The sequence below is a fragment of the Phyllobates terribilis genome, unplaced genomic scaffold (assembly GCF_046119375.1).
Source record: "Phyllobates terribilis strain yellow unplaced genomic scaffold, ASM4611937v1 Scaffold_13__5_contigs__length_258822181, whole genome shotgun sequence".
Lineage (NCBI taxonomy): Eukaryota > Metazoa > Chordata > Amphibia > Anura > Dendrobatidae > Phyllobates > Phyllobates terribilis.
The window spans coordinates 123,117,574-123,189,662 of NW_027362773.1; the positions used below are offsets into that span (position 1 = coordinate 123,117,574).

At 45.9% G+C, this 72,089-nt stretch overlaps 2 protein-coding genes across 2 annotated transcripts; both read right to left on the reverse strand.

Moving 5' to 3' along the window:
- Positions 1-4,176: 4,176 nt before the first annotated feature.
- On the reverse strand, positions 4,177-16,412 carry VPS51 (VPS51 subunit of GARP complex). Its single transcript, XM_073658582.1, has 10 exons — positions 16,171-16,412; positions 14,322-14,451; positions 14,062-14,208; positions 12,662-12,881; positions 9,919-10,627; positions 9,614-9,829; positions 9,278-9,496; positions 7,016-7,137; positions 6,820-6,907; positions 4,177-4,714 (listed from the first exon to the last, which is right to left on the reverse strand). The coding sequence occupies exons 1-10, from the start codon at positions 16,336-16,338 to the stop codon at positions 4,454-4,456; spliced, it is 2,280 nt and encodes a 759-aa protein (XP_073514683.1). The 5' UTR covers positions 16,339-16,412; the 3' UTR covers positions 4,177-4,453.
- Positions 16,413-22,933: 6,521 nt separating this feature from the next.
- On the reverse strand, positions 22,934-58,521 carry EHD1 (EH domain containing 1). The gene is made up of 5 exons (XM_073658584.1): positions 58,011-58,521; positions 50,105-50,202; positions 28,593-29,005; positions 27,960-28,124; positions 22,934-24,624 (listed from the first exon to the last, which is right to left on the reverse strand). The coding sequence occupies exons 1-5, from the start codon at positions 58,412-58,414 to the stop codon at positions 24,100-24,102; spliced, it is 1,605 nt and encodes a 534-aa protein (XP_073514685.1). The 5' UTR covers positions 58,415-58,521; the 3' UTR covers positions 22,934-24,099.
- Positions 58,522-72,089: the final 13,568 nt, after the last annotated feature.

Below are 72,089 nucleotides of genomic sequence, written 5' to 3' on the forward strand. Positions count from 1 at the left end.
GAATCAGGGTCTCTACTCTTACACCAGATGACAGATTTTCTTTAAATGACAGCAGCTCGGTTAGTTATTAGGGGTAAAAGTTTTTTTTTCTTTTGGCGGTTTTCATAATGAGCCAGATTATATTACTTTACCCGAGCATACACTCAGTCTAAAAGTGTAACTCCAACAAAAAAAATTGTCTGTCGATATATTTCATACTATGTTTATATAATGGTTGGCATTTTGTTATTTTCTAATAGAAAGCTCCAGGTCTCCTGCATCTTATTCCACAGCCATTCAAGGAGTTCTCTAGGATATCCTTTGCTTTTTTTTTAAGGCAGACAATTCTTTAAAATAATAATTTAAAAAAATTACTCACCAGCCACCACTAGATGGTGCTTATGAGTTTATTTAATATGAGCTGTTTACATTTGTATCAGTGTGCTCCATCTAGTGGCAGATACAGGCATAACACTTGTACTATGCTTGTGTGAAGGCAAGCACACTGTGCAGTAACAGAAAACAGATACATACATTGCTTATTAATGTATAGGAAACAAATTAACCCCTTCATGACCTTGCGATTTTCAGTTTTTTGACGCTTTCGCTTTTTCCTCCCCTTATTTCAAAAGCCATAACTTTTTTATTTTTCCATCCCCCATGGGCATATGAGGTCTAGTTTGGTCTAGTAGGACACGTACTTTTGATTGACACCATTCATTCTACCATATAGTGTACTTGAAAGAGGGAAAAAAAAAATTCAAGTGAGTTGAAATTGCAAAAAAAAGTGCAATTCCACAATTTTTGGGGGGGATTTTTTACTTACCATGTTCACTATACGGTAAAACTGACCTGGCAATATGGTTCCCCAGGTCAGTAAGAGCGTGCAGATACCAAACATGTATAGTGCATTTTTTATTTAAGTGGTGAAAAAAAAAAAGATACAGAAATTCATATGAATTTTTTTTATTGCTCGTCGCCATTTACCAAGACCAGTACCATTTTAATATTTCGAGAGTGAGGACTTATTTTTTGTGTCCTGAGCTGACATTTTTATTGATACCATTTTGGGGTAGATCCAATGTTTTGATCGCCTCTTATTGAGTTTTATTGCAATGTTGAGGCGACCAAAAAACCCCCGTAATTCTGCAGTTTTTATTTTTTTTCTCGTTATGCCGATCAGATTAATTTATTTTATATTTTGATAGATCGGACTTTTATGAACCCAGTGATACCAAACGTGTACTTTTAGTTTGTTTTCAAATGGGGCAAAAGAGGGGTGATTTGACCTTGTGTTTATTTTTTTTTTTCATATTTTTAAAAACTTTTTTATTTTTTTACTTTTCACTGAATTTAACAGTCCCCTTAGGGGACTTGAAGCTGCTATTGTCTGATCGCTTGTACTATACATAGCAGTGTATCAGCGCTGCTGTGTATAGCAGAAATCAGAATCTCCTATGAATGCCGGACACGGCGTGCGATCCCACTTCAAAGGCATAGATGTAAATATAAGTCAAAGGTCGTGAAGGGGTTAATTGAAAGAAAACACTATTTTGCCTGGCCTTTTTAGCAGGATGTATAATGGAGGGTGGAATAGAGCCTTATGTAAATTATGTTGCAAACTGCTAGTAAATGAACATTGTGGATATTACACAAAGCTTTAGATGACTGTGTGTTTGTCAATCATGTACTATGGTGATGTGTGGCAATATATTGCTGAAATGATGAAAATTCTGTTACAAATCAAAATGTTAAAATCCATCTAGGGGACAAACAAAAACAGCTGGAAATGTCCATCAAGAGCTTGTAATGGATAGTCATATACACACTGCATGATAATGCTAAAACCTACAGCCGGGACCAAGTCAAATGACTGTACCAAAAGAATATGTTAGAGAGGCAGAGTCTCACAGAAGCAAAGATGGTCAGAGGTCACCGATCTGTGTTCAACCGCAGCTAAAAATTGTGGAACAATTTCAGAAAAATATTCAATATAAAATTGCAAAGACTTTGAATATCCTGGAGAATTCAATATCCACAAGGGACCTGGCCGATGATCACTATCAGATGCTCGTGACTTATATGTCCTCAGGTGGTACTGCATGGAATACAGGCATGATTCGGTCATGCAAATCACTGCATGGACACAGGAATACTTCCAGAAATCATTGTCTGTGAACACACAGTCATGGCCAAAAGTGTTGGCGCCCTTGAAATTGTTCCTGATAATGAAGTATTTCTCCCAGTCCCAGAAAATGATTGCAATCACACATGCTGTTGTACACGTTTATTTCCTTTGTGTGTGTTGGAACAACAGAAAAAAAACAGAGAAAAAAAGGCAAATTGGACATAATTTCACACAAAACCCCAAAAATGGGCCGTACAAAATAGTTGTATATAAACTATCACTGCATAACCTGATGTACCACCGTACGGCCAGCAAACGTCCATATAACCTCATGCACCACGGTACGGTCAGCACACGTCCATATAACCTCACGTACCACAGTACGGCCGGCTCACATCCATATAACCTCACGTACCACCGTACGGCCGGCACACGTCCATATAACCTCATGCACCACGGTACGGTCAGCACACGTCCATATAACCTCACACACCACGGTACGGTCAGCACACGTCCATATAACCTCATGCACCACGGTACGGTCAGCACACGTCCATATAACCTCACGTACCACAGTACGGCCGGCTCACATCCATATAACCTCACGTACCACAGTACGGCCGGCACACGTCCATATAACCTCACACACCACCGTACCTCCGGAACACGTCCATATAACCTCATGCACCACGGTACGGTCTGCACACGTCCATATAACCTCATGCACCACGGTACGGTCTGCACACGTCCATATAACCTCATGCACCACGGTACGGTCTGCACACGTCCATATAACCTCACGCACCACGGTACGGTCAGCACACGTCCATATAACCTCACGCACCACGGTACGGTCAGCACACATCCATATAACCTCACGCACCACGGTACGGTCAGCACACGTCCATATAACCTCATGCACCACAGTACGGTCAGCACACGTCCATATAACCTCACGCACCACGGTACGGTCAGCACACGTCCATATAACCTCACGCACCACGGTACGGTCAGCACACGTCCATATAACCTCACGTACCAGAGTACGGCCGGCTCACATCCATATAACCTCACGTACCACAGTACGGTCAGCACACGTCCATATAACCTCACGTACCACAGTACGGCCGGCACACGTCCATATAACCTCACACACCACCGTACCTCCGGAACACGTCCATATAACCTCATGCACCACGGTACGGTCTGCACACGTCCATATAACCTCACGCACCACGGTACGGTCAGCACACGTCCATATAACCTCATGCACCACGGTACGACCAGTAATACTAAGCACCTACCTCCTCATGGATGATAGATGTGTGAATGATTGTTCATCAGTATATTGGGATCTGTCTGTATCCTGCAGTGAACTGCTTTTAGTCTATATTTACTGATACAAGGATAAATTTCATTTTTGTATTATTTAACAACACTTTATGCTGTTTGTAAAAATAATAGTAAGTGCACAATGAATAAATTACCTGATGCCCAACTTGTTAAAGGGAATCTGCCACCATGTTTTTGCTACCCGGTCATGAGGAAGGACTGAGATTCCGTTCATAACAATGGAGGAAACGCGCTGACATTTATTCTTTTTTTCTATAGTACTGGGAATGTTCTGTTGTATTCAATTCTACAAATAAAACATTTTCCGCAAATTTTTTTTTATCCAAAAAAAACAAAAACGTCTGGCTATACCTACCTTGCTCCATGCACAATAGACAGCTGTCAGCCACGTGAGGTTTCCTCCAGACACAGGCGCGCGCTCTGCCGGGTACTCCTGTGCTGTCTACGACTCCTCTCATAGACTGCTGATCCTTTTGTTTTCTGATATCAGACACGCCGGACCCCTATATCCTTCAACATCATCTGTTGGGCGAGGGTCAGGAGACAGTCTCATGTGTACGGGGGGTACACATGAGACGGTCAGCCAACCCGACGTCATCGGCTAACGGGTATGACGGCCGACCAGAGCACATTGCACAGAGGAGACTGACAAGCCGGCAGCAGCTTTACATAATAAAGAGGTGATTAGGTATAGGAGAGATGGAGGGAACCATGTATTATAATTCGGCATTATGCATTTATTGTGACATTTATTTAGTATTCGGCCTTTAATATTGTAGCAAATTTTTATGCAATATTCTGCCTTCTTCTAGCATTCACTTTATTTGCAATGTACACGTAGATCCCACAGATGCGCGTTTCAGATATATACAAGCGGTGCTCCTCAGCGGGTGCTCTACCTGCTTTTGCACTATTCCACAGGTTGAGTTATTATTCATTTTACAAGTTTATTATTGCATTCTTGTTATATACAGATCTGGATGTGTCCGGTGTTCAGCCCCTCTCACAAATCACCTCTATCACGCTCTGCTCCATGGGCGCCGGATCCAAGCATCGGTGAGCGGCGCTGCCTACAACCTCATCCAAAAGGCAATGGACGAGATTCTCGTCACTGACAAAGCGCCACAGGTAGAGCTGCAGGTAGTGACAATCCACCTGGATCTGCTGGAGACCGAAGCGGCCAAATGTCCTCAGGCGGACGCACTCCAGGAACGTCTTAAGGCTGATCTTTATAATTCCTGTAAGAATAGACACCTGAAATGCGAGAAACAGATCTAAGTGTTAAGGAGAAAACAACGACAACGAAAAAAAGGGAAATAGAAAAATCTAATAAAATTAAATATGAACATCTTAAGAATAAATCTGGTATAGAGGGAGCAGATGGAAGAAGTGTGCACGGTAGTCAGGATCACAATATTTCGTTAATTCACAAAACAGATAAAGACATACATGATAAAAACATTCAAAAAGCCTTGTATAGAACCATGGGTGTATCCATGTAAGGAAAACAAAAACTCTCTTCCTCCAATGTGGACATTTAGTAACCCAAAAAATGATGATATAATAATGTGAAAAGCCTGGAAAGATGACAATGGACTAATCCAATAAAGGAAATAACATGTGATGTTCCCAAGTGTAAATTAATAACAAAAGAAATTATCAAAACATGACTTTGATGAAACCTTAACAGTAGTATACATGTAGATCCAATAAATGCAAATGTACTAGAAGAATCTAGGGTAAAAAGTCAAAAAATGACTAACACAATACTACAAGCTGGGACATATATATAGCAGCCTTGGATACAGATTATAATATTATTATTAATGTATATTATTGCATAAAGCAAGAGCTGGATAAGTAAATAATCTATGGAGCAATCAGCAGTAACTTCTAATAGAGGGGATGAATAAATATTTGGGGTGGGGGGGGTCTAACTAAGGACTATACAGAGGTCATTTGGCTTGCAACGTTTGCAGAGTCCCACAATTATTATCAAACATCAGGAGTGCATCGCTCCTTTGCCTTTTGATTGATGTTGGTGGAGGCTTCTCTTGAATGATTGACAGTTTGATCCAGTGGCTTCGCTGACCAGAGCCGTGCGCTTTCCGATGCTGCTATATGAGGCGGCTTCCTTCTGCAGCATCGGAAGAGCGCAGGGGCATTGAAGCTGGTCAGATTCAGCGATTTAAGCCAACTTCAGAGCAGCACTTACAAGCTCCATAGTAAAGAGCTTATAAGCGCTGAACTCCATGCCTCGGAGGCCGGCCACCACTGAGTAGTTGCAGTGTTGGCTTGCAATATAGGCAATGAGCAGTAAACAATAAAATTAAAAATCTTTGCGCTCTTGAGAACTGAAAGGGTTTTTAATAATATTTATTTTACTCACTTATATAGCACCATCCTATTCCGCAGCGCTTTACAGACATCATCATCACTGTCCCCACTGGGGATCACAATGTAGATTTCCTATCAGTATGTCTTTGGAGTGCGGGAGGAAACCGGAGAACCCAGAGGAAACCCACACAAACACGGGGAGAACATACAAACTCGTTGTAGATGTCGTCCTTGGTGGGAGGTGCAAGGCTGACGTGCTAACCACTAAGCTACCGTGCTGCCCATCAAGTAAATTGTAAAGTCCCTTGTTTTTACAATTTTAACCATTTAAAGGGGTTGTCCACTACTATTTAAAATATGCCAAAGTGTTTTTATGATGAAAAGCAACTTCTTTATAATTACCCCCCTCTGCTTTTTCTGCCTGTGAGCGGCGCTATCACTGGCAGCACGTGACCCCCCCCCCCCCCGCTGATGTCCCGTCCATTGAGGCGTGACTCAGCGCTGGGGTCCCCGCGGTGGCTGCTGGGTTGTGGGCGGGGTTACCTCACCGCGTCACACCCGGCATCCACCGCGCTTTCCCGATGAATGGGGAGAGGCAGAGCGCGCAGTGGGTATGACGTAGGGGAATAACCCCGCTCACAACCTGGCATCCACCGTGGAACGCAGAAGAGGGACCCTCGACGTCACGACAAGTCCGGGCTGCAGCCAGCGGATGTCAGAGCCTGCTGCAGCTGGGGGTCACGTGATGCCTGTGGGCGGCCAGTGATAGCGCCACTCACAGGCCGAAAAGGCAGAGGGAGGTAATTACAAAGAAGCTGCTTTTCATCATAAAACCGCTTTGGCATATTTTAAATAGTGGTGGAGAACCCCTTTAATATGAGAATAGCCCTTTAAGAATAAGTTCTGCTGGAGTAGCATCCCCACCAATCATATTCTGAAGGTCTATCCTAAAAGGTCTTGGTAAACCCCTTTAATATTTCGGTATTGGTAAACCAGATTCAAAAGCAATAGAATAATTTTACCTTGTTAAACTGGACGGTACTGAAGATATCGATTCTCTCGGAGAACAACTTCTGGATGTTGCTGAGAAGGTTCGTATCGAGAGGAGCGCTTGTAGTAGAAAAGAAAGAGCATTAATCGTCTACTTGTAGAAGTGCGGACCCAAATGTAAGCCATGTGTCATAATCTGTAATGGATTTGTATCTGCGACATATTTACCTTGGAGTGTAGCTCTGAGCGTATCGCCCCTGCAGACGAGAGCTGCTATACACAGAGAAGGTGCGCTTACTGGAATCGCTGCTGTGAGCTTTCCGGACCCCTTCCTCATATAAGAGCCCCACCTGAGAAAAATAAACAGATAAATGGCTGGTACATTCTGGAGTACTATAAGACTGCATTCACACGTAGCAGTCATGCTGTGGCTGAAAAAGGTGTTCCTATAAAAAGAAGGATTGCCATCACGTGGTGTCAATGGAGAGGGCGCAGCGACACTCCTGTCCTCCCACTGTGCAGGAACCTACACCACAGACCTAGGCACAGGTGGCGTGGCGTTGCGACCTGTGTTGGGAATGAGCTGAAGGAACCTTCCTCCGTCTGATCCGGTGAGCAAATTACAGTGGGTACAGAAAGTATTCAGACCCCTTCAAATTTTTCACTCTCTTTCATTGCAGCCATTTGGTTAATTCTAAAAAGTTCATTTTTTTCTCAATAAAGTACACTCTGCACCCTATCTTGACTGAAAAATAACAGAAATGTAGAAATTTTTGCAAATGTATTAAAAAAGAAAAACTGAAATATCACATGGTCATAAGTATTCAGACCCTTTGCTCAGACACTCGTATTTAAGTCACGTGCTGTCCATTTCCTTGTGATCCTCCTTGAGATGGTTCTACTCCTTCATTGGAGTCCAGCTATGTTTAATTAAACTGATAGGACTTGATTTGGAAAGGCACACACCGGTCTATATAAGACCTCACAGCTCACAGTGCATGTCAGAACAAATGAGAATCATGAGCTCAAAGGAACTGCCCAAGGAGCTCAGAGACAGAATTGTGGCAAGGCACAGATCTGGCCAAGGTTACAAAATAATTTCTGCATTACTCAAGGTTCCTAAAAGCACAGTGGCCTCCATAATCCTTAAATGGAAGAAGTTTGGGACCACCAGATGTCTTCCTAGACCTGGCCATCCAGGCAAATGGAGCAGTCGTGGGAGAAGAGCCTTGGTCAAAGAGGTAAAGAAGAACCCCAAGATCACTGTGGCTGAGCTCCAGAGATGCAGTAGGCAGATGGGAGAAAGTTCCACAAAGTCAACTATCACTGCAGCCCTCCACCAGTCAGGCCTTTGTGGCAGAGTGGCCTGACGGAAGCCTCTCCTCAGTGCAAGACATATGAAAGCCCGCATAGAGTTTGCTCAAAAACACATGAAGGACTCCCAGACTATGAGAAATAAGATTCTCTGGTCTGATGAGACAAAGATGGAACTTTTTGGTGATAATTTTAAGCGGTATGTGTGGAGAAAACCAGGCACTGCTCATCACCTGCCCAATACAATCCCAACAGTGAAACATGGTGGCAGCATCATGCTATGGGGGTGTTTTTCAGCTGCAGGAACAGGACGACTGGTTGCAATTGAAGGAAACATGAATGCGGCCAAGTACAGAGATCTCCTGGATGAAAACCTCTTCCAGAGTGCTCTGGACATCAGACTTGGCCGAAGGTTCACCTTCCAACAAGACAATGACCCTAAGCACAGAGCTAAAATAATAAAAGAGTAGCTTCAGAACAACTCTGTGACCATTCTTGACTGGCCCAGCCAGAGCCCTGACCTAAACCCAATTGAGCATCTCTGGAGAGACCTGAAAATGGCTGTCCACCAACGTTCACCATCCAACCTGACGGAACTGAAGAGGATCTGCAAGGAAGAATGGCAGAGGATCCCCAAACCCAGGTGTGAAAAACTTGTTGCATCATTCCCAAGAAGACTCATGGCTGTACTAGCTCAAAAGGAGGCTTCTACTCAGTACTGAGCAAAGGGTCTGAATACTTATGACCATGTGATATTTCAGTTTTTCTTTTTTAATAAATTTGCAAAAATTTCTACATTTCAGTGTTTTTTTTCAGTCAAGATGGGGTGCAGAGTGTACTTTAATGAGAAAAAAATGAACTTTTTAGAATTTACCAAATGGCTGCAATGAAACAAAGAGTGAAACATTTAAAGGGGTCTGAATACTTTCTGTACCCACTGTATATCATATGGACTGCTACAATAACCAGGCGTGCCCAGCGCCCATCATCCTGAACCATAACTTGCCATATATTTTGCTTTTTGCAAAGTGAGTGGATTACATAAGAAGAGCCCTGGCAGCAGAGATTTGGGAGAATATGGCATTCGGGTAAGGAGAAAGATAAGATTGGTTCAGACACAGGCAAAAAAAATCTGCAAGAAAGTCAACTAGCAAAGTAACAAACTGCTAAACTCACCTGCACATCGACGCCGGTGATATCCTCCACCACTCGCTTCATGACGGCTCGGACATTTCGGGGTTCAATGGTGGTCACCCAGTCCCTGGTCTCGACACTCTTGCGTAACATCTGAGAAATGACCAGCCCTTGAGACTTTACATACTGATTGAGGAGGGTCTGGGCAGTAGATCGAGCCAAGGAGCAGAGAGTGCTGACGGGGGTTACCGGAGAGCGGTCCTAAACACACGAGAAAAGGAACAAAAGTTGACGTCTACTTAAAAAGGAAAACGGAAAAATTGAGGCTTTTTCACAAGAGCTGAGAAAATTCAGAGTCTATTCGTATTTTTTTTTTACCTGTCCCAGAAACTGCTCATCTGTCAGAGTCAGTATGTAGCTGATGGTTGATGTCTCATAGTCCAGGCAGAGGCGGGAGAGAAGCAGCAGCAGCAGTGGAGGGGTATTGGCTCCTTTCTCTCCCGGGGAATCACAGAACTGTCGAGCTGTCTGGCACACGGACTTGATAAAAGCTACGATCAATCCTTCTCGGACGCCCTGACTGCAGAACTCACCCTGGGAGGAAAATAGAAATGGTAGGTCTATTAGAATAAGAGGTGAGAAATAGGACAACCCTCAACCCCTATGATACATCTTCTGCTCACCTTGAAGTATTGCTTGTCAGAGAAAGCCACATCTTTAGCTGTGAAGAGATGTACAGAAGCCAAAACAGATTTAATTTGGTTTAGAACGGATCCGGAAAGCACGGACAATAAATCACCCAGTGCTGGCGCCTCTTTCCCGGGAATCCTTGGAGCGGCAAGGGCTTGTCTAACATCAGTGATGCAAACCTGGAAGAAGTCTTTCAAGGCCTGCAGGTATTGAGATAAGCGCTCCTGGGCTGCCCTTACTACAATCTCAGTGCCCCTTCTATTAAAGCTGCACCCTGGGACTAACTTAGACGGCGCCTGCAGGCGTCTGTGGAACCGGTCCAAAGCTCTTACTAGTAGAGAGTTGTCCCCAGGATTCTTCTCTTCTCGCAGACGTTTCTCCACCAATTCAAAGTAACCCTCACTCAGTTCATCTAAGAAGCGGGTCAGCTTTTCCTCAGCCATTTGAGCGGTGCCTCCTGGCTCTTTGCAGAAAAGGCTTTGGTAAGAGGCTGCCAAGAGACAGGCGTCACTTATAAATCCACCACAGCCCCGGTCAACGAACTCCAGGATATCACTAGCCTCCTGTAACTCCGAGAGGTGGGAGGTGAGCCGTCCACGGCCGTGGGCAAGAAATTCATCACACAGGAGATGAGCTGGTTCCTCCAAGCTCAAGAGGAGCTCCACACATTCAGAAAGGTCCTGGGGGGAAGATGAGGGATCCCTACAGAATAGAAAACAAAAAGCTGGGTGACCAATCACATACTATACCATTAAACCAAGTATTGTAGCATCTACAGGTATTAAGATGATCCAACCACATAAGTGGTTCTACACTTCACAGGTGGATCTGTCACAAGATTTCACAATCAAAGCTCCACACATTATTAAACAGATCTCTTAAACCTAATGACACTGGTGTATTTACTCTGCAAACCAATGTTAGATAGGCTGTATAATTCATATATCAAGGAGAATACAGCTGAAAAAGTGAGAACTCAAGAGTCCAAGTGTATTCAGCCTGACTGACAGCTGCAGCTTGTAGTGAGCAATGTGAGCTCTCAGCAGGGAGGAGAGACACTGAGGAGCTGTCAATCAGGTCAATTTTCATACAGGATTACACAGCCATTCTGATAATCATTTTCTAAGTAAATATAGCAACCCTAGCAGGTTTAGGAGACCATTTAGTGAGGTATGCAGCTTGTATTGTGAAATCTGGTGACAGTTCTGTTTTAACAGACTAAAACCTCCTCCAGACGCCTGTGAAACAGTGCGATTGACAAGCTGCTCATATGTTTGCATAGCCGGCTGTCAATCAAAGTGCTGGGGAGTAATGACAGCCGCGCTCACTATGTAGTGATCGGTGACTGTAGCCGCTCCCAGCGTCGCCCCAATGACTGGAAGAGAGCACCGCAGGGAGGATGGAAGTTCATCTTCTACAGTAAGGCGGTCTAACAAGATTCTAATGCTATTCACCTTCAGATTAATCCCATATCTAAAGGGTAAATAGGTTCCCTTTAACTCCATATATTTCTTTGATTTCACATGAGGAGAGAAAATGCAACTAAGGCCGGGTGTAGACTGCGTTTTGTGGCCACTGTCAGGCGCATACGCCCAGGACCTATATGCTTCATAGTGGCCACTGTATGGATATTTAGGCATCTGTCCACTATAGAAAGTCACTGAAAAAATAAGATTATACTGTAAGAAAAACATTTTTTTTTTTTGTGATGGCACGCCATGTAGGAAAGTGCAGTCTGTTGTGATCTCCTATACAGTTAAGTAAATATGCAGAAGAAGACTGGTCAGGTGAAGGCCAAAAGAACTAAACGTTTGGCCTCTGTCGAGCAGATTGCAGCCTATGGAAGCGGTAAAATATATTCTTGGAAAAGCCCGATATATACTTTCCAGTAAGTGCACATACAGGGCAGGGTGAACTCAGCCTTTAGTCAGGGATCATTGATTCAATGGTTTCTTCCCATATTCCATATGTCAGGTGTTCATTTAGTAGGATCTGGGGAGAAAACAGGCGCAATAGGGTCTTGCCCGATAAAAAATTTTTTTTTGCTAAAGGATTTTCTAACCTGGTGCAGTTGTGCGATTCTCATATTCCTCAAAATTTTTGTGTTAGTCAACTGCTGCAGATCCACCGGTCGCCAGACCAGAATTGGAATGATGAAGGAAATAAGTGGATTTTTCCACGCTGCTGATGGGACTGATGAAAAAGATCCAGGATACACATGTGGTTATATCCTGAAGGAGAAGTGTATCAACTTCCAAACGCAACAATAATAAAATTGCAATAATACAGTTCCTGTGGATCCTTTTCATCAGTAAATCAGCAGCACGGAAAAATCCACTTATTTCCTTCGTCATTCGAGTTGTTCATTAGCAAGAAACCCTTCACTTCTTTATTAATTACATGGTCCATTTGCAACTTATTTTTACCCTTCTGCTTTGATGAGACTGCCGTTATTCTTAGTGCAGAACGATAAAATATGAATAGAAGTATTGATCTGCAAGGAGTTTGTATGGTCTCCCCGTGTTTACGTGGGTTTCCTCCCACACTCCAAAGACATACTGATAGGGAATTTACATTATGAGCCCCAATGGGGACAGTGATGATCATGTCTGTAAAGCGCTGTGGAATTAATGGCACTATATAAGCGAGTAAAATAAATAATAATGAAATTAAATTAAAAAAATATATATATAAAAACAGCATCTAGCTTAGGAAACCTCAACTTTATGCACATACCTGAACCTTTGGCGAAGCGTTTCTGCCAAGCCTGCCATGATGGCCTGGCAGTCCGTCTGGATCCCATGGAAGGAGGGCATATGCTGGTATTGATGGAGTACACTGCGGGCTTTAGCATGATAGGACACCGCCTGGACATAAGCCCCGAGCTCGATGCATTTTTTCAGACGAGCTGGAAGTTCGAACAAGAACTGCAACTTTCGAAGCAAAGTGTGGACACCTGGAAGGTACACAAAGTGGCAGCAGAGGAGATTTTTTATATTTAATCTTCCACTCATAGTTACCCCATCTTTTATTATAACCACATCAGCACTGCTACATGCATCCTCCATAAAACAGGTCAGAACTGTTCTATAAAAATCTCCTGTCCATTTTCTGTTTCCTGTTCACTTGAATGTGGCTGATCTGCAAAACCAGACACAGACCATGGACGAGAGATGAGGACCACTGCTGATAACCAAGGCCAAGAGATGAGGACCACTGCTGATAACCAAGGCCAAGAAATGAGGACCACTGCTGATAACCAAGGCCAAGAAATGAGGACCACTGCTGATAACCAAGGCCAAGAAATGAGGACCACTGCTGATAACCAAGGCCAAAAAATGAGGACCACTGCTGATGACCAAGGCCAAGAGATGAGGACCACTGCTGATGACCAAGGCGAAGAGATGAGGACCACTGCTGATGACCAAGGCGAAGAGATGAGGACCACTGCTGATAACCAAGGCCAAGAGATGAGGACCACTGCTGATAACCAAGGCCAAGAAATGAGGACCACTGCTGATAACCAAGGCCAAAAAATGAGGACCACTGCTGATGACCAAGGCCAAGAGATGAGGACCACTGCTGATGACCAAGGCGAAGAGATGAGGACCACTGCTGATAACCAAGGCCAAGAGATGAGGACCACTGCTGATAACCAAGGCCGACACAGGCTATTCAAGAAGACACTTGCCAAATGTATAAAATGCATCTTCAGTAGAAATGAATTAGCATGACCTTGATCAGAAGTCTGTGGCCACCAGAAGGGAGTCCTGCAAACCACCCACCGCCTGCTGGAATCCTCGGTACTTCTTCTAATTTCTAGGCTTGGTGAGACGTCAACATTTCGGCAATGACACACGCATGATTTAGACCTTGGCCTATTGATCAGAAGAGGCTCCGAGGATGGCAGCAGGTAGAAGGAGGCTTACAGGGGTCTCTTATGGCAGCTACAGACTACTGAGGAGGTCCTGTGAATCGATTTCCTATTGTAACACAACAGAACAAGCCCCTTGAAGACCTGTTTGTCCTTTATAGGATATTCTGGAGGTACAAAATCTGAATCTAAAATCCAGATTTAAGTAGTGTGTTAATGCTGGATCATAGGAAACACGTCTGATAAGAGTGCCGCCACTCACCGCTGAGCTTTGTGATGTGCTGATGCCTCTCCTGCAGCGTGCTACTGATAGAGGCACTAAACTCTGTGATCACCGCCATGTTGGTGGCCAATCCATCCATTTCATCTTCCATCTTTTTGAAGTCATTTTTCATTTTCCGGATGGTGTCTGAGGATTTAGAAACTGCAGGTTAGCGCTTTATCTTCTGGGTGCAGTTCCAACATGTCTATACATCTAGCCTGCAGCAGAACAGGGGCCACATATCTGCTACGGGGACCCACCTGTAGCAGAGATGAACTTGTTATAGTTCTCATACACCAGAGTCTGCATGTCACTGTCCAACGCTCGTATCTGACGCACCATGTCAGCCTCGATGTCCATCAGCTCCGCCAGGGATTTTTCTTTCCTCAGCTGCATAAAAATGATAAAAATACCATAAAAAAAATTGTACATATGTAGTGTAAGGGCACGAGAACCAGAATCAGGCACCCTTAATGTTGCCAAATGTATCTACAACAATACAGCCTAAGAGATAGGAGACTTAATAAAGGGAATCTGTCACCAGGTTTTTACCACCTACTAGGGGCAGAGACCCTGATTCCAGTGATGTGTCACTTACTGTGCTGCTTGCTGTAGTTTTGATAAAATAAGTTTTCTCTGCTACAGATCTAGCAGAGCTCGGAATGTTGAGCTGTGTATAACCCCGCCCACACCACTGATTGGCTGTTCTCTGTATACACTGTGCATAGGCAGAAAGCTGCAAATCAGTGGTGGGAGTTATACAGAGCTCATGAATATGGAGGACTACATGACAGCAGGTTTACTGGTCCTCTAGTGAATCTCCAGCTGATAAAACAGTATAAAAACTACAGCAAGCAGCCCAGTAAGTGACACATCACAGGAATCAGGGTCTCAGCCCCTACATTATGCTGCTCTCAGATGGGGTAAGCAAAAACCTGGTGATAGATTCCCTTTAAGGATGGTTCTAAAATAATAAAAGGAGCTGTACTCACCGCTCTAGTGCGGCCCACCCTGGTGGTCTCCGGCAGGCAAAAAGCAACAACATACTGTACAGACTAAAAGTTTGGACACACCTTCTCATTTAAAGATTTTTCTGTATTTTCATGACTATGTGCAAAGCAGTCATCAAAGCAAAAGGTGGCTACTTTGAAGAACCTAGAATATAAGACATATTTTCAGTTGTTTCACACTTTTTTGTTAAGTATATAATTCCACATGTGTTAATTCATAGTTTTGACGCCTTCAGTGTGAATGTACAATTTTCATAGTCATGAAAATACAGAAAAATCTTAAATGAGAAGGTGTGTCCAAACTTTTGGTCTGTACAGTACCTTTCTTAGTTCACCTGGAACGGGACATCATCTGAAGCACATCATTATATTGCAGTCATCTGACCGCTGCAGCCAATCACCAGCCTCAGCAGTCAGGTGACTGAAAAATAGGAAGTCATCACTCCCTCTTCTACCAGAGTAGCTTGGGCTGGAAGGTCAAGCATTATTTTACCACCATCTTGGCCTTCTGTCATTTTGTTTTTAAAGTCGGACGACACCTCTATGATCTCTGCACATTACGGATGTGTAGAATGGTGTAATCGCTACTCTGCACTTGTACAGGCCTTGTACCATGTTAACAAAAAGGAAAAATATTCCTTTTTGCTCACTGGTTACGTCGATATAACATTCCCCAGGTGGCATCACTGCATTTTTTTTACTTAAAATACTTTTTGCAATTGGATTTCATTGAAATGTTGCACCGTTTGCTTTTATAGGCTATTTGTTTACCTGCGGACGTGGTCTGTGGTGATAGAGAAGCTAAAAAACAAAAAAACAAGAGTAAGAAACTCTCCAAATGGACCATCAGAATGAACTCACTGATGAATTCTCAGTTAACTCATTCTGAAGCCGACATTAGACACAGGCTATAGAAGGCAAACAGTCCAGAATTTTTAATAAAACCCAATTACAAATGAATATTTTTTAGCCCAAAATAAACATATTTAATGAAAAAAAAGTGTCCCCAAAAGTGGACAATCCCTTTAAGTGGCGCCATGCACGAGCGGCCAGCTGTATAAGATGACGTCACACATCCGCTGAGCTCAGGTGACGTCACCTTGGTGAGGTACAGCTCGGGGCCGAAGTGCACGCCATCGATATCAGTCGGGTCCAGGGACTTCTCGCTGCTTTTCCCTTCGTCGTTTATTCCATAGTAGAGCTTCAGCATCCCGTGAGCCTTCCGTCTCTTCCCCTCCTCTTCCTCCATCACAGAGCTAGTGGCCATATTCGCCGAATCTCAAACGTAAAGCAAAACTAGAATTACGCAAGCGCGGAAACAGCTGATGTCTGCGCTTGCGCAGTGCAAGCGGAGCGCCCTGCCAGTCTGTGAGCTGCGCTTGCGCGGCCCAGTTTCCCAGAAAGCAGCACAACGCTCTGCAGTGTACAATGTCTGCTGCCTTGAGAAGGAATGCACCGATACAAATGCTGTCTACAGCCAGACAAATGGGACAAATACAGACACCTCTAGACACAAATAATCTCACGTTAACACTTTTTATGCCAGTTACTTTGTGAGATCGTGTTGATATTAGAAAAAAAAAGTTTTCCTAAAACAGCGCCACTCTTGTCTGTGGGCAGTATCTGGTATTACAGCTAATCAGTGGTGTAACTAGTCTGATGGGCCCCTGTTCAGAATTTGGACCTGACACCCCATGCATGTTGCTCAGATATATGGGCCCTTGTAGTGTTCTAAACCCTATAAAGACGTGTTTGCCTTGCCTCCCCACCCCCCCATCCTTAATTATGTTGTAATGTCCCCGATCCTGGGCCTCTTCCTGGTAAATATGTCCTCCGGCCTGGGCCTCATCCTGGTATATATGTCCCCCAGCCTGAGCCTCTTCCTGGTATATATGTCCCCCAGCCTGGGCCTCTTCCTGGTATAGATGTCCCATCCTGGGCCTCTTCCTGGTATAGATGTCCCATCCTGGGCTCCTTTCTGGTATATATGTCCCCCAGCCTGGGCCTCTTCCTGGTATATATGTCCCCCAGCCTGGGCCTCTTCCTGGTATATATGTCCCCCAGCCTGGGCCTCTTCCTGGTATAGATGTCCCATCCTGGGCTCCTTTCTGGTATATATGTCCCTCAGCCTGAGCCTCTTCCTGGTATATATGTCCCCCAGCCTGAGCCTCTTCCTGGTATAGATGTCCCATCCTGGGCTCCTTTCTGGTATATATGTCCCCCAGCCTGGGCCTCATCCTAGTATATATGTCCCCCAGCCTGAGCCTCTTCCTGGTATAGATGTCCCCCAGCCTGGGCCCCTTCCTGGTATAGATGTCCTCCAGCCTGAGGCCCTTCCTGGTATAGATGTCCTCCAGCCTGAGCCCCTTCCTGGTATATATGTCTCTCAGCCTGAGCCTCTTCCTGGTATATATGTCCCCCAGCCTGGGCCTCTTGCTGGTATATATGTCCCCCAGCCTGGGCCTCTTGCTGGTATATATGTCCCCCAGCCTGGGCCTCTTGCTGGTATATATGTCCCCCAGCCTGGGCCTCTTCCTTGTATATATGTCTCCCATCCTGGGCCTCTTCCTGGTATATATGTGTCCCATCCTGGGCCTCTTCCTGGTATATATGTGTCCCATCCTGGGCCTCTTCCTGGTATATATGTCCTCCAGCCTGGGCGCCTTCCTGGTATATATGTCCCCCATCCTGGGCCTCTTCCTGGTATATACAGTGGGTACGGAAAGTATTCAGACCACTTTAAATTTTTCCCTCTTTGTTTCATTGCAGCCATTTGCTAAATTCTAAAAAGTTCATTTTTTTTCTCATTAAAGTACCAAGAAGACTCATGGCTGTACTAGCTCAAACTAGTGCTTCTACTCAATACTGAGCAAAGGGTCTGAATACTTATGACCATGTGATACTTCAGTTTTTCTTTAATAAATTTGCAAAAATTTCTACATTTTTCTTTTTTTCAGTCAAGATGGGGTGCAGAGTGTACTTTAATGAGAAAAAATTAACTTTTTTGAATTTACCAAATGGCTGCAATGAAACAAAGAGTGAAAAATTTAAAGGGGTCTGAATACTTTCCGTACCCACTGTATGTCCCCCATCATGAGCCCCTTTCTTTTATAGAACCACAATCATTATGCCCTTGCAGTTGTACCTCATCCACTTGAGTATGGAGGAGCAGCTATACCAGAATCAATCTCTGAACTAGAGTGACGCTGTTTCTGCAGTAAAAAAACTCAAAACCTTTAAATGTTGACATGCAGCCGAATTAACACATTGCAGATTTGTTGTGGATTTTTCTTTTGCAGCGTTCCTACAGCTCATCTGCAGTAAAGCAGTACATGCAGATTTTACTCTTTCCATTGCAAAACTGGGTTAACATGTTGCATATTAAATGCAAATTTAAACTTGAATCAGCGCAAAAAAACATCTTTTGTTGCGGTTTTCTTTTTTTAACCCCTACCAAATGTCAATTTTTGTTGCGGAAATGCATCTTTTTAATGCTGATTTTCCCATTCATTTCCATACCCTAACCCACAGGATAAATGCTGCCTACAACCAAAAAAAAATCACACAGAAACATTTGTAAATAAGCGCAGAAAACATGCACAGATTTTACATACAGAAAGTTTCAGTTTTGAAATGAATATTAAGTTGGCAGTTATGAACTCAGCCCAAATAGGGAAACCCACAGAGAATGGACATGCTGCGGATATAAAAATCAGCATCACAGGTCAATGTCTGCGCAGAAAGTATCCGCCATGTGCAGGTGAGATTTGTTGAAATGTCATCAATTTAGCTGGTCCTGGATTAGGATGCGGATTTTCTGCACCGAATATGCAACATGTGAACGTTACCTAAAAATTAGTTCCATCTGAATGAGGTTGGTTACAGATGAATTGGACAGTTACAGTTACCAGATCTGCAGTGCGGGATCTTACAACAGGAGCTGATCAGATTGATAGACATTTTTGTGGGAAAAGTTTCTGTAAAACTTTTATTTTATTCATTGAAATCCCTGGTGTTTTTATACACAAGAGTCCAGTGGGCGGTCCTATTCAGTGATTTGACAGTCTTCCCTGTATCACTGCATGTGGAGATAACTGTCAATCACTAGTAGGACCGCCCACTGGACTCATATTTGGCCTTACTGTTGCACCGGTAGAAAATAACAAATACAATGATACTTTGCTGGTCCAGATTCGTACCTCCACCAATGCGCCCGTCTGGGACTTCAAAACTACGGCACATATGAGCTCTGCAGCGATGCCGAGGTAGAAGGCACAATCTGCTTATCTCAATGATTGGCTGCAGCGGTCATGTGCGCAGAAGTCATTATCTCACCACTAGAGCCTGTCAACAAAGATCGGGGCACCTGCAGAGGGCTAGTATTGCGGTGTGATAATATTGCTCTAAAAACAAATAATAATAATGTTATAAATGGAAACGGTTAAAGGCCACCAGGCTCCTCTGATGCCAATTTTCTTGGAATCCTGGTAAGAAACAGTATCACGGACTGTATAAATCATGCCAAACCTGACAAGTGACATGCAATTTCAAAGCAGCCAGCAGTTTAAGGGTTATTCCAAAAATAACAATTTATCCCTTGATGATCACCCTTGGTCCTGAGGGATCGGAGGTATGCATCCTCGGGCTCCGCTCCATTCATTGTCTATGGGACTGCCAGAGAAAGCTCAATGCTCTGCCATGTCTAGCAGTCCTATAGACAATGACTGGAGCAGAGTTCGACCTTGAGCACCATTGAAGACGAGTCCCCAGAGCACATGTTCATGGGGCTACTGAGAGTTGCAAAGGTTAGATCACCATCAATCAATAAATTGGGAATTACAGTAAAGACAATATGTCAAAGGATATCATGTGCACCTATATTCTGCCGCATGAATTAACTTACTGCGGCTCTCAAACCTGCAGCTCTTATCAATTTATTCTGTGGATTTTTTTTTTATTGTATTTTTGATTTCTTAAAGTCGCATGCACTATGACACTGGCACTGTAAAAAAGTGTGGGAAATGTGCTGCATTTTCACTGCCTGGGAAAATAGCCTAAGATGGTGACACCCACAGAAGTGTAGACGTCTGCCTCATCTTTAAATGGACAGTAAAGTATCAGAAAATGACCTGCTGTATTGATCAAATTCTTAGGTTCCATGTATTTATTCATATCACAAGCAGAATGAAAAAAAAGATAGGAAACTTGCAATTTTCACCCTGGCCGTGGAGCTATTCTAGACTGAGGCGTCCTTTTGTTTCAGGAAATGCACATGTACATTAGCAGCAATAAACTGGCACACCCCATCTTTTATACTGAAGCATCTAATGAGAAGGTGCAAAGATAATTGTGAAGGGAGGGGAAGCTATGATATCTCGTATTGTGAATGAGGGATACTGTTTTTCAACTGTGTAAAGAAGTGTTATGATCCTAATCCTGCCTGTGATGATAATGAGACAGCTGAAAAACACATTACCGTAATAACAATGTCTTACAGAGGATTTTAGGACTCAGACCCCCATCAATCTACTTGTAATTATTAAGGCACTGAAATATGAAAGGAATAAAAACAAACTCACTCATGCACATGTTGCTTATTTTTCATTAAATAGTTGAAGCAGTTTCATATCTGCAATATGTAAATTCCTTGTGTTTTTACCCATTTAAATCAATGGGGGGAGGACATCCTGAACACACAAAATTATGGCAAAAACTAGTGTCAAAACTTTAGAATTTTCTGCTGCAGAACATGTGCACATGCCCTAAATGTTTAGATACTCTTCAAGGTTGTGTTCAGAGATTAAAAGGAAACAAAAAAAAAAAAAACACAAAATAAAAACATGCCCCTTGTGTCAACAAAATACAGATCGGCTCTGTGTGTCCCACCACATAGTGGTCTTGTAGAAAAATGGCTGCTGTACAATTGCCCATAAGTTATTATTGGGTCAGGATGTTGTACATGGACACCACAATGACCAAAATGAACTGCCGAAGGTCCGGTGTTAAGCTTGCAACATTGGTGCTCAAAAAGCACCGGGATTATTCTGGACTGAAAGCACTGGTAATTTAAGGCAGTAATATTTTAGTAACGTTTAAGGGTGAGTGAAAATAGTTCAACTATATCAACAGGAAAACTCACTTGCCATGAAATAATTAAAACTGTGTTTTGATTTACATAGGAATAGGTCTAACAATTAAAACCATTAGATTGCCCATGGTCACTTGCTCAAAACAATTAAAATATCTTGTAAAAATAATCCCTAAGCTCCCCTGATTCTGCTGCCATTTTCTGTTTTGCGCTGCGTCGCTCCATTGCAGAGATATTCACATTTGTTTATTCTGGAGAGCACTCTGTGAAATTTCTGTTTGCAGTTCAACTGAGCATTTCTACAGTTTTCTCTGAGGGTGTGCGCTTTCATGTAACCCTCCCATATGCTGCCAAATCACACCTCAGAAAACTGATAAATCAGCTGCGATTGGAAAAGCCTGGGAGGGATGAAAGTGCACGTCCCCAGGGAAAACTGAAGAAAGCGACTGAAAGCGGAGATTTCACATACTGCACTCCAAAAGCAACAAATGTGAATATATCTGCAATGGAGCGACGCAGAGCAAAACGAAAAAGAGCGGCAGAATCAGGAGAGCTCAGGGATTTGTACAAGGTTGTTAGGGCATTTATTAAAGAAAATGTGCCAGAAACATGGCATGATTTAGAAGAGGGCACTGTTTTTATTTTGCTCTACATGGAGCTGAACAATTCTTAAATATTCATGATATCTTTGGTCTGCTGCAGTCAGAACATTTAAATTTGCTTCCTTTTAGTAGATTGCTCACAAAGGATATACCATAGTTATTACAGCTATAAAACAATCAAAAATACCCAAATAAAAATAAATATTTCTGGGTTCAACTACATCCATTAAAGGGACTCTGTCAGCACAGAATAATTATTCGAACGAAGTCCTGCCGCTCGGTGCTTCACGGCGGGGCCAATCAATTTAATACACATTTCCACCTGCTTGTTTTCTTTCAATCTCTACCCCTTTCTTCTTTGATTGACAGTTTTGGCTTCATAGAGTCGGGGAAGGGTACAGTAAGATGGAAACCAAGCAGATGAGAAGGTGTAATTAAATGATTGGCCCCGTCATGAAGCTTGGTTTGAACCAGACAGTCTCGGAATTTTATATATATATATTTATATATTTATTAAATTCCGAGACTGTCTGGTTCAAACCAATCACCAAGCTTCATGACGGGGCCAATCATTATATTATATTATTTTTGGCTGCTATAAATATTTTTAAAAAATACAAGAAAAAAAATTTAAGCTACTTAGGAAATGAATCAACATAAAGGATGGACCTTATGTGCATTAAAAAAAAAGAAAATCATTGGGTAACAGGTGTGATTTATGGCTGAGAATACCAGCTTTCTTCTCGCACGTTCCATAGATGGACTAGAGGTAGTCTGTATACGCAGACATGGCGGAAACAAAGCAGATACCAACCTTATGTAATGGTGAGGGCCGTGGTATTTATTACCACGCACGCACGACATCCATACACCCTGACAGCATGGCATAGAATATAAACCTATGTGAATTTAGAAGCCAACTTTCTTATTCCATTTAGGGCGATAACTGAACAGCAGCATACCGGGGGAGGGGGGCTAGAACCCATAAACCCACCCTAATACTGATGACCGGGCATAATAATTTACACATGTCTGTTCATTTAATAGCCATTACAGAAAAGAGAATGATCTTGCGCTCAGTTAAAAGAAAGATACAAGTCAAGCATGTTGCTGGTGCACATCCAGTATATTCTCAGAGCATCGGGACACAAGTAGGTCAAGTCTATAGAAGCTTGGATAAAAACTTTTATATTTTATATAACAGAAATCACAGAAGGAAAGGCACAGGTTGGTGTTCTGCATTATATATGTTAAGTATGTGCATGTTTTCACAAAACATGAAATAAAATGGTAACGACGGCAATCAATGTCCATGAAAAACGACAATGGCATGAAATGAATGAAACCTTGAGTAGTCCACTCCAGTCCAGCATTCTCGTGACCACCTATCCTGTTCTGTGCTTGGGCAGTGCCATCCTGGGGACGAGGCAAGGATCTTGATCGCCATCCACAAGATGGGAAGAAGCTGCAGCTTTGGCTGTTTGGCCACAAAATGTCCTCACTCCAACAATAAGTAGAACGAGCTAGTAAAGACTTTCTTGTCCACTAAAGGATCCTTTCGTAGATAGTTATGGCCTACAGAACAGTCCGTATCGGTTTGACAGATACAACATCTGTCTAGAATGGGGATCCTTCAGTACCAGTAATGATCCCACAGTGAAAGGTGGCAGCGATTTCCCATAGAAGTGATCTGCACATGCACAGCCTCAAGACAGGGTCGGGGACCACCAGTCTCGAGATAGCTGTGGAACCTGCATCTATCTACGGAAGATCCTGTGAATATGTCATTTCTAACTGAAATGAGGATACCCCTTAAATAACACTTCAGATGTAATTTCAGCTTATGATAAAAGGCAATAAGCAAAAAAAAAAAGAATGCAAAACTCAATATTTAATACTGAAGAAGGCTGGAGTGTAGATTAGCATCAGGTCAAACTAACAACCATCATGTTCATCCTTTAGGACAGTTATTCGAGCTGGAAAAAATAACACTGGGGTGCGAGGAAATGTTAACAAATCTTAGCAGCTTCACGGTTTTGCAAGGTAATAAAATAAAGTGAAAAATAAGATAGGAGGATTATTAGTGATGGCCACCGTGTGATAGGACGAGTCTCCCTTTACATAAATGGTGCCGGGACCCACAGGACAGAATAGCTTTATATAAGATGACAGTGTCCCCCCCCCCCCCCCCCCAGTCCTGCTAATATTCGCTCGGACACATCACCCTGGCTCCATCAGTAAATCAGTCTCGTTTTATTTACTGCTGTAGTTTTCTGATGAGGCATTTAAGGCAAGGAAAAAAACCATGGAAGACGCTGAAGATGCACAGAAGCTGGGGTCACTCTCCTCGCCGTTTTGAAGGTGGGATTAGGTGAGACGGAAGATCTGCCGGCAGCTCGTGCCCTTCTAACTTCACTTTTATTAAGTGATTGGCTAAAGCAAATTCTTCATCATCCAGAAAGCCGTCTCGGTCCACATCTGCTAACTTCCAGATTTTGCCCAAAACTGTGTTGGGCAGCTTGGACTTCACCATCTCCTTTTTGGCACTGGCACCTGTGATTTTTCCATTGACAGGAGAAAGTGTGTAAAATATCTCATCGTAGGTTGGTTTATCTTTACCTACTACCCATTCTACGTCATCAATACCCTCTCCGGCTCCCTCCCCATATCCATGGCCAAATGGACCATTCATGGTTCCTTCAAATGCTCCACCTTTGACTATTTGATTTGTCATTTGGGATTCTTCCTGTCTGACCAGGACCATAAGCTTCGCAATGTCGTTAGCGAGCATGTCATCGACTGCGTCCAGCAACTTTGGCTTTATGGACTGGAACTTTGAGAAGTCCTGGGTCATTAAAATTTCCTTAAAAGGAGACAAAATCAAGATACATTCTATGAGACCTTTACACAGATTTATATTTCATCTACACTGTTGGCTCAAACTACTTTACAAGGTCTACTTTGCACCCAATGTGTTGTGCAGTGGAGTAACTCGAAGCTCATGAACCCCAATGCAAAGTCTCCAACAGGGCCCCCAATCATCACAGGTCTTTAGTATTTTCTCATAAGAAACTTTTTGGGCACTCTAGGCATCAGGGCATGGGTGTGACTGGCATCCCTGGTGCCGTGCACATGTATCACAACATTAGGGCACATTTAGACGACTGTACAAATCGGTCTGAGATTGGACCGCTAATGCACGGACTGGCCGGCGGGTCTCCAGACCCGAGTGTGACGGCTTCATATACTTCTATGAAGCCGTCACGATCGGGTGGGAAGACCTGCGGCCAGTCCGTGCATTGTGGTGCAATCTTGGACCAATTCGTATGGATGTCTGAATGGATGAATCCTCACTGACTGGCATGGTATTAACAGTCACTGGTGCTGTGGGGCGGTATGTGGAAAAGGATTTGTATATTTGCAATTTACTTGCCCTAATGTATGCATAATAAAAGGCGTATTATGGTGTCAGAAAACAAAATGTTATTCATTGTATAATCAAAAGTTTCCATTTTACAATTATCCTTTCATAGTTGTCTAAATCTCCACTAGCTGCCATTGGATAACAATCTGTTCTGGCTACATGTTTGTATAGTTGTGTCTCGAAGGATTTTTATCCAATGGATTCCTTCTGAAGATCAGCAAGCAGGGATTTTCAGAACTGAGGAACTCCTTCACAAAGTACATTGGAAAATCAAATCGCTTCATTACATAATGAATGACAGCTTCTTTATCCCTCGTCTCTGCATGAACAGAAAGGTGCACACGTGTGTGAAACACGAGGCCATTCTCACATTGGAAAACCTGGTCCGACTGCTGGATCTTCCATTGCAAGAATGGTCTGTTTTGCAATGCAGCTATGGACCGGCCGCGGGTCTCCTGACCCAAACTGAACCGCCTGCTGACTGGCATATATGAGGCTGCTGAGTTTAGGGCAGGAGACCTGCAGTCAGTCCGTGCAGCGCTGTTCGTAATCAGTTTCAACATTTGTATCTAAAGGGATTATTCCAATCTCCAAGATCCTATCCCAATATGTAGTAGGTTTATTATTATTATTAATAAATAATATTAGCAAATTCCTCCAATTAGAAAAGAAGTATAGTTTTTCTGATTCGCTATGTCGCTCGCCCCATGCGCGGGGCAGGGCAGTAGCTTAGCTATGTCGCTCGCCCCATGCGCGGGGCAGGGCAGTAGCTTAGCTATGTCGCTCGCCCCATGCGCGGGGCAGGGCAGTAGCTTAGCTATGTCGCTCGCCCCATGCGCGGGGCAGGGCAGTAGCTTAGCTATGTCGCTCGCCCCATGCGCGGGGCAGGACAGTAGCTTAGCTATGTCGCTCGCCCCATGCGCGGGGCAGGGCAGTAGCTTAGCTATGTCGCTCGCCCCATGCGCGGGGCAGTGCAGTAGCTTAGCTATGTCGCTCGCCCCATGCGCGGGGCAGTGCAGTAGCTTAGCCATGTCGCTCGCCCCATGCGCGGGGCAGTGCAGTAGCTTAGCCATGTCGCTCGCCCCATGCGCGGGGCAGTGCAGTAGCTTAGCTATGTCGCTCGCCCCATGCGCGGGGCAGTGCAGTAGCTTAGCTATGTCGCTCGCCCCATGCGGGGGGCAGGGCAGTAGCTTAGCTATGTCGCTCGCCCCATGCGGGGGGCAGTGCAGTAGCTTAGCTATGTCGCTCGCCCCATGCCCGGGGAATTGCAGTAGCTTAGCTATGTCGCTCGCCCCATGCGCGGGGCAGTGCAGTAGCTTAGCTATGTCGCTCGCCCCATGCGCGGGGCAGTGCAGTAGCTTAGCTATGTCGCTCGCCCCATGCGGGGGGCAGTGCAGTAGCTTAGCTATGTCGCTCGCCCCATGCGCGGGGCAGTGCAGTAGCTTAGCTATGTCGCTCGCCCCATGCGCGGGTCAGTGCAGTAGCTTAGCTATGTCGCTCGCCCCATGCGCAGGGAATTGCAGTAGCTTAGCTATGTCGCTCGCCCCATGCGCGGGGCATTGCAGTAGCTTAGCTATGTCGCTCGCCCCATGCGGGGGGCAGTGCAGTAGCTTAGCTATGTCGCTCGCCCCATGCGGGGGGCAGTGCAGTAGCTTAGCTATGTCGCTCGCCCCATGCGCGGGGCAGTGCAGTAGCTTAGCTATGTCGCTCGCCCCATGCGCGGGGCATTGCAGTAGCTTAGCTATGTCGCTCGCCCCATGCGCGGGGCATTGCAGTAGCTTAGCTATGTCGCTCGCCCCATGCGCGGGGCATTGCAGTAGCTTAGCTATGTCGCTCGCCCCATGCGTGGGGCAGTGCAGTAGCTTAGCTATGTCGCTCGCCCCATGCGTGGGGCAGTGCAGTAGCTTAGCTATGTCCTTCACCCCATGTACAGGGCAGTGCAGTAGCTTAGGTATCCATGGTTACGACCACTCATATAGTGACAGTCAGTCGCTAGTGGTGGTAAACATGATACCTAAGCTACTGTAATGCCCGGCAAATAAGTTGAGTTACACACTGAATCAGAAGAGTTAAATTACATTTTCAATTGGAGCTATGTGCCAATATTATTATTACACCTAATACATATTGGGATAGGGTCTTTGGAGATGGGAATACCCCTTTAATGGCCTAACTACAATACACCAGAGACTATGAACTGCAAAAACAGAGGGAGTTACTGTATTGCTGTATGAAATTTTCTGGGCAGAAAAAAAATATATATATACAGGTAGCACTGTGCAACTCCTGTAAAATGGTCGGCCTCAGTGCTGCTTCCTGCCAATACCTTACTGAGGCTTCCTGCATGGCTTTGATGCTTTCACATCCCAAAACTATACAGATGGAAAGTGGATCTACGCTGTGCATGTAAATAACATATCATGGGTTCCGTTCTTCTGGCTTATTAGCCCGTAGGCGCTATGAGAGTCTTGTATCACGATTCTGCTGTATTCCTGAGCTATCCCTGCAGATGCCGTCTGGTTACAGCAGCCAGCCAATCACTATGAGAACGGCAGAGGAAGGACTACTACTATTTAATCTGATCATTAGCCAAGCAAGACATTTTTTGCACCGTTTGGGTCAATAGGGCAGACCTGTACCCATAATATGCAACCTTTGCACAGGGCAGCACATTCAGGTGACACTATTAAAAGTAGCCATCTGGTAACACTAAGATGATGGCTTGATATGTGTTAAATCTGCACACATTATCACCCTTATTATAAATCTTATACCTGCATTTTCTTAAGGCTGGGGAAGTCTCCGGGTGAGATCTGCTGCTCTTTTTCTATTTTCATGTAAATCTCGGCCAGGTTGTTGATCAGCTCCTTCTTCTTGTGGTCCTTACCAAAGACATTTGGCATTTCCTTTTTTAACGCACTAATGATATAAGCGTGGACCTGGAAGGGAAACAGAGGGCAGATTACAATAAGGTTTTGTTCTTTATTACATGTAGGGTTTGTCGCCCTAACACCGTCCTGGGATTTTCCAGGACTACGATATTGAGGACCGATCCTTTAAGATAAGTCAAAGACATCCAAAAAGTGTGGGCGTTTTCAGGTCCCATGGCAGTCACTGGCCATAGTGGCATTTCAAGCACTACAAGTAATAGGGCCATTATGGTGTATGGACTGAAATGTCCGGCTTACTATTATATGTATGTGCGGTTTCAAAAAGGAAAACACTTATTGATCCACAGTGGTGAGTGCGGTGGCTTCTAGGACTATGTATCTGCTGAGTAGACCACCTTCGCATTTCACGCCGAGAACCTCCTCAGTTGCCATCGAGGGGTTGGATGATTGAGAAGAGTCTTCCACTTGGGACCCTTTTTGAGCCAGAATAAATAGCAATCAATCCCTTCTGCTTACCTTAGCCAGTCTGGCTCTTTTAATGAGGTCATTTAGCTTGCGGAGGGCAGCGTTCCTTGGTAAGGACTGAATGTCCTTGAATAAGTCTTGTTCCTCGGCTTCAAACAATTTGCGGTTGTCCGGGATGAGTAGAGGATGGGACCAGAATGACCCAATGTACACGCGCACCACCTCTGGAGTGTTGATGATCTTCCCCAGTGACCACATGAGGGCCCCGTAGACTCTCATCAGCTGTTGGGTTTCAATCTGATCGGCCTTGTTTAACACAACTCGGATTTTATCCTCGTGGTTTTTGAGAGCTTTGATGACATCGGAAAATTCGTCGGATATGTCCAACTTGTGAGCGTCAAAAAGCAGAATGATGCGATCCACGCGTTCGGCGAACCACTCCAAGACTGCCGCAAAGTCATAGCCTGTGGCAAAAAAGCAAAGCAGTTTAGGTACATCACAAGAGATTCAGGAGTACATAATATCTAACCTAGATGCAGAGACATCTGCTAACACTTTGAGGATGCAGTAAGAAAAATGCTGCTTGGCACACCACATACAAGAGGACACCTACTATGGGAAAGCTTTGTCTGCCAAAACTCACCCAGGCACAACTGCTCATCTCTTATACTTTACCAAATGTATTAAAAGGGGTTGTCTGCGATTTTAACATTGATGGCCTATCCTTAGGGTAGGTCATCAATGTCTGCTCGGTGAGTGTATGACACCCGGCACAAGCGATCAGTGGTTCCCGGTGTCATTGGCAGCCAGAACTGCTTGGTAGGGAGCTGCACAGCACAGCTCTGTTGTCGGTATAGTTGCCGCAGCTGGGTACAGCATATCTGCCCCCTATTGATTTGAATATGGGGCAGATATGCAATATCCAGCCACGGCCACTATACAGTTGGAGCTGTGCAGCTCTGCAATCAAGCAGTTCCGGCCACTGCTGCCACTGGGAACAGCTGATTGATGGGGGTGCCGGGCGTCACAACCTCTATGACCAGACATTGGAGGTCATCACTGTTAAAAGTCCCAGGCAGCCCCTTTAAGCTCCCCATGCACCTTATATGGCTGTAAGCCAATCGTTCGTCCAGCAGTTACCTTGGCAGTCTCTCCCATACTCGGGAGCACTCAATATGCTAAGCTCTCCTGCTCTCTATATAAGAAACAACACTGGTGGCAACTCATCTCTTATAAAACAAAAGCATCATCAGACTGGAAGCCAGTCAGACGCGCTGGGAGCCAGTCAGACGCGCTGGAACATTCACTTCCCTGACAATCATCTGTCGGGGCCCCCCCACTCACATAGTCTGTCAGTGGAACCTGATTATAATCAGCAGGTTTGGTTGATGTTCATGTGTATGGGGTGCTTAAGGATTGCGCTACGATCTGTATCTGCAGCTTGTCATCTTGTGCACATATTAAACCTATAGATCAGAATAGAATACAACCAGATGTCATGTAGGAGATTCCCATATGTGGGTTTTGGTGCAGAACCACAGCCATATAACCCCCCAGAAATTATTGCATGTTACCAAGTCTGTCATAATGGCCTTTTTTTTCTGCAAACTGCAGCAAAAATTAAAGCCCTGAACACATAGCATCACAATACACAAGGAAGCCTGCAAATGCTAGTGCTCCCCACTGGTAACAATGTGAGCTTAGAAAATGAAAGAAACATCAGTGTGTACATGCCGGGAAACAAGACGTGTGCTCTATTATGTAACCAATGCTTGTAAGACCTGCAAGCCCTGGCAAGGACACTCAGTCAGCCAGGCCAAAGAGACAGGATGTTGATATCTAATGTGCATGGTACTTTGTGTATCACCTCCATGCTGAAACATTAGTATCAAGTCTTACAATCGTAGCCATGGGCGTACCCACAGTGGGGCAGGTGGGTAGCAGGGACGCACGTCGCACAACAGGGACCCCTTACTGTCGGGCACACGCGCGCTATGGGACCCGTGAGCGGAGGAGAGCGGTGTCAGCGCCCGCTCCCCCCCGCTTGCTCAGGGCCCCGGCACAATACTTAACCCTCCCCGTGCCTCCGCAGCAGCTCCTGCATCCTCCGCGGCTGCTGCACTGTGACGTCTCAGGTCAGAGGGCATGGTGACGTCTTTACACCGCGCGCTCTCCTGAGCAGTCACAGCGCAGAGCGGGATGAGGCCGGCGACGCTGGAGTCCGGAGCAGCAGCAGGTGAGACGTGAGGTGAGTATTTTATTTTTTATTTTTATTGTATGGAGGCATGTGGCAGTATAAGGGAGGGGGTGAGGTGGGGGTGTGTGACATCCTGCATGGAGCATTATATGGGGTGGTTGTGTGACATCCTGTATGGGGCATTATAAGGGAGGGGTGTGTGTGACATCCTGCATGGGGCATTATAAGGAAGGGGGGGGGGGGGGGTGACATCCTGCATGGGGCAAACAACACACAAGAGGAGACACCACATCTCTCCCCTTATGAAGCCACAAAGCTAGTGGCGATAAGCGTGGGGTAATGGTCTCTCATTGACCTACCTATCCTCTGCATACTGAGACAGCTCTATCCCTAACCCACAGGTTGTATCTTGGGATTTTCTTATTTCTTGATTTAGGGACTTATGTCCCCTCTGTTCATATACTTATCCCTTAGGAATTTAGGATAAGCTGCTATTTGTTGTTATAGCCTAAGGATTATAGGGATCTGCATGGGCTTACATATGTAGCCAGGTGCATTTTAATGTCCTCAGACACCTATTGGTGGTGTCTCTTGGTGATAGGAGGTCTTATTTTTGGCCATGGTTGGTACATTTTGATATGTGATATCGCTGTGGTACTTATTGAAGCACAATGCTCTTTTAAATGTTTTTAATTTTCTATGTTGTGTTCAGTCCTTTTTCTCACTAATAAAATTATTACATTTTATACTTAAATGCTCCCTGTCTATTCATACATACCACTTTTCTTTGCTGCATGTCCATTATCCCGCATGGGGCATTATAAGGGAGGGGGGTGTGCGTCATCCTGAAAGGGGCATTATGAGGGGGGGGGGGTGACATCCTACATGGTGCATTATATGGATGGGGGGGACACAGCCTGCATGAGCGTTATATGGGGGCCAGTATTCTGTATGGAGCGTTATATGGGGGCCAGTATACTGTATGGAGCGTTATATGGGGGCCAGTATACTGTATGGAGCGATTCGCTGGTTTCTGAGCTATTGTGGAATTTACAATAGATATCACTCATGTAATGTAAGAAGTGAAATCTTTGCATTGTACTAATTATATATATATATATATATATATATATATATATATATATATATATATATATATATATATATATATATATATATATATATATATATATATATATATATATATATATATATATATATATATATATATATATATATATATTTCTCTTCGGTATCTGTGCATCATGAATCGTGGTATGTGTTAAAGGGGCCCACTGAGACTCTTTCGCCCAGGGCCCACAAAGACCTGGAGCCGGCCCTGCCGCACACACACTTAGATCACCGGCGGTCACGGCCAGCGAAAGTTCCCTCTGCAGCCGGCCGCAGGTGACTGCTCTGCACCCGGCGGCCGGAACTGCGCAGTGTCACTGCATGGGGTCCGGCTGGGATTACCTTTAACGCACGCTGAGTGACACAGTACGCCGCATGTCACCTGATCAGGGTCCTGACTCCTGAGGCGTGCTGTCTCTGAGAATCCCGCCGGAGCGAAGCGCTTGTCCTGTTACTGTGGGCCGGCGGCCAGTGACTGTGGCAGCCAGCCAGTGTAAATTACACAATATACTCAATCACTGTGTAATTATTGAAATTTGGAAGGACCTGGGCCTTGGGAGTAGGAACCGGTCCGGACCTGGAGAAAGGACAGGTAGTTAAAGACAGTGAAGTGGCTGCACTTTTTGAGGAGGCTAATATTTTTTCCCTGCAACAAGGCACGCACTCTTCATTTTAAGTGCTTTCTCGTCCAGCACAGCTACTGTTGAAAGATCTTTCAGTACCCTTCGAAGGGTAAAGACCTGGCTCAGAAGTACAATGGGAGAGGACAGACTGACTGGATTGTGTTTGATGAGTCCATCGGAAATTCTTCAAGGAAAATCAGGACTGGATTGAAACTAAAGTTTTGAACAAGTTTTCTTCAAACCCAAGAAAAATGATATTAGTATAAGACATGTAATTAGAATAAAAATCAAAATTTTTTGCAAGCAAATAATTGTAATAACTAATAAAGCACTTCTATAATTACATATAATTTTCTTAAAATTTTCATTTCATTCACCTTTTTCGTTTTAAGATTTTACAACCAGAACGACCATGGCTTGCCCCCACCTAGTTTTGATCCTGGGTACGCCCATGATCGTAGCATTTCATAAGCATCCTTAGGTTATGTTCACACGTATTTTTGCTGCTTTCGTTTATGCAAGTAAAAAGCTGCATTTTACAGTACCAGCAAAAGCTATGAGATTTCAGAAATCTCATGCACAGACTTGTTTTTTTTCCCCCCTGACTGAATTGGAAAACTGATGCGCGTCACGTTCAGTGTTTTGCAGCGTTTTTTTTTCACCCATAGAAAGAAATGAGTAAGTGCAAAAACGCAGGTGTGACGATCCAGAGTAAAATCTTAAGCCAGACGTTTAGATTTGTTAAGCCAAGAGAAATACACTATTGTATTTAAATTGACTTGTAAATGTGTGCATCTCTGTGGCTGTGGACAAGCAAGTATTTGTATATTTGAATAACCCTGAATGTTGAATTCTATTCATTTGGAAACAATCATGTTTACTATGCTAATGACAAATTGTACTAAGAGTCAGCAAGAGATTTATTTGCAATAGCCACTGTGATACCAACTATGTAAATGGATTAGCTAAAACAATGATAGCTGAGCCATGTGAGGCTGCCCTCTAAAAACCCCTTGACCTGTGGATGTGTATTTAAAAAGGAGATATGCTTCTGTAGGAGTCAGTCTTGGGACAGAGATTCAGAAAGACTTTAGAAGGAGAATGAAAGACATCCTTCAGGACAGCAGATTGATTGCATGGCATTATCCAAAGAGACACAGATTTGTATTTTACACGATTCTAGTCTAAGGGTACCGGCCTTGACTGAAAAGATACGGATCTGCTCCATTTAACCATCAGAGAGACATGGATACATTTTGGGGAGTCCAGGAGAGGACGAAGAAGTCACCTGGCCGCATTGATATGTTGTTTTGGGGTTGCTAGGAGAGACCCACCTGTCGCCTAGAACCCATGGAGACATTTGGAGTTGCCAGGAGGGACCCACAGGTCACCTGGCCCCATGGAAACTCTCGGAGAAGCCAGGGTGGGACCCTTGGGTCTCCTGGTCTTGTACCTCGATGGGACTGATAGCTTCCTAAGCTTGCCGCTACCTCCTCTCTGTGGGGGTCCGCCAGAAGCGGGGGGGCCACTGGTTGAGGTAGTCGGCCCTGGAAGTCTCCAAAGTCGCGGCTGTTCTATCCCAGGCGGGCGGAGCGGAAGGGTGAGACTGTGTAATGTTGTACCATCTTGGGTATTTGCTGAGACTGCTCTATATGTTTATTGTCCGCTTTGTGGTTCAATAAAGTATTGCCACGCTGTTTTACCCTCACCCTGTGTTGTCTGAGTAGTGTCACGGAAGACACCGGGTCTACACAGCAGGTATCAAGTTTTGCTGCGTTTTTAGTGGGAAAAAAAAAGCATGTACAGCAGTATGTGAAACCCATTTATTTTTGTGATTTTCTCAACTTTAAACCATCATGTTTTGGTGTCCTCACCTGAGATGGCAGTTAGGATTAGTACAGTTTAATTAAAATTAGTGAAGTGTGAAAAGCAAACATTGGGAATTTTTGGCTTTTCATCCAGAAGAGCATTTATCTGGTCAGATGCTAGTGCTGGAGGAAAGGGCTGGGCTCACGCTCTGCATTCATCGGAAACAGAAAAAAGGGCCTTCCCCAAAATGTTCTCACAAAGTTGAACGTTACAATTGTCTAAAATGTCTTGTACGCTGAACATCAAGAAACTTCTTCTCTAAAACCAAGTGCCGATTCCTGACAAACACCCCCATGGTACTACCCCTCCTGCACCAAACTTTACAGCCAACACAATGCAGTCAGGCAGGTAATAACCTGGGTATTCACCAAACCCAGACTCATCATTTCCACTGCTCCAGAGTCCAGTGATGGCAGCTTTATACCACTCCATCTGACATTTGGCATTGTGCTTGGTGATGTAAGGCTGCATGAAGTTCCCGCTGGGGGGTGAACCGTTTGTGCTGATGTTATACCAGAGGAGGTCTGGACTCAGCAGAACGTTGGTGACTTTTCTGCCCTCTGCTCCTCAGACCCCTGGCTCTGTAACGTTATGGGGTCTCCACTTTGTGGCTACGTTTCCATCCACTTCCCAATATCATCACTCACAGGTGATGGGGGAAGATTTAGGAGGGAAGAAATGTCATGGACGAACTTGTTACCCCGGTGGCTCCTGTTAAAGGACCACGCTGGTATCAGGGCGCTCTGCACCACCGACATTATGTCACCCATGTAAGTACCTCAGACGGCATGCAGCATGGCGAGGTGTCAGGGTGCAATGGGACCGAGTGAAAAGCCTTAACTCCATGATTAAGATGTGTGTCCCAATATCTATGTCCATATATCGTGCACCATTATTAATATATGGTTTTTTTTTGCTTTTTGGGATCACAGACCTCTTTAAATATATCACATACAGCAGCAGTCATGATGTGGTTTATTTCCCTGTGTAAGGCCACGTTCACACATTCAGTATTTGGTCAGTATTTTACCTCCGTATCTGTAAGCCAAAATCAGGAGTGGAACAATCAGAGGAAAAGTCTAATAGAAACACGTCACCATTTCTGTATTTATCACTCACTCCTGGTGTTGGCTTACAAATACGGAGGTAAAAAACTCACCAAATACTCAGCGTGTGAACGTGGCCTTATGAAACCTAAGCCCCGGAAGGGCAGGAACAAGGTGAGGCCCCCTTTGGATCGATATGAATAAATACATACGCGTGAATTGAAAGTTTCTGTCTGTAACACGCCATTAATGTGTAATGAAACAGCGGCTCAGATACCCTTCAAGTACATTGTTTTTTCCTGGAAAAAATTACTTGTATGGCGACCATGCACATAAAGGGTCAGCGAACCCCGACGTCTGACTTGTATGGCGACCATGCACATAAAGGGTCAGCGAACCCCGACGTCTGACTTGTATGGCGACCATGCACATAAAGGGTCAGCGAACCCCGACGTCTGACTTGTATGGCGACCATGCACATAAAGGGTTAGCGAACCCCGACGTCTGACTTGTATGGCGACCATGCACATAAATGGTCAGCGAACCCCGACGTCTGACTTGTATGGCGACCATGCACATAAAGGGTCAGCGAACCCCGACGTCTGAGCTCTATACAGTAAGAGCAGCTGTAGGATGATGTTCAGGTTTGTGGCCATATTGTATAACTGTGTGACTGATCAACCTGATAATGGAAAAATGTAGGATTGTTTGTAGAGGGAAGAGCGGACCGGGTGTGAACGACACATGATGCCGGCACTCCGCGGCTATTTTTACACATGAAGCTCGTTTCTCCAGATAAGTCAGTGACTCGTAGCCTCAAGTATGAAACTTTCACTTTCTCTACTGACGAGGGGGTTTCATGGGGTGGGCCGGGGAACAGCTGCCAGCTATGACAGACGCATCTCTGGGGACCGCGGCCTCTCAGTTGCCAATAACCAGCAATAAAAATGTATTTTGTACATTTAGCCTGAGAGTGCCACAACAGATCCCCCCCCCCCCACACACCTTTTTCTCAGTGTTTCCTTGACGATGGGCCTACAAACTAAGAAACATGTTTTTGTATGTCTGAAGAAGCTCCTAAGACGCTCTGAGCTTTCCCTGGTTCAGTCTTTACTCTTGTGGGACTTGGAAGGTTAAGGGTCAGATGTAAGTTCCCTTATAAGGCCCCAGACGAGAGTCCCATCCCCACCCCCATGTATAAAAAGAAACGTCTCCTCCGACATATAAAGACAATTACACGAACTGCCCAGGACTGTGGCTCTACAGCTGCGGAGAAACAAAAGCCAGTGTAATAGACAAAAAAAGAAGAAGAAATATGAATAACGCAATTTACACTGGTTAGGAGACACAGATTTCAGTGAAGTGTCACTTATTAGGCTGTGTGTTGTTGTCTCAATACAATGAGTGTTTTATCAGCAGGGGATTATCACTACAGGACTAGGTGTCTCTTGCCTCCTGGTCCAACCACGCCCCCAGGACTGATTAGCAGCTCACTGTCAATATACAATGTACTCAAGTACTGTGGTGTGGGCAGCATTAGCTTTCTGAGCTCTGCTACATCTAAAAACTCTGATTGTATCACACTTAGTGACACATCGCTGGAATCAGAGTCTCTTTACGCTGCTCTCAGATGAGCAAAAGCCTAGTGACAGATTCTGTTTAAGGCTGGGGCGACATGGCAATTTGGTCACGCGGCCAAAAACATGCTTTCTGCTACTGCTACATCAGAGCTTTGAGAAAGGATCTAGGCAGAAAGGCACGTCGGGGGAAGTGCGCATTGCGGTGGTCCTGGTCGCTCCGTTTTTAGGGTTTTTTGTTACCTCCATTTGTAGCAGTTTTACAAACACCCACAATAATTCACTGTAACTTGTGTCAGGTTTTGCCATATGGTTCTCACCAGCGCTCTACTTGTCATGTGAAAACCCAAAAGGAGGAACGGATCATGAGCTGTCCTCCAAGAGATCAGCTGTAATCTGCTGGGAGACATGGCGGTTAGTGCAGTGCCACCATAGGTGACATGGAGCATGACATAATTCTTATTAAAAATCAATGGGCTCTGTGGAAAGCGTGGACACGCTGGGCCCCCCAAAAACGCTCTTCAGCTTCTCTCCATTTTTCAAAAAAAAAGTTAGAAAATCATTTTATTGACTATTAGTTATCTAGCACCAATCACATGATTTTTTGGCCTTTGCGTTCATTAAAAAAAATAAAAAATAATAAAAAAAAATAATAAATAAATATATATATATATATTTTTTAAATTATTTATTATAATGAAAGCAAAAGCCTAAATTGTATGTGTGATACATATATAATATTCCATGGTCATTGAACAGAATATGGGTTTAGTGGCGTTGACTAAGCAAAGTTCTCCGTAACCCAACCTCGCTCCTCCTGCCAAGATGAGCTAAGAAGGATCCCGTGCTTCTGATTTTCCACAGGACAATCCCAACCGACTCAATACACAATAATGTAAACCAGGACCAGACCTGAGAGACAAAATTCATTTACAGACATTACCCGGATGTGCACAAAAGCAGCTAGACTTCAAAGTGCGATTGAAAAAGAAGACGACCCAGAAGACAAGACATCTACAAGATGTCAGAAGGAACTGGGGAAAAAGAAAAAAGGAATAGGGTGCTGTTTCTTCTATAAAAAGGGAACGGAAAATGAGTTCAGGTCTCATCAATCACGTGCAGCGAGGAGAAGCAGGATAGGTGATCGGATTGTCTTATGACCGGGCACCAGAGGATTGTCTGTGAAATCACTTCCACTCCTAATACACAAGATGGGAGCTGAAATGTGACCCTGAGGGTCCATATGCTTTTGTGATGGCATTAATAGATTGTAAACCTGTTCTACCACTAGGTTATATACAATTCTCCTCCAACTTCCCTAAGAGGCAGCATTCGTTGCATCTTCTTTCCCCTTCACCTCTATAATCTACATGAGAGACTTTAAAAAGGTTGTCACCAATGGAGCTTATAGGAAAACAACCCCTTTATCCTAATGGACCGACAGTTGCATAGATTCACACTACATAATCCGTTCCCAAGACACTTCACAGCTTAAAGGGGTATTCCCATCTCCAAGATCCTATCCCAATATGTAGTACATGTACTAATAATATTGGCAAATACCTCCAAGTAGATGTTGTATAGTTCTTCTCATTCACTATGTTGCTTACACCATGTACAGGGTATTGGTGTAGTTTGAGTGTCCATGGTTACAACCACTCATCTAGTGACCGTTGTCGTAACAATAGCTATCTAAGCTACTGCAATGCCTTGCATATGGGGTAAGCAACATAGCTAATCAGAAGAACTATACTACATTTTGTAATTGGAGGTTTTTGCTATTACACCTACTACATATTAGGATAGGATCTTGGAGATTGAGCACTCCTTTAATGCCCTGACTAGCGAACGCCTTACCCAGAAACACATGGTCTACAGTAGATTAAATCTCTGGCAGCCAGGACTTAATCCCCATCATACCCAACAATGAATATCCAACCCTGGACGATTTTTTGACTATTCCTTAACGTTAATGGACCAATCCATATAGTCCAGTCACAAATAGACCTTAGAGAAGTCACCCGGTCTGGCTGAGTCCGATAGGATCCCAGACCAATTACATGTCTTCTAGGAATCTCATGTAGACCAGGAGGATCAAGCGTGGACTTGGGAGACCTTTTAGACTTGGGCTATGTGGCAACTTTGGCCGCGACACATGAGACAAGCAAGTTGCAAAAAGACAGACCCTACTGGAGTTTTTGAGATTTGTTTGTCGTGGTAACCCAGTATTCATGATGTGACCACGTAGTGATTTTTGGCAGTATGACCTGTGTTATGGGCAAAATCACCATGTAGCTCAAGCCTCCAGATTACCTCGGGGGTAGTTTGAGATCAACACACAAAGTAAAGGAGATTTCAGAGGCAATCCGGGACATAGCAAATGGAAGGTCCCTGGACCTGATGGATTCCCCTTAGAAAATTACACTAAGGCTGCGTGCCCACTATGCGTCTTTCAAGCGTTTTTGACGCAGAATTTCTGCAGTGAAAACGCTTAAAAAACGCTTGGTAATACGTGCCCCATGGTCCCCAATGATAATCCGCATGTGCTGTGCACATGCTGCGGAAATTTCCGCTGCGGATTATCATTGCGGAAAAATACGCAGCATGTCCATTAATTTAGTGGACACGCAGCGTAATTTCCGCCATTGACTTGCATTGAATCGCTTAATATCCGCATGACTACATGTGCACATGCGGATATTAAGCGATTCAATGTGCGGATGGTACCCGGGTCTGGAGAAGAGGGGACTCGGGTACCATAGAACGTCGCGTGACCTGTCACATGACTAAATGACATCATGAAAGGTCCTTTCACACCACCGCGAGCCGTACAAGAGACCGGACGCAGCGGAGAAGTGACCGGGGGCCATCAGAAGGTGAGTATTATCTTTATTTTTTACCATTCTTATTCTTTTTTTTTTTTAACTAACTTGGTCACACTACTATAACATCCATTCCGGTTGCCGGTTGCATGGATTTATATAGTGTGAATAAGTTGTCAAGCACTTTTCTAAGTGATGCTAAAATCGCTTGATAACCTGCATGCAAAAACGCTTGACAAACGCTTCTACCTGGCAGGAAAAAAATCATGTAAAATCCGCATGCGTTCTTCCTGCCAGAGAGAAGCGGAAAAAATATGCAGCATTTCTGCATCGTGGGCACTTTAATATCTTGAGATTATTGCCCAAAAAGGTCTCAAAATAGGCCTTGCCTTGAACGTGGTTCTCTTCTGGTTTCTTTTTACACCTCGATAATCGTGATATTGAAGCCCGGTAAGAGTACGACTGAGATTGGGGCTTCTAGACCCCATATCTGTTATACATTGATAATGAATTTCCAACTAAACGAATGTCAAAGACTAGATGAAGTATTCCACGACATAATACACCCCGATCAGGGTGTCTTCACGCTAACCTCGGGAAATCACCATCAGATAACATTAGGAGGCACCTTATCCTTCTATAATAAAATGGAAATGTAATCTATAAAACACAAAAGCGATGCCCAGATGTCAGACGTTTTGCTTGAACTTTCCAATACTGGAGACATTTTGCACATTACAGCTGAGCCATTGTCATAATATAATGTTCCTTCTGGAGGAGAGCCAATTTGCCTATAGGTCCGAAGAGATCAAGCTGGCAACAAGAACTAGTACCGCAAACACGGAAAAAAAAAAAAAAAAAAAAAAAAAAAAAAAAATCGGGGATGTGCGAAAATGGCTCGAGTGTAAATGCAGACTTAAACGTACAGGATTCAGGCCATAACAAGCGCCCATTGACGGGAACGAAGGTAGATCAGTTTTAATTTACAGCCATTTCACATACAACCCCTGGCAAAAATTATGGAATCACCGGGCTCGGAGGATGTTCATTCAGTTGTTTAATGTTGTTGATAAAAAGCAGATCACAGACATGGCACAAAACTAAACTCATTTCAAATGGCAACTTTAGGTCTTTAAGAAACACTAAAAGAAATCAAGATAAAAAATGTGGGAAAAAATTATTGAATCACTGAATTCTGAGGAAAAAATTATGGAATCGTGAAAAACAAACACACATATGGAAAAACCAGTACCGGAGATATCCGAGTCCGTTTGTACCTGTGTGGCGACCGTGTGCCGCATCAGGATCATACTTACTGGCGCCTGGAATCAGCAGTTCAGTTTGTGCTGTTCCCAAGCGCCGGGTGCTGAAGGACTCGGTCATCACTGTCCCCTGCTGGTTCTGCGATCAGCACCAGCAGGGGACAATGTTGAAAATTGTATTCTGCTCCCACAAGTATAAAAGAAGAATAAAATAAAAAAACATTATACTCACCCGTCCGATATTTGGTCCCACACTGTAATCCGCCTGACCGACAATTCTGCATCAGCGTCTGCGGTGGTTTGAAGCGACCGCATACGCTTAAGAGCACAGGAGAATGACGCACTGCAGCGAGTGGGCCCCTGACCTGTGCTGAGCTCAATGACCATTGTCCTGTCACTCTGAGGTCAGCACAGGTCAGGGGCCCACTGGCTGCAGCGCATCATTCTCCCGTGCTCCTCAGCGTATGCGGTTGCTTCAAACCAACGCAGACGCTGATGCAGAATTGTCAGTCAGGTGGATTACAGCATGGGACAGAATATCGGACAGGTGAGTAGAAGTGTTTTTTATTTTACACTTGTTGGACACAGCGGGGGGGCACAATACAACTCTCAACATTGTCCCCTGCTGGCGCACAGACCCATTCATTTGAATGGATCTGCGTGTGTCAGTGTCGCCTGTGAAAACGGTCACCACACGTACTGGAGACATGGACGTGTGAATGAGGCCTTAAGTTGCAGATAAATCATGTCACAATTTGGGCCGATCTTGTAAAATACAAAATTTAGAAGTGCAAAATTCCATCCAAATAATTAGTAATAACTCAGCTGGATACATTGTACATCAGGGGCTTTTATAAAAACTTACACAGATAACAGCAGTACGTTCCCGAGCCACAGTGTAAACTGTGCCGATGATAATAATGGTGTTGTCCTATGCTTTAAATGGACATACGTCACCTCTGCACCCCCCATTATCTCAGACTCCTCGGGTCTCATGCGAGTACCGAAGATGGCGCAGCGCCTGCCGGTGGTTAGTAGAGACCACCACACATTACATGGAGGAACGCTCTGCCCAATTCTGAAGATATTCTGGAAAACATTTCTCACACACCTCCTCTAAGTGTGTGCCAAGTATGTGCCAGATTCCACCCCATTCTTCAGTCCTGGCCGTCAGATCTTATCGGCCTTCTAATAGGTCACATTCCAAAGATTACGTAAAAGCTGATGGAAACAGCAAGTAATAGAACTTCAGCGATTTGGTACTTTCTCCAAACTATCTCAAATTTAAAAGGAATTGCGTGGGATGAGAAAACATAGCTGCTTTCATCCAAAAACCGCGCCACTGCTGTACACAGGCCGTGTATGGTATTGCATTCACAATACATTGCATTTTTCGTCAAAATGCCGCGTTCACAGCGGCAAAAAACCTACCTGCAGTTATCGGTACATCAATTGGAAAGTATGAAACAACATAGCCATCCTTGTAAGACATGGACAACTAGAGCCCACTAGTACAGAGTCTTCTTTTCAGTTCAGACAAATGGCAGACCCCCTCTATGAAGTCCATAACAGGACATGGGGACAGGGGCTACCTTCGTAAGTACCTCTTTAAAGGGGGCAACCCTAGCTTAAACAATTCAGGACCCCAATTAAAATAAATACAATGTATACGTGTGTCCTGCAGCGGCGGCTCCACCATTCCCATCGGATGACCGCCACAGCCAAAACAGTGGCCCAAACCACAGGCAGCAAGAATTGCTGCCAGGTATGTTTTTATGCAACGCTCCGCCGAGTTTTTTCCAGACGAAGACACTTTTTTGTTCAGGAGCACACCGCTCCTGGAGCAGCATGGTGGCATCACAGGTCCAAAAAGAGCCTTCTTCCAGGTTGCAAGCAGATGCAGCTCCGTTTCTGGTCAGATCCAGGGCCTCGAGCGGTGTGCACCCTTTGCCTAGCCAACTGGCCACCCTGCAGCCATCAAGGACAACAAAGATCCTTCCCATCTTGAGAAAAGGTGAAGATTTTCTTAAAAAAAAATTTGCAAAGTTTATTTTTTAATGGAAGCACTTTGCAATTTTACAACAGCATACCCCTTTAAGCCTAGGACATTTTTCTGTTCCTCAGACCCTGCACTGTTGGAAGTCAGACATTGTTATTGCTAACCTGGACTTTGGTATAAAGTGCACTCCTGCTCGCTCTCATACCCCCGACATTGCATAAACCTCCTCCCTGCAACTTACTCTTCCATTCACTGAAGTGGAACAAGTTAGTATTCTTAGTGGGGGCGTCCCAGGGTGCACACAACACAATGGGGCCGACCGTCCCCCGCTGACTTCAGCTTCCTGCACATAAAATAATGCTATGAACGACGGCAATAAAACTGTTATCAGACGTCTCATTCAGTCCTAGGAGCCGTGCTGATATTTTTATTGCCTGAACTGTACAAAGATATCATTTTATCATAACCACAGTCACGAAAAATGCGAGCGATTAGTTTGTTCATAGTTACTGTAACCCGGTGCAAAACACAGGGTGGTCCGATGAGCGCTCCGCACGGCATGATCTGGCACTGGTGGACTATGGGGATCCGCAAAGATTTCATTTGGCCTCATGAATTGCTCCTTACGTCAATACATCCTCTAAACATGCACTGCCCCGTACTGAGGGGTCCGTGCAGAGGGTTCATTTCCTGGTACTAGATACGGGGTCTTACTGTGCCAGCATCGGGTGCCTCGGTGAGGTAGAGTACGCTCCACCAAAAAACAATGCAAAAATTCAGTGCACCTTCCACCTAGCTCTGCCCTCCTCTGACCCCAGAAAATCCAGAGCTGTCAATCAATAAAAATGAGGCAGGAGATAGAAAACAATTATGTTTAAAAGTGCACTGAACTACTCGGCCGCAGAAAGGGTGCACTGCACCGAAGCCCCTGTTACCATATTAACCCCCACCCCAAAAATAAAAAATTCTAATGTCAGATTTGGACACTAAAAGGGTACCATTTTTTTTTATTAGGGCTATAACCCTCACATAAAAAAATTGCATATATTATTGTATACATCTTAGACCTAATGAAACTGGTGTACTATTTCTGAAAAATCAGTGACTGATGTTTATTTTATTTAGTTAGTGCAGCATGAGTCAAAGCTTCTTCAGTGTCCGTCCACCCAGCCTGATAGCTGCAGCTTGTACTGAGGGGTGTGAGCTCAGCAGCAGTGAGGAGGGACCCTGAGGAGTGGTCAACCAGTCTAGGTAGGCGGAGATTTATCTGTAGGAAAGATGGACACCAAGGGTAAATGGGAAGAGATTTAATTTAAAACTTTCATATAAGGATTATACAGCCATTCTGACATGGATTTGCAAAGTAAGTATACAAGCCTCATCAGGTCTAAGTTCGATTTCATATTATATGCAGTTAATTATTGTGCAATCTGGTGACAAATTAGCACTAAAATGTCACAATCATAAAACCTTTTTTTGTCTAGAAGACCTCAGTACTTATTTTAGGTAAAAAAAAAAAATATATGGTTAAAGAAGTAGTCCCATCAGTACAACACAATGTCAAACAGCCCAGCAATCGCTGCCCGTCGGGCTCCTGGGACAGACGAAAAGAGCAGTTATGACCATGGGAATCTGGATGTCCATACGCAAATCCTGGCGGGTGGACACCACCTCTATGAGGTCTTGATGGGACAACCCCATTACAATGTTACACATGCCTATATAACCTGGAGCTGTAGGATACACTCCGAAAACTGAATGGAAATGAAAGGAGCCGCAGTCCGGAATAACCTCCATTATTCATTCCTTGGAGATTAACCATGGTTTGAAAGAAACTTCCTAGCTGTGGTTCTTTGGACTTTGGGGGGTCTTATCTCCCACTGCACAACTTTTCCTGCTGCAGCATGAAGGAACCTGCTGACCAGGCAGGGAAGAGAGGAACAAATACAGGAACAATTGACCTAGCACTGGTTAGTCGGCTGGAAATAAAGTGTAGCTGGTATTTAAACAAGCAGCTGCCAATGTCATCACCGTGCTTGTGTGCATTGCTGGGAGGGGCGCCGCTCATCATTCTCCATATAAACCTCACTTTCCGCTGTATCCATGTTTGAAAAACAAGGTGAAAAACATTTGTAACCATGATGGATTAGAAGATAATGGTGATTGGATATTCTTTGATACAATCTGTCATGTGCCTTTTTTCTTAAAGGACTTTTCATTAGATCTTTATTTTAAATTAAGGAGTCTCTCACTTGCCCCGGCTGCTCCACTGATTCTTGAACAGTTTTTCTTTTTCTTCTATGTCCCTCCATTCCAAAGTTATACCCCCCAGTAATAATGATGCAAATTTGCCCTTAAACCAAGGAGAGAACTTCTCATGGGGAGTTTGCCTTTTCTCACCTGATATCAGCCAATCAAAACACAGCCACGCCCACAGAGAAACTCCATAGTTTAGTTGAATGGGAAACTAGTATCTTTTGTTGGGGACATAACTTTGGAATGGAAGGTCACAGAACAAAAAGAAAAACTGTTCCAGAATCAGCCAAGCAGCGCCGATTACAGAGGGTACTTGATTTAATTAAAACAAATTCAGTGAAAGATACTCTCTGAAACTAGGAGTGGAGATGAGCCGCGCCCCTCGGCTACTTGATATAAAGTCCTACATTATATTCTTGCTCAAATTATACAGCAGAGGTCACAGTGCTGTCTGTGTCGGACAGTTCGCTGTTGATTACAAGTCCCAGAAAGGAAGCAGAAATCGGAAGATACTGCCTTAAACTAGCAGCGGGGAATCCAGGGTGTTTGGACTGAAAACACGACTATTTTGGTAAAGCATAAAGTTAACACAAAGCAGATATTTCTTGTAGTACAGAAGGAGGACGCAATTTAAAAGTGCATTTTCTTTAAAAAAAAAATATAATATACAGTACATATATACACACACACACACACACTATAATAGATACAGTACAGACCAAACGTTTGGACACACCTCCTTTAAAGATTTTTCTGTATTTTCATGACTATGAAAATTGCACATTCACACTGAAGGCATCAAAACTATGAATTAACACATGTGGAATTATATACTTAACAAAAAGTGTGAAACAACTGAAAATATGTCTTATATTCTAGGTTCTTCAAAGTAGCCACCTTTTGCTTTGATGACTGCTTTGCACACTCTAGACATTCTCTTGATGAGCTTCAAGAGGTAGTCACCGGAAATGGTCTTCCAACAATCGTGAAGGAGTACCCAGAGATGCTTAGCACTTGTTGGCCCTTTTGCCTTCACTCTGCGGTCCAGCTCACCCCAAACCATCTCGATGGGTTCAGGTCTGGTGACTGTGGAGGCCAGGTCATCTGGCGTAGCACCCCATCACTCTCCCTCTTGGTCAAATAGCCCTTACACAGCCTGGAGGTGTGTTTGGGGTCATTGTCCTGTTGAAAAATAAATGATGGTCCAACTAAACGCAAACCGGATGGAATAGCATGCCGCTGCAAGATGCTGTGGAAGCCATGCTGGTTCAGTATGCCTTCAATTTTGAATAAATCCCCAACTGTCTCCAGCAAAGCACCCCCACACCATCACACCTCCTCCTCCATGCTTCACGGTGGGAACCAGGCATGTAGAGTCCATCCGTTCACCTTTTCTGCGTCGCACAAAGACACGGTGGTTGGAACCAAAGATCTCAAATTTGGACTCATCAGACCAAAGCACAGATTTCCACTGGTCTAATGTCCATTCCTTGTGTTCTTTAGCCCAAACAAGTCTCTTCTGCTTGTTGCCGGTCCTTAGCAGTGGTTTCCTAGCAGCTATTTTACCATGAAGGCCTGCTGCACAAAGTCTCCTTTTAACAGTTGTTGAAGAGATGTGTCTGCTGCTAGAACTCTGTGTGCCATTGACCTGGTCTCTAATCTGAGCAGCTGTTAACCTGCAATTTCTGAGGCCGTTGACTCGGATAAACATCCTCAGAAGCAGAGGTGACTCATGGTCTTCCTTTCCTGGGGCGGTCCTCATGTGAGGCAATTTCTTTGTAGCGCTTGATGGTTTTTGCAACTGCACTTGGGGACACTTTCAAAGTTTGCCCAATTTTTCAGACTGACTGACCTTCATTTCTTAAAGTAATGATGGCCACTCGTTTTTCTTTACTTAGAATTTGTATTATGGCAAGAAAAAAGCAGCTAACAGTCTATTCAGTATTCTATATCAGCTGTGTATCCACCAGACTTCTGCACAACACAACTGATGGTCCCAACCCCATTTATAAGGCAAGAAATCCCACTTATTAAACCTGACAAGGCACACCTGTGAAGTGAAAACCATTTCCGGTGACTACCTCTTGAAGCTCATCAAGAGAATGCCAAGAGTGTGCAAAGCAGTCATCAAAGCAAAAGGTGGCTACTTTGAAGAACCTAGAATATAAGACATTTTCAGTTGTCTCACTTTTTTGTTAAGTATATAATTCCACATGTGTTAATTCATAGTTTTGATGCCTTCAGTGTGAATGTACAATTTTCATAGCCATGAAAATACAGAAAAATCTTTAAATGAGGTGTGTCCAAACTTTTGGTCTGTACTGTATACGAAATTACAATATATAGATATTAAAAAAAAAAAAAAGTTATCGAGGGGTTTTAAAAAATACATGCAACATGATAAGCGGATTTCAACACCAGGTTATTTCTGATGACACATTCCCTTTAAGATGGGGATTACCTATTAGTAATGTAATGATGGCTGTTATAACTTGTCATCCAGCCTGGAGATTATTATAGCTCAGAAACAAACGATTATTACGTGCATCCCAAATTTCATCAATTAGGGTTCCTGCTTTTTATTTTTAGAACGTGGGTGAACCTTCGCTCGTTTTCACTCATCTCGGGCGGGTGGCAATTATACGTTCAGGTTGGCCGATATATATAGCAAACAGCATAAATTTACAGAGTAATTCTAGGGTGGGAGAGGGGTGGTGGGATGAAAACGACTGGTCCGTAAACCGTATTCCATGGGCACGTAAAGGAGCTGATGTAAACCATCGAGCTTCACCGAGATACAATCAATCATCACTCTAACAAATGGGTATGTGACCACTGCAGCTAATCCGGTGCCATGCTGCTGCCATCATTGTTCAGCTGTGGGGTACATGACGCAGTTATTTTATAACACTTGCCGCTTTTTTCTTCTTCTTCCCCCCAAAACAGTATATTCATGCACCGTTATCCCAGCAAGGAATGGGAGATTCAGTAAACTGCATATCAGACTGATCATGTGTGAACACGAGGCGTGCGTAAAAAACACTATGATATGGCAGTGACTGGTACAGTTATCCCGGGAACGTCAGGGTGGGGAATTCTCACAAGGAAAGAAATCCCCAGTGATTGAATAGCTGTTCTTCTCTCTTGGCGGTGGTCCCACAACACCCGCTAGCCGGCATTCCTCCTCTCCCTCTACATACTGAGGAATGTGCTACACCCTCTGGATTACTGCATATTCTAGTACCGTCTAGAAGGGCCGACCACAGCACAGGAGGAGCTCACGTTGTTAAATGGTCAACTAGGAATATCTACAGCCGTAAACGTAAAGAATTTCTCACGGCCCTAAAATCAGATTATGCAGTGAGAAAACATCTCACTTCCATGAGGACAAAGCATAAAAGGGGTAATCCGGGGTCTACAGATCTATGGCAATCGCATACCTATCCCATTGTAATGAAGAGAACAAGATCTAGCAGAGCTCGAAATGTGGAACCCTGTATAACCCCGCCCACATCACTGATTGGCAGCTTCCTCTGCTAATCAGTGCTGGGGGGTGGGGTTAGACTAGGAGGCACAAGACACGTAGTCCCGTAGTGATAATCTCCTGCTGATAAAACACTGATTTTTACAGAAAAAGCAAAACAAAACCTAGTGACATCATTGGAATCGGGGTCTCAGTCCCTACATTATGCTGCTCTCAGATTACAGAGCAAAAAAGTACTGACAGATTCCCTTTAATATCGCTATGTATAGAAAGAGGATGAAACTCTAGGTGAAATTACTTTGGTTAACTTAAAGAGGTGATCCACTACAATATATAATTCGCCCATCGATTTAAACCCAAGTATTTTTGTAAATACCTCTTGTTGAGTGGCGCTATAGCTGCTTGCTCAGTCCTGATCACGCGAACCCCGGCTGGAACCACCGATGAGGTCACGTCAACTTCTGGACCCCCTTGCATCACCGTGGAGTGACCCAGTCAATCAGGGGGGAGTGCATGGGTCACGCCTTTGATGATGAAAGGGGGTCAAGAAGTTGACGTGACATCATCGGTGGTCGCGTGATCGGGACTGAGCAAGCAGCGATATTTACAAAAAGATGAATTATACATTGTAGTGGATCACCTCTTTAATTATAAAATGTGAGCTTGAAGTTGTTGTCCAGGAAAAAAGTAAAATAGAATGGTATAATGGCAGCACGCTCGTCTACGGTTCGTGTCCAAGTTGCCATACTCACTAGAGCATTCCCAGTCTGCTTATAAAGGGGAAATAATAGTAAAGTGCCAAAATCTTCAGAGGCTTCAACTATCATTACATAAGCCAAGCAGGAAGATGTGGTCTCATCATGGAAACACATGACTGCAATGTGCACAGTCTGTAAACCCAGGCTCGGAATTAAAGGGACATGAACCCTTCAGTCTATCACGCCTGGGAGCAGATGCTTGTTCGGGCTCCCTACACTGATCTTCAATCTGGTCACTCCGAGAACATGTGCATCCATTACAAGCATCACTATGTGGATGAGCTCATAAAAGAATATATAAAAAAAAAGAAAAAAAGATTTTTATAAAAAATAAAAAATTATTTTTCAGCTGTGTTGACATTTTTTTGTGCACCCGTAGACTTGTAAAGTCGAGTCTCATTAGAAATAATGCACGCAGCGATTTAGGCAACCGATGAGAACAAAAAAATCTTTAACAGTCCCACGCAATAAAACTGATACGAGTTTTCGGCGAAAATACTGGTGTGAACACGCCCTATATATGAGGTTACAAGGCTTACCTCTGCTGATCCGTTGTTTCTCCCCAGACAGGATCCCAGGGGTATCTATGATGCTGATGCTCTCCAGGACGGGGTTAGGTAGCTGAGCGCACATGAACCTAAAGGAAAGGACATATCCGGTTAGCGGAAAATTCCTCCTTTTAGCATTACTACATCAGAAGGCTCTATGGCAGGCGTCTAGGAATATTTGGGTCATTTATGTTCTGTGGTCACCTTGTCATGTCTGATGAGTATTTCTAGTTCTGGCGCAGGTGCCAACGTGGTACCTTTAGTGGAATGGCGCAAAATCATAGCCGTCAGCAGTTAGGAACTAGCAGATTTTTGGGTTGCAAAATGACAGCTGAATCCACAATGTCACTTTTTACCCCTTATGCCCAGTGCTGCTACAATGTATATTCTCCATGTATAATGCTTCCTAGCGTTCCCGTGCTGCAGAGACATTGGCACCGCTCGTTGTGGGTGAATCACACATACTTTTCCAGGGTGGGAGCGGCTAACGCACAAAATCCATTTAGGGATGAAGTTAAGTGCAGCAGTGTATGAGGCAAGGAGGAGGATATTAGTTTTCTAAAACCATTGTGAAAACTAGCGACCGTCTGTTAAAGGGCACGGGGGCATTCTTATATCACGTGACATGTCATGAGAACGCAGCGTTAGTGCTGGGCCCCGCCATCTGCTACTGAGCAGGAAAGGGGCCCGGCATTCCAGATGTACACTTGTCCAAAAAATGCATTAAAAGTATGTGCACTTGGTGGAGAACGTATTTTTATGGAGTGACAGCTGTTATTTATTTATACATTACGGATCATTATGACAGCCCATAGTCTAAGATATACAGTGGGGAAAATAAGTATTTGACACGCTGTCGATTTTGAAAGTTTTCCCACCTACAAAGAATGGAGAGGTCTGTAATTTTTATCACCTGTGCGAGACAATCTAAAAAGAAAACCAGAAATTGTAGTAATTTTTAAATAGTGAAATTTCATGAAATAAGTATATGATCACCTACCAACCAGCAAGAATTCTGGCTCTCACAGACCTGTCAGTTTTCCTTTAAGAAGCCCTCCTACTCTGCACTCATTACCTGTATTATTTGCACCCGTTTGAATCAATCACACTCCAACCTCTAAACCATGGCCAAGACCAAAGAGCTGTCTAAGGACACCAGGGACAAAACTGCAGACCTGCACAAGGCTGGGATGGGCTACAGGACAATAGGCAAGCAGCTTGGAGAGAAGGCAACAACTGTTAGCACAATTATTAGAAAATGGAAGAAACACAAGATGACTGTCAATCTTCCTCGGTCTGGGGTTCCATGCAAGATCTCGCCTCATGGGGCAAGGATGATTCTGAGAAAGGTCAGGGAATCAGCGCAGAACTACACGGTAGGACCTGGTCAATCACCTGAAGAGAGCTGGGATCACAGTCTCAAACATTACCGTTAGTAACACACTACACCGTCATGGATTAAAATTCTGCCGGGCACGCAAGGTCCTCCTGCTCACGCCAGCACATGTTCAGGCCCGTTTGAAGTTCACCAATGACCATCTGGATGATCCAGAGGAGGCATGGGAGAAGGTTATGTGGTCAGATGAGACCAAACTAGAACTTTTTGGTATCAACTCCATTCGCCGTGTTTGGAGGAAGAAGGATGAGTACAACCCCAAGAACACTTTCCAACCGTGAAGCATGGTGGGGGAAACATACTTTGGGGGTTCTTTTCTGCAAAGGGGTCAGGATTAGTGTTGAGCGAGTATGTTCTATTAACCCTTTCGGCGAGTATGCTCGGGCCGAGCTCCGAGTATTTACAGCTGCTCGGTTTTATGTTTGAATCGCTCCCGTGTGCATGATTTGCGACTGTTTGACAGTTTTATTACATGAGAGGAATGTCTATTTCTTACACATTCCTCACATGTAATAAAGCTGTCAAACAGTTGCAAATCATGCACACAGGAGCGATTTAACCTAATCACCGAGCAGCTATAAATACTCAGAGCTCGGCCCGAGCATACTCGCTCAACCCTAGTCAGGATGACTGCACCGTATTGAAGGGAGGATGGATGGGGTCATGCATCGCGAAATTTTGGCCAACAATCTCCTTCCTTCAGTAACAGCATTGAAGGTGGGTCATGACAGTCTTCCAGCATGACAATGACCCAAAACAAACAGCCAGGGCATCTAAGGAGTGGCTCTGTAAGAAGCATTTCAAGGTCCTGGAGTGGCCCAGCCAGTCTCCAGACCTGAACCCAATAGAAAATCTTTGGAGGGAGCTGAAACTCAATGTTGGCCAGCGACAGCCCCGAAACCTGAAAGATCTGGAGAAGATCTCTATGGATGAGTGGGCCAAAATCTCTGCTGCAGAGTGTGCAAACCTGGTCAAGAACTACAGGAAACATCTGACCTCTGTAATTGATAACAAAGGTTTCTGTACCAAATATTAAGTTCTGTTTTTCTACTGTATCAAATACTTATTTCATGACACAAAATGCAAATTAATTATGTAAAAATCATACAATGTGGATTTTCTGGATTTTTTTGTAGATCCTGTCTCACATGTGAAGTATAGCTACAATAAAAATTACAGACCTCTCCATTCTTTGTAGGTAGGAAAACTTGTAAAATCGGCAGTGTATCAAATACTTATTTTCCCCACTGTATATGTATATCCACTGTGAATGGTACTACATACAGAACACTATAGCAGTACTCACAAACAGGCCTGTGATATATACTCTTATACCCAGTGTAGCTACTCAATCCCAGCCGCCATACTTGGCCATAAGACTATAAGTGCCGCACAGTAATCTTCAGTGACATTAACCATTACCCTTTGGATTACATGTATTATTTATCCATGGAACGCCACCATAAAATAACTTATTTATAAAGGTATTAATGCACAGTTAGGCAACCGAAAAGGACCCAACGTGCAGTTTAGCGCAAATTTGCACAACGGATTATTAACGGCTGCGCGATTCTGCAAGTAAAAAGTAGTTTTACCCAAAACCCACAAAACTTCTAGCAACTTGGAAACAATGAGAATTTGTTAAAACCAAGTCCGTGCAGTTTCTGACCTCGGCAGCACTCGTGTGTGAATACCATCAGACAGCACATGGACCTATTGAGGAATATTCTCAAAATCAGATGAGAATAGGACATGCCGAATCTAGCAGATCTCATTTTAGGTCTCAATACATACATGCTACATTAAAAAGTTGGATCAGCCTGTAGTTGTTTTTCCACTTTAATTTTGGGGGTGACTCCAAATCCAGGCCTCCGTTGGTTAATAAATTTGATTTCCATTGATGATTTTTGTGTGATTTTGTTGTCAGCACATTCAACTTTGTACAGAACAAAGTATTCAATGAGAATATTTCATTCATTCAGATCTAGGATTTGAGTGTTCCCTTTATTTTTTTGAGCAGTGTACTTTACATTGGGGTAAAAGATAGTTAAAGTCAGGTCAGGATTTCCTTCCGGTATCCGGAAGACAGAGCCTGAGAGATACAAGAACATCTGTCAGTGGGGAAACAAAGAATGTACAAAAGCAAACTTCAGAAGTAAGACGACACGTTCTGCCGGTCACAGCCGCAGACTCTGCTTAATCCAGACTTATATTGTGTCCAAGTAGACACACAATATTCGAGAGCAATGGTATGTCATGGGGCCACATCACAAGATCCATCAGATGGAGATGATCCATGATAACGGCGAGTTCTTCTATAGAGATTTCCATCATAGAGCGCCATTAAAGGGTTATTCCCATTGTTAGAAGTTATCACGTGTCCAAGAATAGGTGGAGGTCATCACCGCTCCTGAGAACAAGCTCATGTGAACGGGGCATTGCCCAGACATACGCACCACCGCTCCATCCATTCTCTATGGGACTGTCACAGATAGCCAAGAACAGCGCTCAATTTCTTCCGACAGTCCCATAGAGAATGAAAAAAAGCTCAGGTCAAGTCAAGAAAGTCTCCTCCCTGTGCTCCATTCTATGGATAGGGGATAACTTTACATCCTGGGAATAGCTGTAGCGTTGGACCCCCCCCCGCCCCTCCCCCTCCCGACCGATCAGCATTTTATTCCCCATCCTGTGGATGAGTGATATCTTCTAAAGATGGGAAGGACCCAGAACATATAAAAGGCCTCCAGTGGTGGGACTCTCCAAGCTATAAGAAGGGTAGTCCCTTTATTTGGGGAATTCATTGGTCAATGTCTGTGACCTTTGATTGCAATCTCATTTCAGTGGAATCCTTTCAATTAAAAGGAACTGATCATCCAGCCTGACTAATCCTGCCCAAAGTAGCATGTATCGGAGCCATCTAGTTTGAAGACCATGTTCAAAAGATCAGACTAATCTGGGTTCTCCCAACGCTGCTAGTGGTGATTGACAGGTCTGTCCCGTGTATGTGCATAGTGAGAGACCTGTCAATCACCTACAGAAGAGGCGGCCAGGGGCCTAATTTTGTTTCCAAGATCATCTTCAAAGCACATCTTCTCTGAAACCTCAGAGCCTTCAAAGAAGAAAAAAAACACACACACACCGACCTCAATTGTGCAGCCAGTCTCAGATTCATGAATAAAGTGACAGGTTCCCTTTAAAAAAATAAGGCGCATTGTTGACGCCATTCACGTCGCTGGAGCTTTTATATCAGTTTAGGCCGATGACCACAAGTCAGAACCTGCGATTCCATCACCTATGGAACCTATGACATTGCAGAATCATTTCTTTAGAGGATAATGACTTGTCTGGAGTTCACGGGAAAAGACACAATTATGCTTATGAGCTGCAAAAAATGAGGAAGATGATGACCGACGATGACACGTACGGGGTCGCAGGAGACAGTGCTTGTATGGTGACCTGTACGCAAAGTGACTTATGGTCCATTTAGAAAGACTGATCTATCTAGACCGTTATGACGATCGCTGGTTCTATAGACGGGCAACAAACATTCTATGTGCTCAGGACAATCACCGATACGATCGTTTTATAAACATCGAGCTTAACAATTCTCACGCCCCATGAATGGGGGATTTGCTTGTCCGTCGGCTAATCTCCAGCCTGTTTAGAGGGGCCGAGTCGAGAATCGATGTTCCTACGCATTGTCACAAGATTGTTGGCTCGTCTAAATGGGTCTTTAAGGTAATCTGTCAGCAGGTTTAATCACTCCTTAAAATGTTATGTGCTCACAACTTTGCTATTCTAGTGAAATGTACGATTTTATCAATATGAGGCGTTAAGTGCTTTGTTCTGACCAGAGCACCCAATGCCTTCCTTGCATAGTCATAAAATTGTGGAATAAAAAAAAAGTATCGGTGCATTAATGATTTAATCACCTACATGAGTCAATTGAGGTCAAAGACCTGGAGATGCCAGAAGGCGGACCTGCCCATTCAGGACTGCAAAGATCTCCCAAATACCTGGGCTACATGGTGACCCCTGCCAGGAGTCAGCTCCCTGGATGGTGCCACGCTACCGATGGAAATCTAACATGCAGAAGCCATTTAACCGGAGTCTCCCTTACAGAACACGCTGGCCGGTGGAGCTGGACAGACACCTGGTGACCCCGGCACAGAAGGTGTTATCCCCTTTCAGAAAATCCCAGTCCCCGGGTACAGTTTAAATATAAGTGTAAATATATATACACTTACTCACCCTCCCTGGATCCAGTGTTGGGCCTCCACCGATGATTGTCATTGTCGGCAGCATTAACAGCGCTGCAGCCAATCAAGCTCCAAGAAGGGTGGTAGAGCCAATGAGGTTACTGATTGGCTGCAGATTATTATTATAATAATGCTGGACCTGGGAGGGGTGAGTATATATATATATATATATATATATATATATATATATATATATATATATATATATATATATATATATATATATATATATATATATATATATATATACACACACACACATACATACACTGTGGTTTATTAAATGGGAACGACCCCTTTAAGGCTACTGCTCTCAAAGTTTGGGAAAAGTTAAACTTTTTTTTTTTTTTTTTTTATAAGAAAATAATTTTGGTGAGTCCCAAAAATAATTAAAATCCTCAATTTGTTACACAATAGTTTAAAAAGATCATACAGGTTGGGAATACATCTCAATGCGTTTCTGGCAAAAATTCCTCATTCACTGAATAATTCATCTCAGTGGCCACTGGTTGGAGACCCAGAACATTGTAAGACGGACTGAGTCATATAAATAGGACACAGCGAGGCTGCTTTTTTGTTTATTTACCTTTTTTACTCTCCATTGACTTCTATAAGCAGAAGGACACTGCCATGTTGGGTGGACCTGGGGCTTGTGGTCCCCGGCTGGTCCATACATACACGCTGCCATGTTGGGTGGATCTGGGGCTTGTGGTCCCCCGGCTGGTCCATGCATACACGCTGCCATGTTGGGTGGATCTGGGGGCATGTGGTCCCCCGGCTGGTCCATGCATACACGCTGCCATGTTGGGTGGATCTGGGGGCTTGTGGTCCCCCGGCTGGTCCATACATACACGCTGCCATGTTGGGTGGATCTGGGGGCTTGTGGTCCCCCGGCTGGCCCATACATACACACTGCCATGTTGGGTGGATCTGGGGCTTGTGGTCCCCCGGCTGGTCCATACATACACGCTGCCATGTTGGGTGGATCTGGGGGCTTGTGGTCCCCCGGCTGGCCCATACATACACACTGCCATGTTGGGTGGATCTGGGGGCATGTGGTCCCCCGGCTGGTCCATGCATACACGCTGCCATGTTGGGTGGATCTGGGGGCTTGTGGTCCCCCGGCTGGTCCATACATACACGCTGCCATGTTGGGTGGATCTGGGGGCTTGTGGTCCCCCGGCTGGCCCATACATACACGCTGCCATGTTGGGTGGATCTGGGGCTTGTGGTCCCCCGGCTGGTCCATACATACACGCTGCCATGTTGGGTGGATCTGGGGCTTGTGGTCCCCCGGCTGGCCCATACATACACACTGCCATGTTGGGTGGATCTGGGGGCATGTGGTCCCCCGGCTGGTCCATGCATACACGCTGCCATGTTGGGTGGATCTGGGGCTTGTGGTCCCCCGGCTGGTCCATACATACACGCTGCCATGTTGGGTGGATCTGGGGCTTGTGGTCCCCCGGCTGGTCCATACATACACGCTGCCATGTTGGGTGGATCTGGGGCTTGTGGTCCCCCGGCTGGTCCATACATACACGCTGCCATGTTGGGTGGATCTGGGGCTTGTGGTCCCCCGGCTGGTCCATACATACACGCTGCCATGTTGGGTGGATCTGGGGCTTGTGGTCCCCCGGCTGGCCCATACATACACACTGCCATGTTGGGTGGATCTGGGGCTTGTGGTCCCCCGGCTGGTCCATACATACACGCTGCCATGTTGGGTGGATCTGGGGCTTGTGGTCCCCCGGCTGGTCCATACATACACGGTGCCATGTTGGGTGGATCTGGGGCTTGTGGTCCCCCGGCTGGTCCATACATACACGCTGCCATGTTGGGTGGATCTGGGGCTTGTGGTCCCCCGGCTGGTCCATACATACACGGTGCCATGTTGGGTGGATCTGGGGCTTGTGGTCCCCCGGCTGGTCCATACATACACGCTGCCATGTTGGGTGGATCTGGGGCTTGTGGTCCCCCGGCTGGTCCATACATACACGCTGCCATGTTGGGTGGATCTGGGGCTTGTGGTCCCCCGGCTGGTCCATACATACACGCTGCCATGTTGGGTGGATCTGGGGCTTGTGGTCCCCCGGCTGGTCCATACATACACGCTGCCATGTTGGGTGGATCTGGGGGCTTGTGGTCCCCCGGCTGGTCCATACATACACACTGCCATGTTGGGTGGATCTGGGACTTGTGGTCCCCCGGCTGGTCCATACATACACTCGGGGTCACTGACCTGTTGAGGAAGGCGTTCCCGAAGGCGCTGAGTTTCCTAAAGGGTTTCTTGGGGTCCACAACGAGCGCGTTACCGGGCAAGACCCCCTCCACCGGGCCGTGCATGACGGCGATGAAGGAGTCGGTGGTGGGCTCCGGGCCGATCCTCATGCCCGGGAAGTCCTGCTCCATCAGGTGCCGGATGAAGGTGGTCTTGCCCGTGCTGTACTGCCCCACCAGCAGCACCATCGGCTTATTGTGGAAGTCCGCATCCTCCAGCGCCGGGGAGTGGAAGTCGTGGAAGCGGTAGGTCTCCTCCAGCGGCAGCAGCTTCTGGGTGTACAGCTTGCGGAGTCCGTCCGCCACCGTCTGGAAGAGCTCGGGCTCGTTCTTCCTGCGCCCGTCTTTGCTGGCCCAGCTGAACATGGCGGAGACCGGAGCGGTTGTAACGAACCCGGCACGAGCTCCTGCGGCTCTGACGCCTGCGCTGTTGCTGGGTCGCGCTGGGCGTGGAGTCAAGGGGCGTGGTCGAGGCGCTGACGTCACTCCAGCACAGTCCCGTCCCAGCCGCGGCTCTTGTGTTCGTCAGTCCGTCCGCCTTCTCGGTGACGGATCCGTGAGCTCAGCACATAACGTCACTTCTGTCCTATAATTCACCATCATCATTATTATCCTCCAGCACGCGGCTCTCTAGAGTAGTAGTACGTGAAAGTCCCACCCACCTCGCTGACGTCACCTGTCCTGATGACATCATCACGGGTATCCCTGCGCTGCTGTGCAGAGTGTCTGATTCATGATGACACGTGTGAGAGGGAAGGAGTGAAATCCTGGGCGTGGAGGGTCCTGCAGGAAATGAGTGGGGGCACAACTATGGGGAGCGGTGTCCAGACCAGTTATAGTTGAGGGCCCCATTGGAGGTTTTTCATTGGGGCCCTCAAGCTGGACATACATGTATACCGAGGCCGATATTACCGCAATACATGACCGTATAGTGTCTCACGCTTCACCTTACAGATTACATCCTTCTTCTTCTCCATCTGGCCCAGACCGCCGTGACAACTTCTTCCATCTGCGATTCGTCTGCAGAGATTACAACAAAGACGTGTTTCACATCTTACATTTCCCGCCCTGTCCCCATTTATTCCCAATCTACACGAACTCCCCACCCTGCTGACACCCCTACATACACGCCTGACGCTGCCCCCTTCTCTGTTATACGATGCTCTAAATACTGGTGTCATTGTAATGTCCGCTCTGTGTCCCCTAGACAGTAATACTGCCCCCCTTGGAGGCTATAATTACCCCCTTACCAAGTAATAATATTGTGAGTGCCCCCTTATTACATAGAAAACGCCTCAAGTGTACCCTTATAGAGTAGTAATAAAATAAGCCCACCCTTATTAAGTAATTGTACCTTGAGTGTACCCTTATAGTAGTAATAAAATAAGCCCACCCTTATTAAGTAATTGTGCCCTTAGTGTACACTTATAGAGTAGTAATAAAATAAGCCCGTCCTTATTAAGTAATTGTGCCCTGAGTGTACCCTTATGGAGTAGTAATAAAATCAGCCTGCCCTTATTAATTAATTGTGCCCTGAGTGTACCCTTATAGAGTAGTAATGAAATAAGCCTGTCCTTATTAAGTAATTGTGCCCTGAGAGTACCCTTATAGAGTAGTAATAAAATAAGCCCACCCTTATTAAGTATTTGTGCCCTGAGTGTACCCTTATAGAGTAGTAATAAAATAAGCCCGCCCGTATTAAGTAATTGTGCCCTGAGTGTACCCTTATAGAGTAGTAATACAGTGAGTGCCCCCTATTTATAGAAACACTGCCATCAAGCTTTTTATTACTTACCTGTGTAAATGTATAAGGGATGTAGTGTAAGTGCAGTAATACTCACTAATTGCCATCCTTTTCCAGTGCAGCTCTGCTCGTCTTCTGGGTCACTTAACTTTCCGGATCACACCGGGGCAGTAGCGTAGCTACCGGGGGGGGGGCAAAGGGTGCGGTCGCCCTTGGCTCCACGCTCTGAGGGGCCCACCCGGAGCTGCGCAAATTTCTACTGTATCAACGTGCGCCAATACAGTTAAACTGTGCAGCAGAGTAGGGAGACACGATCTCCCTGCACTACTGCTGGGGGCCCCCCGCAAGTTCAACTGTATAGGCATTAGTGATGAGCGAGCATTCTCGCCACTGCTCGGTACTTGCCCGAGCATCTCAGTACTCGAGATGCTCGGAGCTCGCTGAGTACTTTCGAGATGCTCGGGCGGGAGCTCGGGTCCCCGTCCTGCATGTTTGCCGCTCTTTAGAGCACCAATCATGCAGGGATTGTCTGCCACTCACTGTAATGTCACAGCCATGGTGGTTGTGTCTCTTTAAAGAAGCCAGCCGGCAATTCATCAGCGGCAGACATCGGTACCCGACAATCTAGAACAGAAAGAATAGAGCATCACACATAGATTAGATACATAGAAACATGTAAGTCACATATATGATAAGTACAGTGACAGTGTTGGTTATTGTACTTGTCATTTAGTGTTAAAATAAAGGATTTATTAAATCTAGGGTAGATGTTTGAAGCCTGGGAAAGGGGTAATACCCACGGAGCTTCCCAGGCTACTAATATCAGCCCCCAGCTGAATACCTAGCCTTTACTAGCTATTAAAATGGGGGACCCAAAAAAAAAATGACATGGGGTCCACCCTATTTTAATAGCTAGCAAAGGCTAGGCAGATAGCTGGGGGCTGATATTAATAGCCCAGGAAGGGTGCCTTGAATATTGGCCCCCTCCCAGCCTAGAAACACCAGCCGTCAGCCGCCCCAGAAATGACGCATCCATAGGATGCGCCAATTCTGGCACTTAGCCTCGCTCTTCCCACTGCCCTCTAGCAGTGGCAGTGGGGTAATAGGGTTGGGGTTGATGTCAGCTTATAATGCCAGCTGACATCAAGCCCAGGTTAGTAATGGAGAGGCGTCTATAAGACATCCCCATTACTAACCCCATAGTGAAAGTTAAAAAAAAAAAACACCCAGAATAAAGTCCTTTAATTTAAATAAAGACACAATTCTTTAATGTTCTAAATTAAACTCTACTTACCATCACGCCCATTCCAGCTGAAGCCAACGATCTCTTGCAATAAAAGTAAAATAATAAACCCACCTCATCCTTACCTTTCCATGGTTCCCAGGACTGCTCCAGCTCTGCTACATTGACATGACAGGCTGGATCGCAGCAGAACGCTGCCATCCAGCTTGCCATGCCGCAGACACTGAGAAGCTCCTCAGTGAAGCTCCTCAGTGTCTGGCTGTGACGGCATCCAGATGAGCCGAGTTCATGTCCAATGAACTCAGCTCACCTCATGCACGTCACTGACAGCGTGGGAAAATTCTCCTGCTCAAGCGGTGCCGGCAAATGACGTCACCGCTTGAGCAGGAGAATTCTCCCACGCTGGGACGGCATTGAGATGGCAGGCTGGATGGTAGCAGAACGCTGCCATCCAGCTTGTCATCCTTCAGAGATGCAATGCCTGCCATACATCTATCTAATCTATGTGTGATGCTCTATTCTTTCTGTTCTAAATTGTTGGGTACCGATGTATGCCGCTGATGAATTGCCGGCCAGCTTTTTTAAAGAGACGAGTGCATGAAAATCGGAGGGCACTAGTGTGTTCCAAGTGCCCTGCTATGTTTTTCATGCACCCTCCTATATACCCTGCCTTCCTGTCTGCCTATATTTGTGCCTACCCTGACGTTTAATTGAGCACTGTTCCCAATTGTTTGGGCAATTTTTAACCTTCTGCAGACCCCAGAAAAATACTCGAGTTTCCCATAGACTTACATTGGGCTCGTTGCTCGGGTCGAGCACCCAAGTATTCCAACCCGAGCTTCGAGCACCCGAGCATTTTAGTGCTCGCTCATCACTAATAGGCATCTGCCGATACAGTTGAAATAGACGCTTCCTCCCCCATCATTCTTCCTTGGCGTCTGCCATCTCAGCGCAATGACGTCGCTAAGTGGCGTCCTCTATGCCGAGATGTGCGACGCTTAGAACACAACCTGCGGTGACCGGATCAGCGGGGAGCGAGGAGGAGAGGTGAGTATTGTATTTTATTATTTTTTTTAAAACATTGTGGGGCCATTAAACTGTATTGAGGGTTATGGGATGCATTATACTACATGGGGTGCATTATACTGGATGGGCTATGGAGGGCATTATACTAAATGGGGTGCATTATACTATATGGGGGTGCATTATGCTGTATGGGCTATGAGGTGTATTATACTATATGGGGTGCATTATACTGAATGGGCTATGAGAGGCATTATACTATATGGGGTGCATTATACTGAATGGGCTATGGGGGGAATTATACTATATGGGGTGCATTATTCTGAATGGGCTATGGGGGGAAGTATACTATATGGGGGTGCATTATACTGAATGGGCTATGGGAGCATTATACTATATGGGGGTGCATTATACTGTATGGGCTATGAGGTGCATTATACTATATGGGGGTACATTATGTTGAATGGGCTGTGGGGTGCATACTATATGGGGGTGCATTATGCTGAATGGGCTATGGGGTGCATTATACTGTATGGGCTATGGGGGCCCATTATTCTGTTGGGCTATGGGGTGCATTATGCTGTATGGAGGACTATGTAGGGGCCTTTAAACTATATGCAAGCAATTATACAGTGTGAAGGTTTGTGTGGGGTCCATCATGCTGTGTGGGACATTATACAGTGTGGAGATGCGTGGGGCAATTATATTGTATGTAGGCCCATTATACTGCATGAAGAGCTGTGTGGGGGTCACAGTTGGGGGATCATACTGTGTTGGGGTCATCATACTTTTCCAGGGCATTTGAGGGATGGGGTACAGTAGGCCCATATACTTTACGACTACTTTGAAAGGGGAATAAAGGGCTCCAGTAGGAGGAAAATCAGAGCCACACAGTAGGTGCAGTAATAGGGACACATACGGCAGTAGCGGCTCAGTATTATGGTATCAGCAGGATGAAGAGTTTGTGCAGGTTGGGGATAGATGTGGACGGTGCCTGAAATGTGAAACGTCTAATGTGTCTTTGTTGTAAACTCTGCAGCCGAGTCCTGGCTGGAAGAAGTTGTCATGTCGGTCTGGGCCAGATGGAAAAGACAGGAAAAGTGAACGACGCAACCACCAGAAACAGCATCAGCTGTAAGTCATCATCTATAAACGTACTGAAATCTGTTATATGTTCTGCAGGACTGGTATCTACCACTATATGGTCACTGTATGGTGGTAATATCAGTGTTGGTCATTGTATAGAGATGGAATTTTGTAAAAATTCATCATCTCCCCAGTTGGAATAACAATTGGGTGAAGGGTACTCTGACATTCCTTGTTGGATCGGCTGAGGAAAAACGTCTGGCAGAGAAGGTGGGGCGGATTGATAACACCCATATGAAAGTCCTGTCTTCACTTTTCCGGTTTTATTAAAGCGTCATCTGCTGAGGTTCTCCTAAATCCACTGTTAGGGTGCTCCACCATAGCTGTAATCAGGGTTACATGGTTCGGGGTCCACTCAGAAGTTTCACCCCCCCTGAACCCAACCCCTAGCTACGCCTCTGCACTGGGGTCTATGTATGAGCTAGAAGTTACTATTATAATGTAAGGGCGCAGTCAGACGACCGGATAAATCGGAGCGAGATCGGAACACAATGCTTGGACTGGCCGGCGACCAAGTCTACCGACCCAAGCGTGGCAGCTTCATGTATTTCTTCTATACAGCTGTCATGCTGAGGTGGGGAGATCCGCAAGCCAGTCCGAGCATTGTGTTCCGATCTCGCTCCTATTTATACGCCCGTCTGACTGCGCCCTAAGTCTGTGGAAACTCGTTCTGATGCTCCACCGACTTACAATGTAAAAGCAAATTCCGACTCCCACAGAGAGCCCTGTGTAATCCGGTGGTTGGGAGAGCCATCACATGACCCAGAAGAGGAGCGGAGCTGCGCAGGAAATGGGGGAAGATGGTGATCGGTGAGTATATTACCGCACTTACACTATTACATACACATTTACACAGGTTTAGGCAATACAAAGTCTGGTGGGTGTCCTCCTTTAAGTAATAATGCCTCTTCAGAGCCCATAAAATGACCAATTCTTGAGTGTGCCCTTAGCAAGTAATAATGCCCAAAGTGCCCTCTTATCAGGAAATATCGTGTTACCTGTCCTGTAAAAGATGTAAAAATGTGCCCTAAGTTCCTCCCAAAAGTAATAATGCCTCTTGAGTGCCCTTGTGATTGCATGCTTCTGTAACATTTATAATGTGCCTGTTTAAAATATATAACACCCCAGAAAAAAATGATACATCAAGCACATGATGAGACCACCGGCCGAGTGTCCAAGCACAGGTGGTGATGTCATTGGGTCACAGGTGATGTCATTGAGATGCAAGTGGTGATGTCATTGGGCCACAGGTGATTTCATTGAGATGCAGGTGGTGATGTCATTGGGATGCAGGTGGTGATGTCATTGGGATGCAGGGGGTGATGTCATTGAGATGCAGGTGGTGATGTCATTAGGCCACAGGTGATGTCATTGAGATGCAGGAGGTGATGTCATTGGGCCACAGGTGATGTCATTGAGATGCAGGTGGTGGTGTCATTGGGCCACAGGTGGTGATGTCATTGAGATGCAGGTGGTGATGTCATTGGGCCACAGGTGGTGATGTCATTGGGCCACAGGTGGTGATGTCATTGAGATGCAGGTGGTGATGTCATTGGGCCACAGGTGATGTCATTGAGATGCAGGTGGTGATGCCATTGGGCCACAGGTGGTGATGTCATTGAGATGCAGGTGGTGATGTCATTGGGCCACAGGTGGTGATGTCATTGAGATGCAGGTGGTGATGTCCTTGGGCCACAGGTGATTTCATTGAGATGCAGGTGGTGATGTCATTGGGATGCAGGTGGTGATGTCATTGGGATGCAGGGGGTGATGTCATTGGGATGCAGGGAGTGATGTCATTGGGCCACAGGTGATGTCATTGAGATGCAGGTGGTGATATCATTGAGATGCAGGTGGTGATTTCATTGGGCCACAGGTAATGATGTCATTGGGATGCAGGTGGTGATGTCATTGGGATGCAGGTGGTGATGTCATTGAGATGCAGGTCGCAGGTGGTGGTGTCTTTGGGATGCAGGTGGTGATGTCTTTGGGATGCAGGTGGTAATGTCATTGGGCCACAGGTGGTGATGTCATTGGGATGCAGGTCGCAGGTGGTGATGTCATTGGGATGCAGGTGGTGATGTCATTGAGATGTGTTACGTATCCGGGTGGTGGAACCTCTGTGCTGTGGTGCAAAGAGGGACCAGAGGGGCGTAACTAGGTATCAACTCGGACCGACTAAGGTCGTACGGCGGCTCAATCGACTCCGTGACCAGGGAAGGACCGAGCAGAGGGACCAGGTGCTACTCTGGGGACCGACCTTGTATGAGAGCAGGTGACTCCCACGGGTCAGAAGGCAGGGACTGACCAGTACAGCAGATGAGCACGGCAGGCCGGCTGACGGGTGATCCGGGCAGACGGACTGGCAGGCACGGCAGGTAACAAGCAGGAGCCTCCAGGTAGGCGGGCTGGTAGGCAAGGCAGGTAACAGGCAGGTGCTTCTAGGTAAGCGGCTGGCAGGCACGGCAGGTAACAAGCAGGAGCCTCCAGGTAGGCTGGCTGGTAGGCACGGCAGGTAACAGGCCGGTGCTTCTAGGTAAGCGAGCTTGCGGGCTCGGCAGGTAACAGGCAGGTGCTTCCAGGTAAGCGGGCTGGCAGGCACGGCAGGTAACAAGCAGGAGCCGCCAGGTAGGCTGGCTGGTAGGCACGGCAGGTAACAGGCAGGTGCTACCAGGTAAGCAGGCTGGCAGGGCCCATAGACAGACCTGAGGGCTGAAGCAGAGTTTAACACACAAAGCTACAACCTTGCATGGGCATCTCCATTTTGGAGGAGGTGCCTTATATATGAGAGGTCCTCCGGCCATTGGCCAGGGACTCTTTTAGGGACTCTGGTAGGAGCTCCACCCAATCGGTATGGTGAGCGTTGACAAAGTGCCGGAGGAAGCTGGTAAGGATCTGGTTGATACGTTCCACTTGGCCATTGGACTGCTTATGGTAAGCAGAAGAGAAATCCAGGGTGACATCCAGCAGCTTACATGTAGCTCTCCAGAAGCGCGAAGTGAACTGGACAACTCGATCAGACACAATGTGGAGGGGTAGGCCATGGAGACGAAAGATGTGATGGATGAAGTCCTTAGCCAGCACAGATGCCGATGGGAGACCAGGCAGAGGAATGAAGTGAGCCATTTTAGAAAAGCGGTCAGCGACCACGCAAATGACCGTGCAACCGGCAGAAACAGGGAGATCAGTAATAAAGTCCATAGCAATGTGCTGCCACGGGGCAGCAGGTACGGGAAGAGGCAGGAGACGGCCGGCAGGAAGATGTCTGGGAACCTTATTGCGAGCACAGGATGAACAGGCCGTGATGAAGTCTACCACATCCTCGCGCAGGGTAGGCCACCAGTAATGCCGGGTAATGAGCAGGAAGGTCTTCTTCTGGCCAGCATGGCCGGCTAGTTTGGATGAATGACCCTAGTGAAGAACCTTCTTACGATCGGAATCGCTACAAACGTCTTACCGGGTGGGAGACGAGACAGGTCCAAGGGGGCTATATTCATCACTTTGGGGGGATCGATGATATGCATAGGCTCCTCCTCTTGGTCGGAGGACAGGAAGGATAGGGACAAGGCATCTGCTTTAACGTTCTTGTCCGCCGGGCAGTAATGTAGGGTAAAGTTGAAGCGGGCGAAGAACGAAGACCACCGGGCCTGACGCGGATTGAGTCTTTGGGCATTTTGTAGATAAGCCAGGTTTTTGTGGTCAGTATAGATGACCACCGGGTGCAGAGTCCCCTCGAGCAGGTAATGCCACTCCTCCAGTGCCAATTTGATGGCTAGCAGTTCTCGGTCTCCTATGGAGTAGTTGCGCTCAGACGAGGAGAAGAGCTTGGAGAAGAAGCCGCAGGTTACCATTCTCCCGGACGGAGATTTCTGGGTGAGCACCGCTCCGGCTCCGGAAGAGGAAACATCAACCTCCAGAAAGAACTGTTTGTTCCTATCCGGATGGTGCAGCACAGGGGCGGAAGAGAGGCTTGTTTTAAGGAGAGGAAGGCCTCCTCCTCTTCGGACGGCCATTCCTTATAATTTGCTCCCTTTCGGGTGAGCGCAGAGATGGGAGCAGTCCGGGAAGAGAAATATGGAATGAAGAGACGGTAATAGTTGGCGAAGCCCAGGAATCGCTGAATCGCCTTCAACCCCTCCGGACGGGGCCACTTTAAGACGGCAGAGACCTTCTCAGGGTCCATCCGTAGACCTGTCTTAGAGATAATATAGCCCAGGAACGGAAGAGAGGTCTGCTCGAAGAGGAATTTCTCAAATTTTGCATAAAGGTGATTCTGCCTGAGCCTAAGCAGGACCTGACGAACATCCCTCTGGTGTGTGGGAAGATCCGGAGAGAAGACCAAGATGTCTTCCAGGTACACCACCATGCAAGAATATAAGAGGTCACGGAAGATGTCGTTAACTAATTCTTGGAAGACGGTGGGAGCATTACAGAGGCCGAAGGGCATCACACTGTATTCATAGTGATCGTCCCGGGTATTGAATGCCGTCTTTCACTCGTCTCCTTGGCAGATCCGGACCAAGTTATACGCCCCACGAAGATCGAGCTTGGTGAAGATCTTCGCGCCTTTAAGGCGGTCGAACAGCTCAGAGATGAGAGGCAGGGGGTATTTGTTTTTGATAGTGATTTGGTTGAGACCTCTATAATCGATACATGGGCGAAGTGAACCGTCTTCTTTTTTACGAAGAAAAATCCGGCTCCAGCCGGGGAGGAAGATTTCCGGATGAATCCCCTAGCCAGATTTTCTTCGATGTACTCCGATATGGCCCGGGTTTCGGCCAACGACAACGGGTAAATATGCCACACAGGGTGGAGTGGCACCGGGTTTCAGGTCGATAGGGCAGTCATATGGCCTATGAGATGGCAGTGTCTCTGCCTCCTTCTTGTCGAAGACATCAGCATAGGACCAGTAGGGTGCCAGTAGACCGGGTAAATTAGTCGGAGTAGATGGAGGTCGAGCCGATCGAACCGGAACCAGGCAGGTCTCATGGCAATCCTGCCCCCAACGGAGCACCTCACCGGATTGCCAGTTCAGAACAGGTTCATGTCTCTGTAGCCAGGGTAGACCTAGCAAAAGAGGGTGAGAGAGTCCGGAAAGCACATGGAGCAAGATCCTCTCTGAGTGCAGCATTCCCACCTGCAGGGTTATGGGCTCTGTGACGAGCAAAATGGTCACCGGAAGGAGTCTTCCATCCGCGGAAGCGACTGCCAATGGTTCAGCCAGAGGTTTGGTAGGAATCTGATACTTCTCTACAAGGGACTGGGAAATGAGATTCCCAGCGGCTCCGGAGTCCAGATGTGTGGTTTCAAAGAAGCGGTTCTCTCCACAGGAGATAGAGACGGACAAAGTCAAGAATAGAGAGGATTTACTCTTGCCTAGGACGACCTCTCCGAGCGGTCCTAGACACTGGAGTTTCCCGGCTTCACCGGACAGGAACGGATCAGGTGCTCCTTACTACCACAGTAGAAACAGCTTCCCTTGGCTCGGCGTGTTTCTTGGCGAGACTTGACCATCTTGGTCTGGTCGATCTGCATATGTTCGGGCAAGTGTGCCCGGGGAGTTGCTGATTGGGAAGCCGGTTTCTGGAAAACAGGAGCAAGACGAGGAAATCTTCTCTCCCGGGTAGTCTCCTTAGCACGTTCTAGGAAGTGGATGTCAATCCGGGTTGCTAGTGACACCAGGTCATCCAGGGTGGTAGGAATGTCCCGGCCGGCTAACTCGTCCTTAATCCGACCGGAAAGGCCCTCCCAGAAGGTGGACACCAGGGCCTCGTTGTCCCAGGCAAGCTCAGCGAGGGTACGGAACCGTATAGCATACTGGCCCACGGTGAGACTCCCTTGGCGGAGACGGAGCAATGAGGAGGCAGTAGAAATCCTTCGTCCGGGTTCATCGAATGCCCTCCGGAAGACTATGAGGATAACCGGAAGATCGGACACCAGGGAATCCCCTCTCTCCCATAGAGGGTTTAGCCATGCCAATGCTTCCCCGGTGAGGTGAGACATGATGAATGCCACCTTGGCCTGGTCGGAGGGAAACTGATGTGCCAGAAGTTCAAAGTGCAGCGTGCACTGGTTCAGAAAGCCCCGACATAAGGCGGGGTCACCTCCAAAACGAGCAGGCACAGAAAGCCGGGGTCCTAGGCTGGATGCCGTGGTATTGGTAGGCAGTGGCGCTGCCGGAGCGGGTGTCGCTCGACTCGAGGCGGACACAGGTGGAACAGACAGCGTGTCCAGGCGAGAGTTGACAGACCGCAGGTAGGTCAGGATGGTTTCCTGTTGGGATCTCTGATGAGAAACCTCCTGGTACAGGTCAATAAGCGAAGGGGCCTGAGGACCACCGGGTTCCATGGCCCGTGCAAACTGTTACGTATCCGGGTGGTGGAACCTCTGTGCTGCGGTGCAAGGAGGGACCAGAGGGGCGTAACTAGGTATCAACTCGGACCGACCAAGGTCGTACAGCGGCTCAATCGACTCCGTGACCAGGGAAGGACCGAGCAGAGCGACCAGGTGCTACTCTGGGGACCGACCTTGTATGAGAGCAGGTGACTCCCACGGGTCAGAAGGCACGGACTGACCGGTACAGCAGATGAGCACGGCAGGCCGGCTGACGGGTGATCCGGGCAGACGGACTGGCAGGCACGGCAAGTAACAAGCAGGAGCCTCCAGGTAGGCAAGGCAGGTAACAGGCAGGTGCTTCTAGGTAAGCGGGCTAGCAGGCACGGCAGGTAACAAGCAGGAGCCTCCAGGTAGGCTGGCTGGTAGGCACGGCAGGTAACAGGCAGGTGCTGCCAGGTAAGCGAGCTGGCAGGGGCCATAGACAGACTGGAGGACTGGACTGTAGACAGACTGTCAGGCTGGAGAGTAGACAAGCTGGCAGACAGGGCTGGTAGTCAGGCTGGACTGGTAGTCAGGCTGGCGGGCTGGACTGGTAGTCAGGCTGGCGGGCTGGACTGGTAGTCAGGCTAGTAGCGGGACCTGAGGGCTGAAGCAGAGTTTAACACACAAAGCTACAACCTTGCACAGGCACATCCATTTTGGAGGAGGTGACTTATATATGAGAGGTCCTCTGGCCATTGGCCGGGGACTCCTTAGGATGGCGCGCGGCCCCTTTAAGAGGGAGGGAGCGCGTGCCCTAAGCACAGTGTCCGGGAAGCTGCGCACGCCGGCAGAAGCAGGAGTGCCAGAGGACGCCGGGTGGGGAGCGGGGCGGTAAGAGGGACGGCGTCTCTGCCTGTCAGGGGGCAGAGACGCCGATACTACAAGATGCAGGTGGTGATGTCATTGAGATGCAGGTGGTGAAGTCATTGGGCCACAGGTGGTGATGTCATTGGGCCACAGGTGGTGATGTCATTGAGATGCAGGGGGTGATGTCATTGGGCCACAGGTGGTGATGTCATTGGGATGCAGGTGGTGACGTCATTGAGATGCAGGTCGCAGGTGGTGATGTCTTTGGGATGCAGGTGGTGATGTCTTTGGGATGCAGGTGGTGATGTCATTGGGCCACAGGTGGTGATGTCATTGGGATGCAGGTCGCAGGTGGTGATGTTATTGCGATGCAGGTGGTGATGTCATTGAGATGCAGGTGGTAATGTCATTGAGATGCAGGTGGTGATGTCATTGTGCCACAGGTGGTTATGTCATTGGGCCAAAGGTGGTGATGTCATTGAGATGCAGGGGGTGATGTCATTGGGCCACAGGTGGTGATGTCATTGGGCTGCAGGTGGTGATGTCATTGTGCCACAAGTGGTGATGTCATTGAGATGCAGGTGGTGATGTCATTGGGCCGCTGGTGGTGATGTCATTGGGCCACAGGTGGTGATGTCATTGAGATGCAGGTGGTGATGTCATTGGGCCACAGGTGGTGATGTCATTGGGCCACAGGTGGTGATGTCATTGAGATGCAGGGGGTGATGTCATTGGGCCACAGGTGGTGATGTCATTGGGCCACAGGTGATTATGTCATTGGGATGCAGGTGGTGATGTCTTTGGGATGCAGGTGGTGATGTCATTGAGATGCAGGTGGTGATGTCATTGAGATGCAGGTGGTGATGTCATTGGGCCACAGGTGGTGATGTCATTGGGCCACAGATGGTGATGTCATTGAGATACAGGGGGTGATGTCATTGGGCCACAGGTGGTGATGTCATTGGGCCGCAGGTGGTGATGTCATTGTGCCACAAGTGGTGATGTCATTGAGATGCAGGTGGTGATGTCATTGGGCCACAGGTGGTGATGTCATTGAGATGCAGGTGATGATGTCATTGGGCCACAGGTGGTGATGTCATTGAGATGCAGGTGGTGATGTCATTGGGCCACAGGTGGTGATGTCATTGGGCCGCAGGTGGTGATGTCATTGAGATGCAGGTGGTGATGTCATTGACATGCAGGTGGTGATGTCATTGGGCCACAGGTGGTGATGTCATTGGGCCACAGGTGGTGATGTCATTGAGATGCAGGTGGTGATGTCATTGTGCCACAGGTGGTAATGTCATTGGGCCGCAGGTGGTGATGTCATTGTGCCAAAAGTGGTGATGTCATTGAGATGCAGGTGGTGATGTCATTGAGATGCAGGTGGTGATGTCATTGGGTTGCAGGTGGTGATGTCATTGGGCCACAGGTGGTGATGTCATTGGGCCACAGGTGGTGATGTCATTGAGATGCAGGTGGTGATGTCATTGGGCCACAGGTGGTGATGTCATTGAGATGCAGGTGGTGATGTCTTTGTGCCACAGGTGGTGATGTCATTGGGCCGCATGTGGTGATGTCATTGAGATGCAGGTGGTGATGTCATTGACATGCAGGTGGTGATATCATTGGGCCACAGGTGGTGATGTCATTGGGATTAGGTGGTGATGTCATTGGGATGCAGGTGGTGATGTCATTGG

Coding starts and splice junctions, on each gene's coding strand:
- EHD1 (XM_073658584.1), bottom strand. CDS start 58,414: ATGTTCAGCTGGGCCAGCAAAGACGGGCGCAGGAAGAACGAGCCCGAG. Junction 50,203..58,010: donor GGGAACGCCTTCCTCAACAG/GTCAGTGACCCC, acceptor CCTTTCCTTTAG/GTTCATGTGCGCTCAGCTAC. Junction 24,625..27,959: donor CCAGCCTTAAGAAAATGCAG/GTATAAGATTTA, acceptor TCTCCTTTTAAG/GAAATTTTAATGACCCAGGA.
- VPS51 (XM_073658582.1), bottom strand. CDS start 16,338: ATGGCCACTAGCTCTGTGATGGAGGAAGAGGAGGGGAAGAGACGGAAG. Junction 14,209..14,321: donor CAAGTTCATCTCTGCTACAG/GTGGGTCCCCGT, acceptor CTAAATCCTCAG/ACACCATCCGGAAAATGAAA. Junction 12,882..14,061: donor GCACATCACAAAGCTCAGCG/GTGAGTGGCGGC, acceptor TGTACCTTCCAG/GTGTCCACACTTTGCTTCGA.